Raw genomic sequence first — 61,059 nt, forward strand, 5'->3', positions numbered from 1 at the left:
AATTGCTTACCACAGCTATGCAGACGACACACAGATCTACTTAGCCCTATCACCTAACGATTACAGCCCCATTGACTCCTTGTGCCAATGCATTGATGAAGTAAACAGTTGGATGTGCCAAAACTTTCTTCAGTTAAAAAAAGACAAAACAGAAGTCATTGTCTTTGGAAACAAAGATGACGTTCTCAAGGTGAATGCATACCTTGATGCTAGGGGTCAAACAACTAAAAATCAAGTCAGGAATCTTGGTGTGTCTGTAGAGTCAGACCTCAGTTTCAGTAGTCATGTCAAAGCAATAACTAAATCAGCATACTATCATCTGAAAAATATAGCAAGAATTAGATGCTTTGTTTCCAGTCAAGAACTTGTGCATGCTTTCATCACCAGCAGGGTGGATTATTGTAATGGACTCCTCACTGGCCTTCCCAAAAAGACCATAAGACAGTTGCAGCTCATACAGAACGCTGCTGCCAGGATTCTGAGCAGAACCAGAAAATATGAACATAACACACCAGTCCTCAGGTCTTTACACTGGCTCCCAGTTACATTTAGGATTGATTTTAAAGTATTATTACTGGTATATAAATCACTCAATGGGCTAGGACCTCAATATATTGCAGATATGCTCACTGAATATAAACCCAACAGATCACTCAGATCATTAGGATCACATCAGCTAGAAATACCAAGGGTTCACTCTAAGCAAGGAGAGTCTGCTTTTAGCTATTATGCCAGCCGCAGCTGGAACCAGCTTCCAGAAGAGATCAGATGTGCTCCTACAATAGTCACATTCAAATCCAGACTCAAAACACATCTGTTTAGCTGTGCATTTACTGAATGAGCACTGTGCCAGTGTGTGTCCGACTGTTTGTACTGTATTTTATTTTATTTTATATTGTAAACTGTTTCAATTATTCTTATTTTTTTTTATTCTTATTTTAATCTCTTCTATGTAAAGCACTTTGAATTACCATTGTGTATGAAATGTGCTATATAAATAAACTTGCCTTGCCTTGCCTTGCCAAGAGATTATTCTCTATGAAAGACCCATTTGTATACATTTTGGGCAATAAATATAATTAACAATGACTTTTGTGTTTTTTGTGAGTAATTGAAATAGACTGCTGAAAGCAGATTCCATTTCACAAAATATATTTACATCACCAGTCAAAAAGTTGGGATCCACCGTCTGAATTTACAGTATTCATGATCTTAAAAATCATTTACAAACACGTATGAACAGGGTTGGGAGGGTTACTTTTTAAATGTATTCCACTACAGATTACAGAATACATGCTGTAAAATGTAATTTGTAATGTATTCTGTTAGATTACTCAAGGTCAGTAACGTATTCTAAATACTTTGGATTTCTTCTTCAGCACTGGTAGATTTTTTTTCACTTGTTTTGACTATAAAAATTCTGTCAGTACAGGAAGACAAAATACAAACCTTAGCCCCCTTAGGGGGCTTTCACACTTGGTCTCTAAGGGGGCTTTCACACTTGGTTCGATTGCCTGTTCCGAACCCGAGTTCGATTGCTCCCCCCTCCCCCCTGCCCCCGATGGACTGTGTTCACATTATATATTTGTATCCGAACCGCGGTACGCTTGCGTCATCAAGCTGCTTGCGTCATCAAGTTGCTTGATAACCACGAAATGAAAAGGCGTCAAAATTCAATGAATAGACTTGCTCGGTTCACATTTGTTCTTCTTTTTTTTAACCTTTGGTTTTGTTTTCAACATCAAGATACAGAAACACACTTCCGTCTCTCTGCCGCAAAAATACTGAAATCGTTCAAAAGACAGCGGGCTGTCCGCCGAAGACAATTTTTGCAAAGGCAAGCAGAAATCATCTCTCTGCTTGCAGTGCGTGTGCGTGTGCGTCAGTCCCGCTTTTCGTCAAGGTAAGTGTATACACACGAACGCACGCACGAAAGTAAACCCTTTCCGCTCATTTTGAAAGTGACGCGTGTGAGACTGACGACCACATTATACGTCATCAATAGCGGTTCACTTCCGCGGTTTGGTTCGATTGCGTTCATATCAGCAGCGAACCGTACTGGAGTTCACATGAACCGTACCCCAGACCACCTTTTTAAGCGGACCCGAGTACGGTTCGCTGGTGCGCACCCGAGTTCGGAAGACAGCGTTCACATCATCCAAACGAACCGAACTCTGACGTCATTCGAACCGGGGTGCGCACCAAAAGTGCTAGTGTGAAAGCCCCCTTAAAATACATTCTCTGAAAAACCCAAAAATCTTATGCAGTATTGTTTCTAAAACAAGATTCATCAAATTGATCAAGTTTTAAGGATTTATAGATATTTTTACAGGAAAACAATAAAAACATTTTTATCAAGAATATGATTTTTATACTAATATCAAAGGTATTACTAGAAAAAAAGAAATTATGGTCCAATGGGAATTTTCTTGATAAATAAACATGATCGTGTCTGGTAACATGTAAAATGGCTAGAAATAGCATTTTAGTTTAGCGTAAAGCTGACAATTTACACAAGGTTTATTTCTATTTCTTCTGCTCCAAACTTACTTCAAACGTAGTTCTCTGTCTGCTCGTATGAATGAACACATCATAAGAAAGTGTTTCACTGCTGTTCAAATGTAAGTAATTTGCTAATGCATTATAAATCATTTATACAGTATATGCAGTTATAGCAGCATGTATAAAAATGGCTACTTATATCCAATACTTGCCAAATAGTGAGCATTTTAATGTACATTTTATAAATGCTTAAAGCTGCATTCACACTGCCAGCGAAATCGCGCGAGACAGCGACACCATCCCATTCATTTTCAATGAGAGTTGGCGACTTCCGGCGACACGAGCTGTCGTGACCGTCGACGATCTGATGTGGGCGTGTCCAGCGACGCGACAAAGTTGAGACAAGTTTAAATTTATTCAAATGAAGAGCGACTTACGAGAGCGACTGCCAATAGGAGAGAAGACGGTAGAGCTCACGTGATCCTTCTCTCTCTTTCAGCTCCTGCAGTAATCAGGGGACCCACCCTCTGCAGCAGTTCATCAAACTGGGTCCTGTCAAGCCTGAAGTACTGCTGGAACCGGACTTCATCCAGCCGCAGCTGAATTGTTTTGTGGACCCAGAGAGACCGGTGTTTGCGTTTTCACCGCAGATAGACAGCCGCTATGGCAAAGAGCACGCCTTGTTTCTCGTTCATCTTTGATATAAAGCATTTTATGTACCGATTTCATTTATATTTAATATTTTCCCTCCAAAATGTTTGTTTTTAGTGGCAAGAAAACTGATTCACTGTCAACAGCAATGGAATGGCATCCGTGAATGTCATTTAGAAATGTTACTAGGCAACCAGTAGTGGGAATGCCCACTAGCGACCTAACCGCCAGCCACTGGCAGTGTGTACGCAGCTTTATAAACAACTTATTCATACTTACAGTATATTATTCAAAAACATGAAAAGGCCCTAATTCATGATTCATGCCACAATAAAGCAAAAATTTTTTGTTTTTGTGAGACTAAAAGATGTCATTTAACAATCTGCTTTGTGTTTATATTCATTACTGTAATGTGTCACTTTTCTTGTCACGTTGATGTCAAAAGAATGGTTTTAACTTATCCTAGTTACCTAAAGTCCTCTCCAAAAACATCTTTCAGCTCTACGTGCAGTGGTGATTCTAGGGGATGGGTCTGTGAGTAGGGTGGGACATGGAGGGGCCACGCTACCCTGCCCCGCCCCCTGACAGAATGTGGCCACAATCCTCTGGCCCGTCTTCAATAACAGATGACTGGGGAACAACAATATCACCTCACAACAATTCTGTTTTTGTCCGTTCACATGTTTCTGTCATTTTTAATGCTGCGTCAGTATATAACGATTGTTTACGCTTAATTGGAAGTTCTGCCCAAATTGCCTGCAAAGCATCATGGGACTCAAGAATATAGTGGATAATAGTCTATATTTGCTGCAATGTGACATTAATCATGAAATGGGGCATTTTATTTTTTTGATTAATGTTAATAAGGGTAATAAATGTTTTATAAAGCATTTATAAAATGTAAATTAAAATTACCACTGCTTGGAAAATTTTGCATGAACTTCCCCCATAACTGCATACAAAAGATTAATAATGTATTTGTAAATTACTTATTGGTTATAAATAAACCTAATTATAAAGCCTTTACACAGGGAATATTAAGTGTTGCCCGAATTGTTATATTTGATACCATTGTATCCAAGTTTGCATTTGCTTGCTTGAGAGCCTCACACTTGCTTTTGAAGCATTCCAAATAATCTGTCTGAGAAGGTAATCTTTGACAAGTCATCTTTCCTCAATTCCTTAATTGTAGACATTCCTTACCTGTGTACGTGCATGTGGAACCCTATCCTCTTTCCTCTTGCCAAGAAGATTTTAATGAGCTGCCATGTAAAATAGAGCCATTATTGTCCTAACGGTACTTTTGGCCACCAAACAGAGCTCTCTTTCATGAATGAAACAATCAGTATCCCTTAAAACTTTATCCCTCTTTTTTCCAGTTCCACTATGCTCCTCAAATGTCTGTTCCCTATAAACCCTTGGATGGTGAAAGCAAGAGGACATTTTAAGGTATAGAGCTGCAGTGCCTTTGGGGAAGATTGCATCACATTCTCTGGACATCGGACACAAGGTCAGCATTCCGGCCACTTGTTTCTTCTTATTTTCTTAGAAATGCTAGAATATATATTTTATAGAGAAATAATTATAAATGGTTTATAGCTGTTGGATGTGTGTGTGTGTTGCGGTGATTGAAGCAATAGAGTAAGTCTACCAAGTGTGGTCTACTAAGGGGGTCTTGCCCATTCTAAAGTCAACATACCATGTTTTTGGACTGTGAAAATAGGAAGATTATGGAGCTACGGTACTGTCTGTCTCATTGAAACAATCATTTTCACTGCTGGTATCTTAAGGTTAGAGCAAAAACTTGATTGCATGTTTAATGCCACATGAATTGCTTTCTGGAAATGGCTAATTTAGCAGAAAACCCCATTACTAAATGCATGTGGCTATCACATGATTATAGCTGAGTAGAGATTCAATGTGTGATTAGCATTATGTAAAGTCCTCCTCCTAAGCTCTAACATTAACTTCGATTAGCAGGAACAAAATAGGCTGAATCGTTTTATTACATTTTATTAAAGGTGGGGTATGTGATTTTCTTTTTTGACCATTTTTTCAAAATAACTTGAAATCCTATTCCTAACCCACTTACTGGCTGTAAATTAGAAGCACTGAAATGAAAATTAAGCAATTTAATCATCTGTGGAACGGGCAGGACTCGAAAAACTCCAGCCAATCATTTTCAAGACCATCTAGAATCATTGGACAGAAAATGTGTCAATGAAACGGTCGTACCATGCCCCCCTTCCCCCACCACCCTGGCGCTGCGTGTCCGTTCGTGCGCATACTCAAAGCTCGTGACCCAGTAACAGGAAGCGATTGTATGTATGGAGAATAGAGCTTTTATAGTGCTAGTGGGGTTGTTCCACATTTCTGTGAATCCTGTTTTGAATAGAAGACCGCTGTACAGACGCCAGGGCTGGCTATGTTCTTTTTTTTTACAGTTATGAGAAAATCAGCTCTACACCTTTCAAGAGTGGTATGCGAACCCCTCCTCCTGCTGTGTCAACAATTTGCTCTGAAAAATTGTCTGACAGGTGAATGCACTGTTTGACTAGTGAGTCTAGAACACTGCTAGAACACTGCGCATCTGAGTTTTCGCTCGTGCATGATTGCGCGTCCATGTTTTTCGAATGGGTGGAGTCAGGGCCAGCGTTGGAGGAGAGAAGGTAGGACCTTAGAGTTGTGTATTTTCAAAATCTGCCGGCCGTTTTGCAAATCACATACCCCACCTTTAACCTATAATATCATTTTTGATGGTTGCGGACAGATAATGCATCCAACTATCCATCTATCTATCTATCTATCTATCTATCTATCTATCTATCTATCTGTCTGTCTGTCTGTCTGTCTGTCTGTCTGTCTGTCTGTCTGTCTGTCTGTCTATCTATCTGTGTGTCCGTTCGTCCATCCATCCATCCATTCATCCATCTATCTATCCTTTGTAAATCCATGTAACAAACTTTACCAATGTAGTTTGTGTGTGTAGTTACCAATGTAGTTACCAAAAATTGTAGGAAAATAGTAATAACCCAAAAGTTTCTTTCATTCATGTATTGCACATTTTGTTCTTAAAAAGGTACTTTTATTGAACCATGTTGCCATTCGCTGAATCATACTAATGGTGTATTTGAGCAAAACTATGAATAACTATGAATAGCTAAATAGTAACTCAACTAAATAGATGAGTTAAGACCCGCCGTTGGGATTTGCTTGAGCGATGACACCATCACCTAGGGGCAAACCATGATGAAGGCGCACCTGAGTGCTCCACCCCTACTTGTTTCAGGTGCATAAAAGGACCCACTTTACTCCAGATGTTAATTAAAGCAGCTCTACAGACCAGAGTATATACGTTCTCACACTCTCTTTTGCCTCAACACATGAGCGAAGCATCGTTCCAGCATGGTCTAATCTCCGCAGGGTTAAGGTTGATCGTGGTGTGAGCTATTCCCCTGTGGCTCATCACAGCGTTCATTGGGCAGATCACCTGGGAAGGAATCTGGATGGCTTGTGTGGTTCTGCGCACTGAACAGAGACAGTGATAAGTCCATGACTCTGTGCTGGCCCTCAGCTCAGATCTCCAGACAGCTTGTGTCCTCTGCATCATCTCCATCCTGGTGGGTATTTTTGGCATCATGTTAGCGACGGCTGGAGGGAAATGCACCAATTGTATCAAGGATGAGAACACCAAGGCCAAGGTAGGCATTGTTGCTGGAGCGATTTCCATCGTCGCTGGACTTCTCTGCTTGATTCCGGTGTGTCGGACAGCCAACATGGTAATAAGGGACTTCTACAACCCTCTAACTGTCAGCTCACAGCTTTGCTGTTTATTGGTTGGGCTGCTTCTGCATGACTGCTTATATGTTGCTTTGTGCCAACTGCACTCCCTAAGACCACTACTCTGCAAAGTACACTGTTCAACCTGGTGGATGTGTGAAGTGGAACCAAGGAGCGATGCAAATAGTGACATTAACACAGCATATTCAATGTACATTGTGATTCGGTCAGATGTTTGTTCATGTTGTATCACTGGCCAAATAGTTTAATCAGCCGTAAGCTACCAACATATGATGAGGATAGTGAATGCATCAGGTCACATAGATGAACAGAACAACGCTGGCAAAACTTTGGATGGGAACTTTTAATACATCTTATTAATTTTGTCAATTGGAGACACAATCAGCACTCCCTCTTCAGGAGTTATGAAATTGTATAAAATGTAAATGTAATCAGATGGAGGCATTTAAATTAATACAATTTTGAACATCAAATGTATATATATATATATTGCTTGTGGTCATCAGTCACAAACAAAATAGTTATAGATATATATAGTTAGAGTGTCTGTAACTGAACACCAATTTAAAGCACTCAATTCATACTAGTAATATGTACTAGAGAGATTACTTGAGTGTATTAAAAAAACATAAACATTATTATAAACATCCTTTTTTAATCATTTTCTTTCAAGCAAGTATTGTAAAGTATTAATTAAAGAAGAAAATTACTTTAAAACCTAAAACTGTTTTAAATGGGAAAACACTCCTTTATTTTCATAACATCTGAATACAATTCAAACCATTTCCATTGAAAAAGAGAAGGATACAAGATTTTGTTTATATTTTGTCCCACAATAGTAAAACCCATATACCTTATATCTTATTGTTATATTTGGTGGATACAGAAAAGAAAATCTAAAACCTTGTTTCATCAACACTTGAAATAATGGGGCTTTTCCACTGCACGGTACAACTTGGCTTGACTCGACTCGGCTCGCTTTTTGGGGGTTTTCCACTGTGGATAGTACCTGGTACCTGATACTTTTTTTAGTACCACCTCGGTCGAGGTTCCAAGTGAGCCGAGCCGATACTAACCAATACGGACCTACCAACAGTTTAGGGAAAAGTAGAGAAAAAATCTTAAAAGTGACTACAGAACCATCAAAAAGTGGAGGTGATTCGACCAAATGGACACTATCTAAACCAGCGAGCAATGGGAGGGAGAGTACCCTGGACTGCCGTTGATCCACGGTGGAGGATGGTACGTTTTGTTATGTTAACTCTATACTCTGCTCAAAAGCTTCACTTTATTTAGTTGACCAGCTACTGCAAGCTCGCTTCTAAAACAACTAGGTCAATTTAACTATTACACTTGTGTAAAATCACCATGCAACAACTGCTTTATGTAGCAGAATGAGCTAGTAGCTAACAGCTAGCGGTCGTGTTATTGTTTTGGTCAGTTTGTGTTGTGTTTAAAACGATGTCACGGCAGTAGAGGCGGTGCAACTATGACGATCAGCCTATAATCCCACCCAGGTTGATGCGGCACTAAACTGTAGTGGAAATGCAAGCTCAGAAAAGTAAAGCGAGTAGAGTTAAGGCGAGTCGAACCGTAACGTGCGGTGGAAAATTGCATTTAGGTGACCAGCAGGTGGAGCAAAGATGCAGGAAAGTTTTTTTTTTTGAAAGCAGAAACAGAATATTTCCTTAACTACTACTGATGTCATATTTGTTATATTTTCTAGCCTCCGTATCAACACAATTATCGTTCCTTGTTTGCCTGTGCCATTTTTTGACAAATGTTATTTGTAAAAACATTTATAAGGTTTGTAGTCCAAATACAATTCATACAAAAAGTTTAGTTTGGTGCTGTGAGGGCTGTTCACACCGAACGCATTATTATGCACATCTGCGCTGTTTTTAATTTATGTACTTATTTATTTATTTATTACAATTCCAGAATGTCAATACAGGAGAAGACAGAGGGTGGCTGAAGCAAACACAATAATATTATATGACATCAAAATGAAGAAAACAGAGAAAGGAAATAATAGTAAAAAAACTAAACATGAAACGCATAGTTCATCCCAAAATGAACATTTTCATCATTTATCTCACCCTCATGCCATCCCAGATGTGTATGACTTTATTCTGTAGAACACAAATTAAGATTTTAAGAAATCAATGCAAGTGAATGGTGGCCAGAACTCTGAAGTTCCTAAAATCAAATAAAGGCAATAATTAATCCATGTCTTCTGAAGTGATATGATGTGGGTGAGGAAAAATATCAACATTTAAGTTATTTTTTTACTATAAATCTCCACATTCAATTTCAATTCCACATTTTTCTTTTCTTTCTTTATTTTTTTGATTGATTCGCGTTCTTGGTGCACAGTGTCACTTTCTGGTCATGGCTGGTCAAAGGTGGAGATTTCAAGTGAAAAAGGCATGCAAGCATGCGCTAAGTGCTGGCGAAACTGTGCTTGCAAAGCGGGAATGGATTTGGTCAAGTGCAATTTATTTCTGAGTTTCTACTATAGTCTGCATCCTATTATACATATATTCCACTCCCTGTCAAGCAACATCAATATAAATATTACTTTTTATATAAATATTAAAAGTGATTGATAACTCTTTGATATTATCTGCTGGTGGAATACCCAAACTGCAAATGCAGGAACTTAGTTCAATTCCACCCTGAAGAGCCTTGAAAAACATAGTTTTCTTCTATTGACATATTCCCTGCTGTATCTTGATTTTGGGGCAGGACTTGACGAACAGCACATGTCTTTTTTAAAAAGAGCCAATTGCAGACCCCAACGTGATCACACGGGAAGTCGGCATGCTTTTTCCAAAAGTTCCATTACCCTAGGATCGGCAACAGTATGCCGACTCACTGACATGCCCTATCTCCTATCGGGCATATTTGGAATGTGCTCAACATCAATTACTTTCCCTCGTGGCTCAGCTGGTAGCGCATTGCCTCGCATTGGAGACAACAGATCAATCCCCATTTAAACGAGCAAGAAAACACATTTGTATAAACAATCACAAGCATGATAAGGAAGTTGCATTTTTGTCCCTAACATTGCATTTTGTCTCTACTAATGGTTAGGGTTAGATTTGGGTTTTGGTTGGGGGTAGATTAAATAAAATAAGCATTTCTCTTCACTGTTTTACACCATGTTCAGCTGTAAAATTTCTTTCTACAACAGGCTTCTGGCGACCTCTCATGGATATAAATGGATGTTACACTTGTTTATATGCTCCGAAACACTTACTGCTTTAGCCTCTGGAGGCAGTGTTTTCAAATTCGGTCAACGTATACCGATCTCAGTTAAAGAAAAATCAGCACACACACTTGCCGATTTTTATGGGAGATCAGGCTGGTTCAGTCGGGGAAGTGATCTACCGGAGTCTGAGCGATTTTACAATGACTTAACTAGAGGACCAAAAGATCTAACTGATCATAACCAATAACCATCCCAAAAACAAACACAGCTCATTGAGGTATTTGCTTACGACGAGGCTCGAGCCATTGTGCAAGTCAATCAGTTTGCCTATGCTTAGAAACGGCCCTGACGCCAATGCAGATGACAATGAGAAACAAGTGAGTAAAATATCACAATACACAAAACATAAAGAATAAACAACACTCATTCGTGCATCCCAAGGAACACCTGCATTAAACATAAACTCCAGCGAGTTTCCTCACATCCAACTCCTGCGTTGGCATGTCCCATTCAGCAGAGATCAACCCTATGTCCTATTCCTTTCAAAGACAATTACCCTCCACTGTGAGAGCTTCACATGTTTGAAAGGTGATAAATACATTTTGTTGTAAAGGACCGTTAAGTGATTCTTATTGAAAAATCTGTTTGGAACAACCCTACAGCATGGATTGTGCTCTCTTCATTATGCCCTGCAAAAGTCATGATCAGCACCAGTTAGAACACAGCCACACACACTGATTAGAGGGGGGAGGGCGTTCTCGTTCTAGAAAACATTTGATTGGACAAAATAAATGCAGTAAACTGTGAGTCATAATTTCTTCTGGGTCTGTTTAGCCGGAAGAGAGAGAGAGACTGCAGATTTTAAATGCTTATATCTTTTTAAAACCAATTTTGCCAACATTTAGAAGTACACTAGCATATAGATGGGCTTAAAGCTAATAGATATAAAATAAAATCAGCTAATGATATCACGGGGTCTTTAAAGCTGCATTATGTATCTTTTGGCTCTTTAGTGGTTGAAGCATTAAACTGCAAGTTACATGTGGAGGAACACTTTACATATGTTGTGATTTGGCACGGTTCTATTGGTGGATGAATCTCATGGTTTGAGGACTCGGGGATTACCTGCAGAGTGGAGTCATGACGCGCTATTTTCATGCTGATATATAATAATTTGCTTAAACATTTATATCTGATATTACTTACTTTGAAGAAGATAAACATTACATTAATATTATAAGATAACATTCTTAAGTATATTTTAAAATGATTATTAAAGTGTTTTATCCACTACACTCAATGCACATTATTGTTTGTATTGTACTAAACAGGGGGGCCTGGGTAGCTCAGCAAGTATTGATGTTGACTACCACCCCTGGAGTAGCACGTTTGAATCCAGGGTGTGCTGAGTGACTGCAGCGTGGTCACGATTAGTGGTTCTGGAGAGTAGCATGAGCCTGAAGAGTAGCATGAGCCTCCACATGCTGTGAGTCTCCGTGGTGTCATGTACAAGCACTCTCTGTTGAATAGAGATGTTTTTTTTATGTGTTTACAGAATTCAAATCAGCTAGCTAAAATGTATTAAAAAAAATGTTGACAAAAATTTTAGAACATGAATCAATCATTTTTAAAAACTTAAAAATAATTACAAGTTTTAATGATGTCCTGATGTCATTGTAATGTCATTAGTCACTTTTACTCTTAATTCATCCAGCCCTTTTCTCTCCTTCTGGAACGAAATGACCAAACTATAAAAATATATATCCTTCAGTCTGTCAACAGATACTGATCCTCAGTTGTTCGAGAATTGAATGGGGGTGTTATGAATGTAGGTGAGCAGGAAGGCAGACGAGGGGCGAGGATCTAAATGCAGCGAGACTTTATTTAAATAAAAGGGCAACACGAAAAAACACAAACAAAGGAAACATCCACAATGGGAAAAAGTAAAACAAAAACACGGATGGCATATGAAGAATTAACAGGCGGTTTAAACATCGACGGGAAACACGGAAAACAGGCATCCACATACATCAAAGACCGACACGGGAATGGAGAAACAAACAGGGTTAAATGCACAGACACAGGAAGATAACAAATGACATTCAGGTGCAAACAATGACAGTGTGAAGAGTACCGGGAACAATAGTGAAGGTGACATGGAAAACACGGGACAGACAACCAAGGAATCATGACGGAGTGTGAAGGACCGGTAACCATGGTGACGGTGACATGAAAAACACAGGGCAGACAACAAGGAAATCGTGACATAATCACCCCTCAAAAGGATCGGATTCCAGACGATCCAAAAAAAAAAAAATCGTCCAAGGAGTGAAGGGGGGGCTAGCAGACAAAAGGAGGGACACAAGGGACAAACAGACAGACCAAGGGAGCACAAGGGGCAAGCAGACAGTCCAAGGGGGCACAAGGGGCAAGCAGACAGTCCAAGGGGGCACACGGGGCAGACAGGCAGTCCAAGGGGGCACAGAGGGCAAGAAGGCAGTCCAAGGGAAAAACACGGGGCAGACAGGAAGTCCAGTGGGCACAGAGGGCAAGAAGGCAGTCCAAGGGGCAGGGAGAGGTCCAGGAGGCCTGGGAGGTGGCCACAGGACAGGGGCAGGTCCAGGAGGCTTGAGAGGTGGAGCCCTGGGAGGCTCGAGAGGCTCGAGAGGCGGAGCCCTGGGAGGCTCGAGAGGCGGAGCCCTGGAAGGCTCGAGAGGCGGGGCCCTGGGAGGCTCGAGAGGCGGAGCCGTAGGAGGCTCGGGAGGCGGAGCCCTGGAAGGCTCTGGAGGTGGCTCGGGAGGCGGAGCTGTGGGAGGTGGCGCCGCAGGAGGCTCTAGATGCGGAGCCCTAGAAGGCTCTGGAGGCGGAGCCGTAGGAGGCTCGGGAGGCGGAGCCCTGGAAGGCTCTGGAGGCAGAGCCCTGGGAGGCTCGTGAGAAGGGGCCCTGGAAGGCTCGAGAGGCGGAGCCCTGGGAGGCTCGAGAGGCGGAGTCCTGGGAGGCTTGAGAGGCGGAGCCCTGGAAGGCTGGAGAGGTGGAGCCCGGGAGGGCTCAAGAGGCGGAGCCCTGGGAGGCTCCAGAGGCGGAGCCCTGGGAGGCTCAGAGGCGGAGCCCTGGGAGGCTCGAGAGGCGGAGTCCTGGGAGGCTCATGAGGTGGAGCCCTGGGAGGCTCGAGAGGCGGAGCCCTGGGAGGCTCGAGAGGTGGAGTCCTGGGAGGCTCGTGAGGCGGAGCCCTGGAAGGCTCGAGAGGCGGAGCCCTGGGAGGCTCGAGAGGCGGAGCCTTGGGAGGCTCGAGAGGCGGAGTCCTGGGAGGCTCGAAAGGCGGAGCCCTAGGAGGCTCGAGAGGCAGAGCCCTGGGAAGCTCGAGACACGGAGCCCTGGGAGGCTACTGGCGCTGGCTCTGGGACAGTCGAGGGTTAACCCTAACCCTCGCTGACCGTGGCAGGCGTGGGCTCTGGCTCGCTGACCGTGGCAGGCGTGGGCGCTGGCTCGCTGACCGTGGCAGGCGTGGGCGCTGGCTCGCTGACCGTTGCAGGTGCAGGTGCTGGCTCGCTGATCGTGGCAGGCGTTGGCGTTGGCTCGTTGACCATGGTAAGCATGGGCGCTGGCTCGCTGACCGTGGCCGGCGTAAGCTGGAGAAGCTTTTCCTCTCCTCCTCCTCCAGGTGGACGAAGTTGGCAGCGCTGGCTCGTCGATCAAGGCAGGCATGGGCTCTGGCTCGAAAGCCGGAATCAAGAGGGGCGAGTTTCTTCACAACGAGACTCACATACTCCCTCCACTTGTGCTCTCCGGGTTCCAGTGCTTCCCTCCGCCGGCATGATGGTAACCCAATCCAGTAGATAGGATTTCAGGGAAGCATCGTCGAACCCGGTGTAGATGGCGACAGTGGAGAAGAGATGTGAGTACTCGCGAACGGTCAAATCTGCCTGGGCCAGTTCTGTAAAAACCGCTGCTAGATCCATTTTTGGGTCAGCCTTTCTGTTATGAATGTAGGTGAGCAGGAAGGCAGATGAGGGGCGAGGTTCTAAGTGCAGCGAGACTTTATTTAAATAAAAGGGCAACACGAAAAAACACGAACAAAGGAAACATCCACAATGGGAAAAAGTAAAACAAAAACACGGAAGGCATATGAAGAGTTAACAGGTGGGGTAAACATCGACAGGAAACACGGAAAACAGGCATCCACATACATCAAAGAATTTTCTCAAAGAATGGAGAAACAAACAGGGTTAAATACACAGACACAGGAAGATAACAAATGACATTCAGGTGCGAACAATGACAGAGTGAAGAGGACCGGGAACAATAGTGAAGGTGACATGGAAAACAAGGGACAAACAACCAAGGAATCGTGACAGAGTGTGAAGGACCGGTAACCATTGTGACGGTGACATGAAAAACATGGGGCAGACAACAAGGAAATCATGACAGGAGGAATGTGGCGTATTCCTTCAGTGTGTCAAGCCAATGATATGCTCCTTCACAGCCCACACTCCAATGCTATTGGCTCATGCTATAGTCAGTCTTTAGTGGAAAAAGCCACCAAAGCAGTTACATGCTTGAAACTTGTGAAGTGCTATTGCTGTTTAAAAATGTGCATGCTGATTACTGAGTAACAGATTTTTAAAGGGGCTGAGATTAATTTTAGGGGGGCTAAATCTCCTCAATAGGGTCTAGCAATACCTGTGGCCATCAATATAACCATATAATACCAGCATATCCAAGAACTGTGAGAATCACTTGTTTATCCAAATTTAACAACTCTTGGGCAAAAGTGCCTGCCCACTTTACTTCATTATGTCCACAGTAAGGAGGAATTTGATTTGTGGTTGAGATGTGATTGCCAAATCAGATGTATAATCTTCAAATCACCTGAAGATAAGATACACTAAAATATTGGGTTCAGACCAGTGCGCTTTCCACAATCACCAATTTAGAGATATCACAAAACTGAGCCCATTTACATTCACACCAGTAGGCCTACGCTGATTAATTGATCCCAAACATCAGCTTACTTTAAAAAATCAGACAATATTTTAAATATTTGCGTTATTTTCTGCTTTTGACGTCAAACCGTGAAGAGGCATGCGCACATCATGTGCACACATTGGATAAGCCAGTGAGAACAGCGGTTAAGGTGTTTACATGCGACGCAAAATCAGTGTAATGGGCAAAATTCTACCCGTGTTGATCAGTTTATTCTTAGACCGTTTATGTACTTATTTTAACTTGACTTTAAGTGTAAAATCACTGTTGTGTAATTAATCGGTATTAATTAATCGGTGATTTTACTCTTAAAGTCATGGTGAGGTTAAGGTTGTGTGTATTGTATTACACTATGTTTTAAATTTGGGGTTAAACTTATGATAAATTGCTACTTCAAAACCCTGCTGTTTCTCTTCCTTCTGTGGTACACAACAGTACAAGTTGTACGTTTTTAGGAGCCAACTCGAAAAATGTCGATTTTGCCATCTTGTACTATTTTGACTTGTCATGAGATTGGGTTGGATGACATCTCAATATTTAAATGTTGGTATTAATCAGTTTTTGGGTTCAAAGCTTGTTGTGAGGGAAGTTACTAATCTCAGTGATGGTATTTTAGCACTGGAAACTCAGGGCTTGGAATGTTGTGTAAACATTATTGAGTCCAGATTATGAGCAGATGCTCTGTCAAGGTCTTTTTCAGAATGTGAAATTTACCACATTTGATCTCTACAACTAATGGATAATAATGTCCACTTATGCTGTTCTGACCACCTTCAAATCTGGTCTGGGCAAAATTCCTGGTACTTTCTTGATCGAATTTCCAATATCTGTGTATCAACACAATTTTAAGGGCCATCTTAATTTTAAGTTTTTGACTGGTTGCCAGTGTCACGCCTCCCTCGGACTCTCCATCTTCCTCAGTGTTCCGCTCCTCTTCTCCCGACCTCTGATTCACCACACCAGCTCACTCGTCAATGACTGCTTAAATATATCACTTTCACTTCAGTTCACTCTCAAGTGTCACTTAGGACTATTGTTTGACCATGCTGCTCCCATGTTTTTTTGCTCCTTCATCCAAATTTATCGAAGCCTGAAGCTTTAACTTATTGCTTGTTTTATTGTGACCAGTTTCTCTGCCTGATTCTTCCTCTGAAATTTTCTGGACTATATTTACCTGGATACTCACCTTTGTTGTTCCCTTGTTACCCAGAGAAGTCTACTTGCCATAACTTACCTGTTTACCAACCTATGTATATCCTCCAGTGTACCGAATACCTGTGTCATTTCATCTGTGTCTTCATCTCACCGTACATACCCTGTATATCCTGTGTGTTTTCATTAAACTCTCTCACACCTGGTTTCACAACAAAACTTGTGTGGATTGAGTCCATAACAGAAGACATGACCAATTATGGAACCAGCGAGACCAGACTCACCCAGCGCAGATGAGATCCTCGAGGCGCTTGTACAGCAAACTTCGGTTTTCCCTCGCTTTGAAGAACGCTACTCTCGCAATCCAACACCATTTATCATTCACTGTAGCGGCCCTCGTCAACTCAGGTTCTGCTGGTAAGTTCATCTCCCCGACATTCTGCCAACGAATCAGCCTTGCCACCTTCACATGTTCCACTCAGTAGTGTGACAACCCCGTAGGAAAGGCTTCATCACTCATCGTAGAGGTCCTGTAATGCTGAAGGTGGGCTCTTGTCATTTGAAATATTTATTCTGTCTGGTGCTGGAAGGCTCCACGTCCAACATAGTTCTGGGCAAACCATGGCTGCTGCAACACTCCCCCACTGTGTCTTGGACCTCTGGCGAAATCTTGTCATGGAATTCGCAGTGCTTCCAAGAATGTCTGACTCTGTCTTGTCAATGTACACCTCCACCTGCTACAAATTCTTTCCCGGTACAGATCAACTCGACAACAATTGAGAGTCCCAACATCAATCAGTCTGTTTCCATTCCTCCTGAATATACTGAATTCAAGGGTGTCTTCAGTTCCACCAAAGCAGCCCAACAACTACTTCAACATCCATGGGATTGCATGGTAGATCTGCTCCCTTTATCCTCTCTCATTGCCCGAAAAGCATGCGATGTAGGAGTACATCAAAGAAGCCCTTAAGCAAGGATATATTCGCCCTTCCACCTCACACTGTGCATCCAGTTTCTTCTTCATCGCTAAGAAGGATGGAGGCTTAAGACCATGTATAGATTACCGCACCCTCAACCAAGTGATGTTGAAGTTCCGATATCCTCTTCCTCTGGTCCCTGCAGCTCTGGAGCTGGACCTTTGCATGACTTGGACCTTTGGACCTTTGCAGTGCATACAATCTCATCCGTATCCGAAAATGAGATAAATGGAAGGGCACATTCATGGCCCCTACAGGACACTATGAATATCGGGTGATGCTGTACAATCGATTGGCCAACGCCCCATCCATTTTCCAGGGGTTCATGAACAAAATTTTTCTGTGACTGCCTCCATAAATTTCTCATAATTTACATCAATTTACTCCAAATCCTCAGGTGAGTGCCAACGACATGTGCAGTTAGTCCTCCAGCATCTCCAAGAAAGTCACCTGTACTTAAAAGCTGAGAAGTGTGCCTTCCATCTCCCGTCAGTTCAATTCTTATGCTACCATATTGGACCTGAGGGGGTGCAAATGGACCAGGGGAAAGTAGAAGCAATACAGTCCTGGAGAACACCTACTACGGTTAAGGAATTCCAGCACTTTCTTGGATTTGCCCATTTGTACTGTCGCTTCCGAAGTAATTTCAGTTCCGTTACCGCTCCATTAACCACCCTTCTGCGCAAAAAGCCTAAGAAACTACCCTGGTCAAACGTAGCCACCCATGCCTTCCAAACCCTCAAACTGGCCTTCAACTCCACTCTGATACTTCATCATCCAAACCCAGAGCTCCCTTTCATTGTTGATTTGGGGTCACGACTCCTTTGGGCTCTCCAACTCCCTCAGTGTTCTGCTCCTCTTCTACCGACTTCTGATTCACCACACCAGCTCACTCGTCAGTGACTGCTTAAATATGTCACTTTCACTTCTGTTCACTGTCAAGTCTTACTTAGGACTATTGTTTGACCGCACTGCTCCAATGGAGTGTTTTCGTCCAAATTAATCAAAGCCTGCAGGTGAAGCTTGTGACCAGTTTCTCTGCCTGATTCTTCCTCTGAATTATAGTGGATTTATTTACCTGGATAATCACCTTTGTTGTTACCTCATTACCCAGAGAAGTCTACTTACCTGTTTACCTACCTGTGTATATCCTCCAGTGTACCGAATACCTGTGTCATCTCATCTGTGTCTTCATCTCACTGTGCATAGTCTGTATATCCTGTGTGTTTTCATTAAAATCTCTCGTGCCTGGTTTCACAACAAAGCTTGTGTGGATTGAGTCTGTAACAGCCAGAGGGTTGAAAAATTATTAAAGAGCAACATGCAGGTTGAATTTATAACTGAATTAATACTTTATATTGTCTGCAGAGGTCTTTTAAAAACACATATGTAGAAATTACTAATGAAATCTCATTTGATGTAGAGATTTTGATGAAAATGTGCTAGGCTCTGGAATACGCTATAGCAACGCGAAAAATAAATCTTTCCCGCTATAGCAACGCGTCATATGACGTAGTGCGAGGCAAATAAAAGAGCTCGCGGTCAGCTCTCTCATTGTTGGGTGTTGATGTAGTTAGAGCAGTAGTGAGAGACAGAAAGTTTTAGATCGAGTTTTAGAGAAGCCATAATGGTAAATTATTGTGTTTGTGCTGGTTGCACGAATTCCAGCCTGTCATGACATCGTGTCCATCATTTTCCTTCTAGGAAAAACAAGGCTTTTCGGTCTTGGGTGCGTTTTGTGCAGGTGAAGAGAGCAGACTTCACTGCCGCGTCTGTTACCACACACTTGGTCGTTTGTGGCTCACATTTCACTCCGGAGAATTGTCGACCTGGAGATTTGTTGGAGTCTCGGATGAGATTTCGGAGTAAGGACCACGTGAGGCTGATTACTGATGCTGTTCCCTCGGTGCACTCGATGGAATCAAGTCCACCGTCAAAGTTTACACCGGATTTTGGCGCGGGCGGGACTGGAGGACCAAGTGCTAACGTTAGCAGACATTCTGTGCAACGAAAACGAGCACTTAGCAGAGTAAGTCTTACTTTTAATTATTTTAACTCTTAATTTGTGTAATTTCGTAATAATAATAGTATAATATTTTTATATAATATATTTTTCATAATATTAAATATTTAATATTTATTTAGTATAATAATACAGAGAGAGGGAGAGAGACTGAGCTTTAGGACAGGTTGTCGTAACGTAATTGTTTGCCTTCTGAAATGAATTTAGTAGTTTGCACAATGCTATAGGCAGGAAGCTAGCCCAACTCTCCCGTTTCCCCCGCATTTCAATTCAAACTGTTCTCCCGCCGCCCTCCCGTCTGATTTTGTATCCCCGTAGGCTAACGTTATACTCTCCAGTAAATTGCAAGGTCCAAATGTATTACTCATAATTATAGGCCTGTGGGCCATCATAGGCATGTTCGTCCACACCGGAGAACTCGGTTTCTTCATTCGCATCCATTGTAACCTGAGCTTGAGCTTGACCAGACTCCCTCGGCCATCGTCAATTCCAGTTAGTGCTTTATAGACGCGGAAGTTATTTTATCACAATTTATCTCAAAATATTGTTAATGGCTAAATATATATTACTCCAGTTCAGAAAATCTAGTTGTTTTATCATCAACATACACTATGCTATATAGGGGTGTCCAACCTGCATGTTGCTCTTTAACCCTCTATTGTTCACATTATGAAATAATTTTAAAAAGTTTGATTCACTTTTCATGCATAGAATGGACCACATTAATAAAAATCAAAAGGGAAATTAGAAAAAGATAATTGAATATGATAATTTTAGGCATGTACGTTGCTTGGACATTAAGTGCACAAAACAAAACAATTTAATAAAATTCTCTCTTAGCTAACTAAATGTATCTTCAATGTCAAGTAAGTACTAAAAAAATTGATTGTTTAATAATGCTAAATACAAAAAAATATAGCATATGATAACTGCAATATTGTTTTAATGGTGGCTGCGTGTGACATCACTGTGAGCCATATCCATTCCGCTATCATACAATGGAGTTCAAATGTTTTAAAAAGAAGATTACTCACTAATAAATGTTAATTTTATTTATGATGGCTGAGAAATCAATGAAAATAAATTATGCTGTTCTATGGGCAGTTCTCCGGAGCACAAATGTGCAGCCACTACAAAGTGCACCATGCCAGAAAATATATATTAAAATGACCACCAAGACATCTTTTGTGCAAGAAAAATTATTTTGTTTTTTAATTAATTTTTTTTTTCATTTCCATTTTTTTCCAGCCTGAGGAGCAGTCTCCCATCATGGATCTTTATTGTGTAAAAATGACTTATTTATTTTATTATGCATTTCTTAGTATTTATTTGGAGATGGCTATTTTAGATTTCCCATATTTAGCAAGTGAGCATAAGCATTATGGAAGCAGCTAATTTGAGCTATTTTAGGAAATCTTAACTTTTTTTAATGTGCAAAGTTTTTCAGACGTGCTTATTCTATTCATTGGTGTTGCTTTTAACTTTCATTTTATCTCTCGTTCTTATTTATTTATTTAAAGTGACTTTGAATAAGAATGGAGAGGTGAGGGTTAATCCTAATCAAAAGACAAATTGTTATGTTCCAGTTTGCAAAGGCAAGAAAAATGTGTGTGTGTATGTAGGCCTATATATAGTGTGGCGGACCTGGATAAAACAAAACAAACAAGATTTTGTTGTTGCCGCCCCTCGGATAAAATCGGAACTTAATTAACGGATGTGAGGTAATGGTATGTATGTGTGTGTGTGTGTGTGTGTGTGTGTGTGTGTGTGTGTGTGTGTGTGTGTGTGTGTGTGAGCGTGTATTTATCACTTTGTGGAGACCAAATGTCCCCATAAGGATAGTAAAACCCGAAATTTTTGACCTTGTGGGGACATTTTGTCGGTCCCCATGAGGAAAACAGCTTATAAATCATACTAAATTATGTTTTTTGAAAATGTAAAAATGCAGAAAGTTTTCTGTGAGGTTTAGGTTTAGGGGTAGGGTTAGGTTTAGGGGATAGAATATAAAGTTTGTACAGTATAAAAACCATTATGTCTATGGAAAGTCCCCATAAAACATGGAAACACAACAAGTGTGTGTGTGTGTGTGTGTGTGTGTGTGTGTGTGTGTGTGTGTGTGTGTGTGTGTGTGTGTGTGTGTGTGTGTGTGTGTGAGTGTGAGTGTGAGTGTGAGTGTGTGAGCGTGTATTTATCACTTTGTGGGGACCAAATGTCCCCATAAGGATAGTAAAACCCGAAATGTTTGACCTTATGGGGACATTTTTTCGGTCCCCATGAGGAAAACAGCTTATAAATCATACTAAATTATGTTTTTTGAAAATGTAAAAATGCAGAAAGTTTTCTGTGAGGTTTAGGTTTAGGGGTAGGATTAGGTTTAGGGGATAGAATATAAAGTTTGTACAGTATAAAAACCATTATGTCTATGGAAAGTCCCCATAAAACATGGAAACCAAACATGTGTGTGTGTGTGTGTGTGTGTGTGTGTGTGTGTGTGTATCAAAACAGGTTTGACCAATTACTAATTTAAGTGAATACTTTTTGGGTAAAATTCTGTGAGGATTGATATTGTTGTGCTGAGAAAGTTGCGAACATCAAACAATTTGTAGTTTGTTATTTTCCTTTTGATATTTTCCTTATTCCCTTTATTGCCCAAAAAATGTACACATACATATTTAACTTAATTTACTGATTTTATTTTTTACTACAATTTATATTACCCAGTTTTCTTTTACACTCACTACAAACATGGCCACTTCCACTCCCCCTCAAACAACTTTTGTGGAAATTGATCCCCCAGAAATATCAACCCCAAACTGGCCACCTGTTCAACAAGCCCAGCAGCAACCAAGACTACTTCCTCCACCTTATGTTTCCACCATTCACCCCAATCCATTCAGCAGCACCCCTCCAAGGGTCCAGGTGGGTTTTGCATCTCCCCACTTAGTGTTAGATCTCCTCTCCAACTCGATCACATGCAACTGTGTACTTCCTTAGAAGTTTCATCGCCATCTTCAGGAACACAATAACTACCAACAAACATTGTGAGGAAGAAAATGCAGATCAAATGACCAAGGCCATGAAGGTGATGGTGACAGGAGAACTACAAAAAAGTGAAGTTACCTTAATTTCAGAAGTTCGCTTCATGGTGGAACAGCTCCAGCTGGAGCTGCAGGAGGACATTCGATCCACACAGAAAAACTCTCGAAAGGACTGTGAACAGCTGTCCAAGGAGATTAATCACTGTAGAACACTGTAAAGGGATCAATGGAAAGGAGGAGGTGAGAATCGGCTTTTCAATATAAATAATAGTTTAATGATAAACTTAAAAGACGATCTCTCTCTCCCGCCCGACTCTATTGGACAACAGCCGCCTCTCCGGGTCAGAGGCAGTCCTCCAGCCCCTGGCGGACGGAACACTCCGCCGCGTTCTCGGGGAACAGAAGGGGTCTCCCCCGCCCCTGGCAGCGGTTCTCTTGCTCCAGGCGGTCGGCAGTGAGCCCCTCCACGCTCGCGGTCGGCGGTCTTAAACCCCGCCGCGTTTTCAGCGGCTGGTAGGGAACTCCTCCGCCCCTGGCAGTGGCCCTGACCACTCCAGGCGGTCGGTTAGGAGCCCCTTCTCCCCTCGCAGTCGGCGGCCATCGTCCTCTTTCAGGCGGCTGGGCTCCTCGTCCCCCGGCAGATGGCCGCTGCTGCTCCGTTGAGGTGGACGGTAGTGGCGAGAACTCTACTACGGCGTATCCCTCCTCCTTCCCGGGCTTCGGCACCAGTGTAAAGAGATCAATGGAAAGGAGGAGGCGAGAACCGGCTTTTCAATATAAATAATAGTTTAATGATAAACTTAAAAGACAACATAAACACACACATGACGGACATGTCCGTTAATGATCTCTCTCTCCCGCACGATCCCCTGCAGTCGACCTTTATCCCTCATGCAGGCTTAATTAGCCTAATACGGGACCGGGTGGGTAGGATCACGACCCGGCCCTGCCCTCTGCCCTGCCACAAACACAAATGAATGCCCTACGAGACCACCTTAAAGAGCTGAAACTGGAAATGAGTAACAACTTAAAGTCAGTGGCAGACCTTCAAAGAAGTATAACACTATCACCTCCCAACACAATTCCTTCACCTCCACCACTGTGACTGTCTTATTATTTTTCTATTTTATGTTGGTGTAGAGAGCCAAAAGGTTAAAGGGAAAAAATAAGTTGTTTTGTATGTATGTAACCTGTGACTTTTAGAGCTTATCTGTGGCATCATTTTGTATTTTGACAGGCTTACTCCTGTCTGGCACCTGAAAAAATTTATTTAGATCAAATTATATAATTATTGATTTAAATTGTGTTTCCTGGGAGCTGCCACCGTTACAATATACATATATATATATATATATATATATATATATATATATATATATATATATATATATATATATATACACACACACACACACACACACACACACTACAAACATCCAGTGATCCAATACAAAATGAAAGAATGCACACATACAAATAAAAAAAATTAAACAGACAAGAGGAAACACTTAAGAATAAAAAAAATTTGTTTTATTAAAACTACAAACCGCCCTCCACTGCCCCTCCCCAAGGACCCTCCAAAAAGGCCAAATAAATTCCCCATTTTTTTATTGAACAAATCCATAATAGCCTTCTATATGACATTGCCTCAAATGCCACCACCCTACTCATCTCTGTGTGCCACTCTTGAAACAAGGGCACTCTAGCCGACTTCCAACCCATAAGAAGGATTTATCTGCCGATCATACCGATAACACTGGCTAGGGCCCAATATTTTATGTATCATCTAGGGGTCTCTCTTGAGAGCCTTGTGCATATCTGAACTTGAGAAAAGGCCAATGAAAAATTGGCAAAAAGAATTTGCATGTCCTTCCCCCAGACATACGTATAAATGGGAGGGAAATAAGTCTGTCCATTCAGGGTTTTGCCCTGAGGAGCTGAGAATGAGGTTCGGCCATAACAGTGGCTCGGTTCAGCATTGTGGTCGGGAGGACACAAAGTCTTGTTCTCTCCATCAGTGAACGGAGGTTACAATAGTAACCTAGATGTTCCCCGTCTGTCGTTCACTTCGACATTGAGTCGAAGAAGCGACACTAGATTTAATCATGCAGGTGCGGGCAGGCAGTTGAGTGCCAAAGCGACAGGCCCCGTCAGACTGCACATACCCTTCCCCAACACTCCATAAAATAAATAGTCATAATCTTCTGGTTCCCGGGACCCCGAAGGAGGGAACAAGGCAATGTACCAAGCATTGGAGCAGGCCGTGCCAGCCACGCCTTTTCTCTCTCTATGTTTCTGGCATAGAGTTGAAGCGGCTGGTGCCATCTTAACACTATCATAATCATCGGGGAAGGCATTCTTTTCCAACTATTCTTTCAGGGGGAAAAGACCACACCTGCCCAGGCTAGGGGAGGTAAAGAGTGGTGGAATACATCACATGGGTTTTCAGGGCACAAGTGGGAAATGGCGCGGTGGTAGATCCTACCTGCTGAGAGGGAGGAGTTGCTACAAAACGGCAACTGGGGGACAGCGGGGACTGCACAAGGGAGATGCGGGTCCACTCGCAAGGGGACCGTACCGCGGAAAATACACACAGGGGGATTAATCCACATGGGGGCCTGTCCTGTGGGGCACTTATTCCACTACAGAATAGTTTCAGTACTCGTAGTGGGCCTCGTAGGGGAATTCCTCCACTGAATTCGCAGACCAGAAGGCTAGGGAGGAGTCATCCAGGGAGTTAGTGGGGTCTCCTTGGATAAGAGCGCACATGATCATCTCAGTGGAGGGGAAAGGTGCTAGATGCAAGCGGTACACCCGGTCAGTTGTTTCGTCGTTACAGAGTTCTACTGGCTCGGACCTGAGAGAAACAGGGATGAAACCGACTCAACCCTGAGATTGTAATATCTCGTAAATGTATCGGGTGTTGCCCAACCCGCTGCTCTGCATATGTCTGCTAGGGAGGTGCCGTTGGCCAGTGCCCACGAGGATGCCACAATTCTCGTCGAGTGTGCTCGATCCCGCAAGGGGGCGGGCACGGCCAGGGTATGATAGGCCAATGCTATGGCATCAAAAACCTAGTGTGAAAGCCTATTTTTGGAGACAGCATTCCCTTTCTGCTGTCCACCAAAGCAGACAAAGAGCTGCTCAGAACATCTAAAGTTCTGCGTGCGGTCCACATAAGTATGCAGGGCACGTACTGGACACAGCAAAGAAAGGGCTGGGTCTGCCTCCTTCTGGGGCAGTGCTTGCAAGTTCACTACCTGGTCTCGTAGTCGTAGGAACCTTGGGCACGTAGCCCGGTCGCAGTCTTAGGATGACATGAGTGTCTGCCGGACAGAACTCCAGGCAGCTGTCGCTGACAGAGAATGCTTGCAGGTCCCCAACCCTCTTGATGGATGCGAGCGTGATCAGGAGGGCCATCTTCAGGGAAAGGGCCTTGAGCTCGACTGATTCTAGCGGCTTGAAGGGCGGTTTCTGGAGGCCCGAGAGGACCACTGAGATATCCCAGGAGGGGAACAGGCTTAGCTGGGGAGGGTTCAACCTCCAGGCACCTCTAAGGAACCTGATAATCAAGTCGTGCTTACCCAAGGACTTGCTGTCCACTGCATCGTGGTGGGCCGCGATAGCAGCTACATACACCTTCAAGGTGGAGTGGGATAGCCTCCCCTCCATCCTCTCCTGCAGAAATGAGAGCACTGACCCGACTGTGCACCTCTGTGGGTCTTCGGACCGGTAAGAGCACCAATTCGATGATGGCAAGATGGTAGGCCTCTTAGATCTTCTGCATCCCATCCAGGAGCCAGACGTGGAGGTTCCAAAGGTCTGGGCGCGGATGCCAGAGGGTGCCCCGTCCCTGAGAAAGAAGGTCTTTCCTCAGGGGAATTCGACAGGGAGGGGCTTCGCGAGGAGCATGAGATCCTAGAACCAAGTCCGGAATGACTTGTTTCTCGTTCTCCCTGACCTTGCACAGCACCTGCATGCTTGTGCAGCCCCCAGGGCCAGCTTTGTGCCAGCACATCTGTCCTGAGGGGGGCCCCAGTTAGGGAGTACCAGAGTGGGCAGTGGGAGGTCTCTTGAACAGATCTACCTGTGCTTTGCTGAACAGTTCCCAAACAAGCTGGACCGACTGGGGGTGATGCCTCCACTCTCCACTGAGCGTACCTTGTCATGACAGCGCATCTGCGGCCATATTGAGGTTGCCCGGGATGTGAGTGGCGTGCAGCGATCTGAGTTGTTGCTGGCTCCAAAGGAGGAGATGGCGGGCGAGTTGTGACATGTGATGGGAGCGCACCCTGCCTTGGCGATTTCTGTACGCTACCGTAGCGGTGCTGTCTGAACGGATCAAGATGTGCTTGCTCCGAATTAGCAGGAGGAACCAGTGCTGAAACGGTCTCATATGCATCAACCCCAGCAGCGCGACCGCCGCGGAGGATGCCATATGCCCCATTTCCATATGACTCTGGAAATATTTTTAAGGAACCGCCATGCCTAGCTTGAATAGGGTGTGGCATTTCAGCACTGACTGTGTGCGGTTTTTGGTGAGGCATGCTATCATGCCGAGAAAAGAGATGCTCCAAACCGGGGCAAACTTGCTCTTTTCCCAGTTGACCTGAAGCCCTAGGCGGCTGAGGTACCCGAGTACCTGGTCCCTGTGGGCGCATAGTAACTCTTGGGAGAGGGCCAGAATGAGCCAGTCATCGAGGTAGTTGAGTATGCGGGTGGCAACTTCCTTTAGCAGGGTAAGGGTTGCCTCTGCAACCTTCGTGAAGACGCGAGGGGACGGGGACATGCCAAAGGGGATGGCATGTACTGATACGCCTGGCCGTCAAACATGAACCATAGGAAGTGTCGTGTTGAGACAAGATGGAGACGTGGTAGTACGCATCCTTCAGCTCTACCGCTGCAAACTAATCTTGATGCCGGACGCATGTTAAGATGCATCTTTGCGTGAGCATTAAAAAAATCGCAAGTCCAAGATCGGTCGTAAGCTGCCAACCTTTCGTGGGTACGATGAAGTAAGTGCTGTAGAAACCCTTCTTCATCTCAGCTGGAGGGACATGCTGTATCGCGTCTTTGAGTAGAAGGGTCACGATCTCCGCACGCAGGGTGTTGGCACCTTCGCATTGCACTGAGGTAAAGCGGACGCCGGCGAAAGGGGACAGGGCCTGGTTAACTGGATCACATAACCGAGTCAGATGGTCCTGGCCAACCAGCGCAACGGGTTGAGAAGTGAAAGCCACATGTCCAAGCTCCGTGCGAGGGGCACTAAGGGAACGATCGTTTTTTATGTACCCAGCGGAGCTGAGCAGCGGGGCGGAGCAGGCAGTGTGGCGTCGGGAGGCAAAAGCATGTCCCGAGGCTCTGGTGCTGAGAAAAGCCTCGAAGCACTTACCTTGCACTGCACATCCGGCAGGGGCGGGTTAGTGACTGAGGAGGATGTCTCATGTAGGCATCCCCTGGACTCGTCAGAACCGGAGAAGTTGAAGCTCCATCCTCCAGACTGATCTCACTGTGAATTTGGATACAGTTGGTTGGCATTTCTTGAGCTAAACTCAGTCTGTGCTTACCTAATTTCAAAGCACTGCCCCTAGTGGCTGAAGCGGAAAGTGTTTTTGAATATGTGAGCACGTGTAAGCTCCAGCTTCTGGGTGAAGTGGCCAGAGAGGGGTGCCATAAGTTGAGTTGTCTTTAGCTGTAAATTATGTGTAGATTCAGTGAAGAGGAATGCATATTTTATTACTCCCAAATCCCAAACCTAGTGGAGTAATGGAATCATAGTGAGTGAAAATGGAATCTCTGTATCGCACTTATCACTGAATATGCCAAAATGAATATGTCCCTTACTAGAACGAGAACCCAGGTCTTACAAGCTTTTGGTGTAGCCTCAGGAAAAGGTAAATTCACACGAACTGATACAAACATTTTGATTGGAGATGCCACTTATCAGTAACTTGGTAGAATGGGCCGATGTCATGGTATTGGAACATTCATTAGCAGCATGCCAACTTCCCGTGTGATCATGTTTAATTTTACCTGGTCTATAAGAGTGTACAACATTTCACATGTTCTGCTAATGGCAACCAATTTCCACTCAAGAATTTCTGACAGAACCATTTTTTCACAGGGAGGAAATCAATGATATGTCTCATTTTTTACTTACAAGTCAAGTTGCAATAGGAGAAACGAAGAGACTGCTGACTATTGCTGTTGACTACTTTGCAAATCTTAGTAATCTTGTTCAGCAGGTATAACCAGGCAGATACTCTGGTATGCAAAACTCCTCCCAATGAGGATCCACGTCTAACAGGACATCACTTCCTGCTTGTTTCTCAGACACAAGATCAGACCAACAGCTGCTTTTGGTTTTGTCATCACCGGCAGCTTCAACATGGGTAGGATTGCTAAAGAAGTGTCCGGACAGACCATGTGCTTCATTGGTTTTGTTGGCCTATGCATCTGTTGTGGTATTCCCATGTGGCGTGTCACTTCGTACATTGGTGCAAACATCGTCACAGGTCAGATCGTCTGGGATGGATTGTGGATGAACTGCGTAATGCAGAGCACAGGACAGATGCAATGTAAAGTTCAAGACTCAATCATGAGACAGACAAAGGACCTGCAAGCAGCAGGTGCACTGATCGTCATCGCAATACTGGTCAGCTTCGTTGGGATGCTTTTGACATTTGTTGGAGGGCAGTGCAGTAGTTGCCTGAAAAATGAATCCTCCATGGCCAAAGTGCTGATCCTGGGGGGCATTCTCTGCATCTTAGCTGGAGTCATTGGCCTAATCCCAGTCTGCGAGCTACACCATCTCCGATTTCCAGAATGTTCTCACCATCGAGACCCAGAAGAGAGAGCTCGGAGCATCCATATATATTGGCTGGAGCTCCTCTGGGTTTCTTCTGTTTGGAGGGATCATTCTGTGTACTTCCTGTCCACCAAGACAAGATGTGTACCCGAATTACCCAGGCATGTACCCCTACCAAGGACCTATGTATGGCCCTCCTGGATCTTATATGCCTGCCAAAACATACGCACCTAGTGCTGTATATACTGCAACAGGGACATACGTTCCTAACAAACCTTATCCAGCCCCGGGCGCTTACACAACTGTCCCAGGACAATATCTTTAACAAACTGGCCATGTTTCAGACTGATACCATACTGCTTCCAAATTGTATGACATAATCTGTATAATATCAGTGGTTTGTTCTTTCAAATCTATACACCTAAGAACTGTTCTATTAGGTGACATCTTATTCTTTGCTTGCCTTTGAATGAAGATGATGTTGTTTGTTTACTTCTCCAATGTTGTAATGCTAATGACATGTATATAGTGATTAGGTAATTTTTGTGCATTTACAGCAAGCTTGTTTCATGGAATTAAATACGCACAAAAGTTTCATATATGGCAATATATCTACAACACATGCATTAAATATGTTCATATATATAAGTCACATTCTTGTGTATATATATATGCAACATGTATTTAAAAATACTTAAATATATGCATAACACACATTTTCCAAAAACTATTGGGATTTGAATATGTATGTTCAAGTATATGAACTACTGTACACTCACCTAAAGGATTATTAGGAACACCTGTTCAATTTCTCATTAATGCAATTATCTAATCAACCAATCACATGGCAGTTGCTTCAATGCATTTAGGGGTGTGGTCCTGGTCAAGACAATCTCTTGAACTCCAAACTGAATGTCAGAATGGGAAAGAAAGATGATTTAAGCAATTTTGAGCGTGGCATGGTTGTTGGTGCCAGACGGGCTGGTCTGAGTATTTCACAATCTGCTCAGTTACTGGGATTTTCACGCACAAACATTTCTAGGGTTTACAAAGAATGGTGTGCAAAGGGAAAAACATCCAGTATGCGGCAGTCCTGTGGGCGAAAATGCCTTGTTGATGCTAGAGGTCAGAGGAGAATGGGCTGACTGATTCAAGCTGATAGAAGAGCAACTTTGCCTGAAATAACCACTCGTTACAACCGAGGTATGCAGCAAAGCATTTGTGAAGCCACAACACGCACAACCTTGAGGCGGATGGGCTACAACAGCAGAAGACCCCACCGGGTACCACTCATCTCCACTACAAATAGGAAAAAGAGCTCAATTTGCAAGAGCTCACCAAAATTGGACAGTTGAAGACTGGAAAAATGTTGCCTGGTCTGATGACTCTCGATTTCTGTTGAGACATTCAGATGGTAGAGTCAGAATTTGGCGTAAACAGAATGAGAACATGGATCCATCATGCCTTGTTACCACTGTGCAGGCTGGTGGTGGTGGTGTAATGGTGTGGGGGATGTTTTCTTGGCACACTTTAGGCCCCTTAGTGCCAATTGGGCATCGTTTAAATGCCACGGCCTACCTGAGCATTGTTTCTGACCATGTCCATCCCTTTATGGCCACCATGTACCATCCTCTGATGGCTACTTCCAGCAGGATAATGCACCATGTCACAAAGCTCGAATCATTTCAAATTGGTTTCTTGAACATGACAATGAGTTCACTGTACTAAAATGGCCCCCACAGTCACCAGATCTCAACCCAATAGAGCATCTTTGGGATGTGGTGGAACGGGAGCTTCGTGCCCTGGATGTGCATCCCACAAATCTCCATCAACTGCAAGATGCTATCCTATCAATATGGGCCAACATTTCTAAAGAATGCTTTCAGCACCTTGTTGAATCAATGCCACATAGAATTAAGGCAGTTCTGAAGGCGAAAGGGGGTCAAACACAGTATTAGTATGGTGTTCCTAATAATCCTTTAGGTGAGTGTATAATATCATATATATGGGTGTGACAGGGCTGCGGGCGGGGCTGGGTCGTGATGCTACACACCTGGCCCCTAATCAGGCTAATCAAGCCTCAGAGAGGGATAATGGCCAACTGGAGACTGCAGTGGGATGGAGAGAGAGAATTATGGGGAGCTGCCATATATGTGTTGGTGTGTGTCTTTTTATTTAATTAAATATTAATTATATTGTTAAGCCTGTTCTCGCCTTCTCCTTTCATTTAACCCCCTTGCATTGATTAGCCTGATTAGGGGCCAGGTGTGTAGCATCACGACCCGGCCCCGCCCTCTGCCCTGTCACAATGAGCAAAATATTGTCATGTCAGATTTCTGAATGGAGAATGTAACATTGATTATTCCACAACCAGAAGGGAATAGTCTGTCAATATATATATATATATATATATATATATATATATATATATATTTAAAAAAAAATTTTTTTGCGATGTGAAATTATGATTCCATTATCAACTTCAGTTTCAAAAGACCCAGGAAAGTACTACAAAATCTGCCAAGAATGAAACTGAAGTCTGTCACGTGGTTTATTATATAAACAAATCACTTCATTGTCACTCAACCATATACACACAAATAAAAAATAGTCTATATAAAATTTACAGTGTGTTGTATACAGTGTACACAACCTATTGTATACATACTTATAACAGTGTAGCACAGGTTTCATTAAAACAGTCAAGAAGCTAGTCATCTTTAATTCATCCCGCCATAACTAATCAAAACACTGATTGCATTGCTTATATTTTTGCTGTGTTAGCTCTACCTTAGCTCTATATATTTAGTTTTGCCTCTCAACATGTTTTTCGTTGAGTGCCTCATTGATGTGTATCTCATCAAATCTTGCCACCACATCTACTTGCCCTGCTGTGGAATGTGGACCTGATATTTCACCTTACCCTGGTTCCAGGTGCATCTCATTTCGACAGTATCTCCTCCCTCCCATGAGTGTATAAAAATCTGAAGGTAGAGGACACAAGTCAGTATTCAAATTAACAGCAGAGCCAACAATTCTATAAAGTGAAACTGAACTAAAGAGCATAAAATGGTGTTCATGTGTCGGCAGATCCTCGGCATGTCTCTAAGTGGTATTGGCTTCCTGGGAGCTATCTTGGTTTGTGCTCTTCCTGTGTGGAAGGTGTCAACATTCAACATGTCCCATATTCTGACAACGCTGACCATCTGGGAGGGCTTGTGGATGTATTGTGCGACGCAGAGCACAGGACAGATGCAGTGTAAGATCTACGATCTATCTTTCACGGCCTTATCCGAGGACCTGGAGGCCGCCCGGGTGCTCGTGGTCATTGCCATCATCATCTGCTTCTTTGCGCTGATCCTGGGCATAGCCTGTGGGAAATGCACCAATTTTGTGGCGAAGGAAGATGTGAAGGTAAAGGTGTTGATTGCCAGTGGTGTCATGTTCATTGTGGCAGGACTGCTGGTCCTGGTCCCCATTTGTTGGTCAGCTAACACCATCATCAGGGACTACAATAATCCCTTGCTCAATTCTGCCCAGAGGAAGGAGATGGGGGCTTCACTCTACATCGGCTGGGGTGCAGCTGCATTGTTGATCCTTGGAGGAGGTATTCTGTGTAGCTCCTGCCCACCCAAGGAAAACAACTACGGGTTCAAGTACGCTCAGCCATGGTCCATTGCCACCAGCAGAGCCGACGTCTGAACGGAGATCTCTCACGCAAAGACTGTTTACATGCAAAAACTTTTCATTCATAAAGCCTCTTTGTTCCCCCATCTGGCTTTTTCTCTGTTCCGAGGACAAGGACATTATCTGACATGGCATAGGTTATTTATTATGATTTTTTGCCGTGATTATAGAGCGATCTCAATACATTTCATAATAGTAGATTCACAGTACTGAGAAATAACACATGTTTTCACAAGAAAACATTACAGATCATGTTCACTGCAAAAGAAGTTTATTTGTCTTATTTTGCAGATACAATATCTAAATATGTTTAAAACATGAACAATTAATTAGGAAGCAGAATTGCATAAGATTTTCAAAAGTAATCAAACCAAATTTGGTGGGGGTTAAAGCTTCATTCAGCAGATGTCTTTGAGACATTTATGATTTAGAATGTTTGCAAATCATATCTTTTTAATATGTTTATCAGATGTTAATTAGAATGCAATACTTTCCAGATGAAATGCCATTTAAGAGATATCTGGGAGATGTACATGTGCTATCTGGGTTGCATATTAAGAAGATGTCGGTCACATTACTTTTGGGAACATATTCTTTTTTCTTTCATCTTAATACTATAAACTTAAAACTGACTAAGACAAATAAATAAAGGGTGACCTCAACCAGAGTGGTGGTGGCGTAGTGGCTAAAGCACAGGGCTGTTAATCAGAAGGTCACAGGTTCTAACCCAGCCACCACCATTGTGTCCTTGAGCAAGGCACTTAACTCCAGGTTGCTCCGGGGGGATTGTCCCTGTAATAATTGCACTGTAAGTCGCTTTGGATAAAAGCGTCTGCCAAATGCATAAATCTAAATCTAAATAAATCTAAATCAACCTATAACAAGTGTTCTTGTTGGCTGTATGCTTCCAGCAAGTGTTATGGGATTTGACAAAAGAGATGTAAACCAATCTCATGTATTTCATGTCATTAGATAGCAATTCTGTGGAACAAGGTAGAAGTAAATGTGTATGTAAGGGATCAATTACGACGGACTGTTGAATTGTTTAAATAACGCACAACTGAGGTGGTGATGCGGTAACAACGTGCGGTGGAGTGGGGGGTGGTGGGGCAGATATTTCACATATTATACCACAGGTCTGTTGAATGCTTGATTCTGATTTGTTCACCGACATTATAAGGTGCAATTACTTTTCAAGGAAACACACGGCTATAAAGTAATTTCAGCTCTTGACCGTTCCATATTACTTCGCCAAAGGATTTCCATTATTTCAAATAACCATTTAAAACAAAGACAATTATTAAAGTAAATTGATAAAGAACGTTAAAACAATGTCTGAAATATCCTACATTTATTTCAATTAAGGTTAAAAAGAGCCCTCATGCTCACTCATCTCCCCCGAATTTACACACTCCGCTGCGCATCGTGACCGCATTACCACCTCGAGTGTGCGTTATCTTTCAACAATTCAGCGGTCCGTCATCAATTACTACTTACTTAACGAGTAAGGAATAAGGAGCCTTATTGTAAAGTGTTAGCATATAATGCAGACATTTCATTACAAATTGTATAATGACCATAAAACATGTTAAGTGCAAAGTTTAATAAAAACAAATTAACATTCATTTCAAAATGTCTTAGTAAAAGTTTGACAGTGCTGCAAATTGTATTGTGCTACTTCTGTGTTAATAATCAATCTCTTTTGTAAATGCTTGTGTAAAGGCACTTATTTCTAGGTAATGCTGTGCAGTTTCAAATCCATTAAACATGTTCCCACATGCTTGCTTTGTTTTCTGTGTGCTGGAGGACTGATACCAGCAGCCATTCAAACATGACATGACATTTGTATACATACAGTTTAAATACAAATGTAAGTGAATGTATTAGAGTAAATGTTTTAAACTACAGTTTGATTCATAAAAATAATGAAAAGCAAGGAAAAGCAAATTTGGCAAATTTAAAGTTGGTATAAAATGAGTTTTGGAGTCATAGTCCAACCTAAAACCTGTTCTCTTGCCATTATTCTTCCTTAGAGGAGTCACATCACATGGTTCACACAAACAATCAGTCTCTCCTTATATGGGGAATTGACATAACTCCTGATTTCTCAGAGCTTTGACGATTCTTTCTCTCATTTGCACACTCCAAGTTTTTTCAGATGAGCTCTTAAATAAAATGTAATTTCCTCAATGTTTTCTTTTAGACAACAAAGTATCCACAAGTTCTTTGTCGTCAGAGCATGTGATGAGTATTCGGATAAATCTTAACAAGCCACAAAGTGATCTGTCACAGAGAGAGGAAAAGTATGATAGCCGTCCCTAAACCAGTTCTCTTTTGGAAAATCTGTTTCTCAGTCAGTCTCTGTTTGTTCCATAGCAAAACATCATTGTCTCATTCTCTCAGTTGAGCAAATTCCAGCGAAACATCTCTGCTGCTCACCTGTGGTGCATGTACTGCCTCCTAGTGAGGAAAAATCCCTCTACAATCATTCTCTCTAGCGGTGTCCGAAATCTCCCCTCTCCGCTATACAGACTTCAGTTAAATGTTGCCTAACCCTAACAAAAATGAACGATGGTTTTGCCAATAGTGACATAATAATATTTAGTAATAATACAATATTTAGGATTGGATTATCCATGACTGTCAGAAGCATGGTTAAAATATAGTTACTGTAGTAAAATGTCAGCCTCATTAAATGTATCATTATGTATGTTTAATTTAGAGCCAGACCCAGCCTTAAAGGGACTTTCTTTTTTCTTTTTCTTTTTTTTTAAGTGAAATATTTAGTTAATTTCTGATGTTTATCACTTTATTTCGATTCAGTTGACGAGAAATACCATGGTTAAACTATCATTACTTTAGTAAAACCATACATTTTCATAAGGGAATGTCACCCAGATTAAATATACAGTATAACTATCAGGTGATTATAATGAATTCTTCAATCATGATATAATCTGCTATATACCAAAACAATATTTTATTATTTAATAGCTTCAATGAAGTTAACCACTGTACTTTTTTGTTAACTTGTGTTGTGTTCATTTTGTGCCATCACATTTTGTGTTCCTGGTCAAAAATGATCGGCCCAACTACTTTAGTAAATATGACAGGTTGCCCGTCTGTCACTCACTTTGAAGTTGTGTCGAAGAAGCAACACTAGGGGTCTCTCTTGAGCGCCGAATATACCTCTGATCTATGAAAAAAGTCCAATGAGAAGTTGGCAGACAGAATTTGCATGTCCTGCCCCCGGACATACGGGTACAAAGGCGGGGAAATGCATCTGTTTCATTCAGAAATTTTCTTCGGAGCTGATGGTCATGTATGCAATGAGCTGCGAGTCACACACCTGTTCCTCTACCTCTGAGCGATTACTGCAGTTGGATCTACAGCACACTTCAGCGGCTTTATCCTTCTCTGCACGGCAGTGCAGTTTTCCCCTGGGCGCTTCGACAGCACACTACTAAAAGAGTGTTGTATAAATGAGTGATTTTCCCTAAAAGAGTCATTCTCTCTAAAAGAGCAATACACATCGATGTTGAACGTCCTTTTCAGGATGCGTCTTTGTAAATATGCCTTTCCGCCCCTGTGTAGTTCCTGGATGCGGTAGAGTGCTCTCTGCTTCAGATGGCCACAGACGCTGTCTCGTGTGTCTGGGCTGCGATCACACCGAGACAGCGTTTGTGTATGGTTCATGTTCTCATTGCGAGAACATGACCATGGCAACGTTGCGGTCATGGCTTTCCTTCAACCGAAGGAATGCCACTCCAGCCGCCCCCCACGTCGCTCCTCCTTCCCACGGGATTGAGGATGATGCAGCTGGCGATGGAGGCAACAGCAGCTCACCTCACAGCCAGCCTGCCTATCCTCTTGTGCCCCCTGAGCTGGATGAGCTCGCTGTTGCATCGGAGAGCGGTCCGGCATCTGAATGCAGAGGACTCGTCTGGGCTGCCACCTTCGTCTGCTCGCCGAGGGTGTCCTCCTGTGGCTAGGAAACGGCCCAGCTCTCAGCCCCAGAGTCGAGCACCCTGCCGGAAGCGCACGCCCCCCCATCTCACGGACCCCCTCGAGGACCCCGAAAGGCATCCCAGGCGCTCCTGAGACGATCGACCCAGAGGCCGAGACGTTCGCTCCGGAGCTGGTAAGCAGACCACTCCGTCCCCTGGTGGAGGGCCAGGAGGAGAATCTTTATTTGAATTTATTTCATTTGCTGCACCCCTCCGTGGCTGCGGTACCCACATTCTCTATAAAAGAGCGATTTCCTTTGTCTCTGGGTCACCTGGCCTGCAAATGCCATTCTCACGGCACTCTGCCGCCAGACCTCGACAGTCCCCTGGACGCGGACCCCCCCGCCTCCAACCAAGCCACGACTGTCCCCTGGCCGACCGGTTCTGTCGAGTCTAGAGGACGCCTTTGCTGGACCTCCTCCTCAGTCACTAACCCAGCCCCTGCTGGGTGTGAGGAGCAAGGTAAGTGCTTCGAGTCTTTTCTCAGCACCATAGCCTCGGGACGCACTTTCTACTCCCAACGCTGTACTACCTGCTCCACCCCGCCGGGTACATAAAAAATAATCATCCCTTTAGTGCCCCTAGCACGGAGCTTGGATGCGTGGCTTTCACTTCCCAACCCATCTCGCTGGCTGGCCAGGACCATCCGACTCAGTTACGCAATTCACTTTGCCAGGCCCCTGTCCCCCTTCACGGGCGTCCGCTTCTCCTCAGTACACGGCGAACATGCCAAGTCCCTGCGCGCGGAAATCGTGACCCTTTTGCTCAAAGATGCGATAGAGCCTGTCCCTCCAACCGAGATAAAGAAGGATCTCTACAGCCCTTACTTCATCTTACCCAAGAAAGGCGGTGGCTTACGACCGATCTTGGACTTGGGAGTTTTCAACCTGGCCTTACACAAACTCCCATTCAAAATACTCACGCAGAAACATATTTTAACTTGCGTCCGGCATCTAGATTGGTTCGCAGCAGTAGACCTGAAGGACTCGTACTTCCACGTCTCAATACTGCCTCGACATCGACCGTTTCTACTGTTCGCATTCGATGGCCAGGCAAATCAGTACAAGGTCCTCCCCTTCGGCATGTCCCTGTCCCCTTGTGTCTTTACAAAGGTCGCAGAGGCAGCCCTTGCCCCGCTCCGAGAAGAATACTCAACTACCTCTACGACTGGCTCATCCTGGCCCACTCCCGAGAGTTACTATGCGCCCACAGGGATCAGTTGCTCAGACACCACAGCATTTAGAAGAGCAAGCTCGCCCCGGTTCAGAGCATCTCTTTTCTCGGCATGGAGTTAGACTCAGTCTCTTTGTCAGTGCGCCTCACCAACAAGCGCACACAGTCAGTGCTGAAATGCCTCGCCACCTTCAGACCAGGCACAACGGTCCCTTTAAAACTTTTCCAGAAGCTCCTGGGGCATATAGCATCCTCCGCGGCAGTCGCGCCACTGGGGTTGATGCATATGAGACCGCTTCAGCACTGGATACAGACTCGAGTCCCGAGATGAGCATGGCGCCGCGGCATGCACCGTGTGATGGTCTGTCGCCAAACATTCAAACCCTGGACAGACCGCTGCTTTCTGCGGGCAGGAGTCCCCTTGCAGCAGGTGTCCCTATGCGTCCTGGTCACGACCGACGCCTCCAGATTGGGTTGGGGGCGCCGTGTGCAATGGGCACGCAGCTGCGGGCCATTGGAAAGGGGCCCCGCTGCGCTGGCACATCAACTGCCTGGAGTTGCTGACTGTTTTCTTTTGCCCTGTGGAAGTTTCTCCCGCTAGTTCAGGGCAAACACGTCTTGATCAAATCAGACAGCATCACCGCGGTAGCGTACATAAATTGCCAAGGCGGCGTACGCTCCCGCCACATGTCACAACTTGCCCGTCGTCTCCTCATTTGGAGCCAGACTCAAGTCGCTGTGTTGTCACGACAACGCTTGCCCAGTGGAGAGTGGAGGCCTCACCCCCAGTCGGTCCAGCTGATTTGGGAACAGTTCAACATGGCTCAGGTAGACCTGTTTGCCTCCCGAGAGACCTCCCACTGCCTGCTCTGGTATGACCGAACAGAGGCTCCCCTCGGGGCAGACGCACTGGCACTCAGGGTGAAGACCCACAAAGGTGCACAGTCAGGACAGTGCTCTCATTTCTGCAGGAGAGGTTGGAGGGGAGGCTGTCTTTGTCCACCTTGAAGGTGTACGTAGCTGCTATCGCAGCCCACTATGATGCAGTAGACGGCAAGTCTTTGGGTAAGCACGACTTGATTATCAGGTTCCTAAGAGGTGGCCGGAGGTTAAATCTATCCCGGCCAAGCCTGTTCCCCTCCTGGGATCTCTCAGTGATCCTCTCAGGCCTTCAAAGACCCACCTTCGAGCCGCTAGAATCAGTTGGACTCAGGGCCCTCTCCTTGAAAACGGCCCTGCTGATCACGCTCGCCTCCATCAAGAGGATCGGGGACCTGCAAGCGTTCTCTGTCAGCGACACTTGCCTGGAGTTCTGTCCGGCAGACACACATGTGATCCTAAGACCACGGCTGGGCTACGTGTTCCCTTTCCGTCCTTCGTGTCTCTCAGCTGCAATGAGCCGTAATCCTGAAATTGTTCATTTAAAGCCATTTAAAACAATGTCCTAGCTTAAGTAATGTAAAGTGGGTATAAAAAGTCTACACACTCCCGTTAAAATGCCAGGTTCTTGTGATGTCAAATTATGACTTTTTTCACCTTTAATGTGACCTATAACGTGAACAATTCAATTGAAAAACAAACTGAAATCTTTGAGGGGGAAAAATTACAAATACAAAAACTCACAATAACCTGGTTGCATAAGTGTGCACACCCTTAAACTAATACTTTGTTGAAGCACCTTTTGATTTTATTACAGCACTCAGTCTTTTTGGGGTAGGAGTCTATTAGCATGGCACATCTTGACGTGGCAATATTTGCCCACTCTTCTTTGCAAAAGCGCTCCAGATCTGTCAGATTGCGAGGACATCTCCTGTGCACAGCCCTCTTCAGATCACCACACAGATATTCAATTGGATTCAGGTCTGGGCTCTGGCTGGGCCATTCCAAAATGTTAATCTTCTTCTGGTGAAGCCATGCTTTTGTGGATTTGGATGTGTGCTTTGGGTTGTTGTCATGCTGAAAGGTGAATTTCCTCTTCATCTTCAGTTTTCTAACGGACGCCTGAAGGTTTTGTGCCAAAATTGCCTGGTATTTGGAACTGTTCATAATTCCCTCCACCCTGATTAAGGCCCGGTTCCAGCTGAAGAAAAACAGCCCCAAAGCATGATGCCGCCACCACCATGCTTCACTGTGGGTATGGTGTTCTTTGGGTGATGTGCAGTGTTGTTTTTGTGCCAAACATACCTTTTGGAATTATGGCCAAAAAGTTCAACCTTGGTTTCATCAGACCATAACACATTTTCCCATGTGCTTTTGGGAGACTTGATGTTTGTTTTTGCAAACTTCAGCCAGGCTTGGATGTTTTTCTTTGTAAGAAAAGGCTTCTGTCTTGTCACCCTACCCCATAGCCCATTCATATGAAGAATACGGGAGATTGTTGTCACATGTATCACACAGCCAGTACTTGCCAGAAATTCCTGCAGTTCCTTTAATGTTGCTGTAGGCCTCTTGGAATCCTCCCTGACCAGTTTTCTTCTCATCTTTTCATCAATTTTGGAGGGACGTCCAGTTATTGGTAATGTCTCTGTTGTGCCATATTTTCTCCACTTGATGATGACTGTCTTCACGGTGTTCCATGGTATATCTAATGCTCTGGAAATTATTTTGTACCCTTCTCCTGACTGATATCTTTCAACAATGAGATCCCTCTGATGCTTTGGAAGCTCTCTGCGGACCATGGCTTTTGCTCTGAGATGCAACTAAGAAAATGTCAGGAAAATCCTACTAGAACAGCTGAACTTTATTTGTGATTAATCAGAGTCACTTTAAATGATGGCAGGTGTGTAATGACTTTTTCGTAACATGAGTTTGAATGTGATTGGTTAATTCTGAACACAGCCACATCCCCAGTTATAAGAGGGTGTGTACACTTATGCAACCAGGTTATTGTGAGTTTTTTTTTCCCTCAAAGATTTCAGTTTGTTTTTCAATTGAATTGTTCACATTATAGGACACATTAAAGGTGGAAAAAGTTTTGACATGATTTATCTTTGTCTCATTCTTTTACATCACAAGAACCTGGCATTTTAACAGGGGTGTGTAGACTTTTTATATCCACTGTAGTGGTAATACGAGCGATCACAGAGCGCTGTTCTATGAAAACAATGACTAACAGATTCACTTTATGTCACCAACTAGCTCATATTACACACAAAAATGATCTTTTGCCATCACCTGCTGGCTATCATATGTAAATTCAAAAATAAGGGCAGTAACTCCTAACAGATATGCACTGCTCTTATACGTTAGTTTAGAATGGCACGAACACAAGCGGAGTGACACACACAGTGAAGCGTCCGAGTGCTGATCCTGTCAGACCACCAGTACTCATAGAACATCTCTTGTCAAATCAGATTTGAGGACCGGAACTAACTGTTGTATATCGTTGTACAATATATATACAATACACTCTACAGTTAGTAGAGTGCAATGAGCAAATTTGTTTCACTCAGAGGCCAAACAGCAGTGAGTATTAGATATGAAATTCTCACAGACACACATAAATATCATTAACAAAAGTGTATTTTTGTCACGTCTTTGCTTATTACTACCTGAAAAATACATATAACAGCAGACTAAACATAATATGTTGAGAAGATCTTGAAATATTCCTCAAAGTGTGTACATGGAAAGACAATGCACAAGAGGGTGCTCAACACACAATGTGTGTGTGTATTTGTATGTTTGTGTGTGTGGTGTGTGTGTGTGTGTGTGTGTGCACATGTCCGAGGACTTTGTGTGAAGGATTGTGATGCTCCTGAACACTTAATATTTCTGTATTTTGTAGTCTTATTCATTCATTTCCAATGGCCGGTCACAACACAACAAGTGTAACACAGTGTAATAAAACCAAGAAAATGCAAAGAAAATGGTCCACATTGTGTGTGTGTGTGTGTGTGTGTGTGTGTGTGTGTGTGTGTGTGTGTGTCTGTGTGTGTGTGTGTGTCTGTCTGTCTGTCTGTGTGTGTGTGTGTGTCTGTCTGTCTGTCTGTCTGTCTGTGTGTGTGTGTGTCTGTCTGTGTGTGTGTGTGTGTGTGTGTGTGTGTGTGTGTGTGTGTGTGTGTGTGTGTGTCTGTGTGTGTGTGTGTGTGTGTGTGTGTGTGTGTGTGTGTCTGTCTGTCTGTGTGTGTGTATGTGTGTGTTTTCAGATACCATATGTAAAACAAAGTCAAATAATTTATTCCAGTTGGATTAAGCAAAATAAAGAAAATAAAAAAATGCCTGGAATACAACATAAGGGATAAAAGAGTAGCTTGACTGTAGTTTAACTATTTTAAGTTATAAGTAGCTACAGTTTCAAAGTAGCACAAAGTAAACACTGTCTATATGCTATAAAATACAACTGTGACATTAAGCTCTAGTCCTTTAGGAAACCTTGATTGTCTACACCTGACAAAACACTTCATTCATGTGCTAGTTGATTCATGTTGTGACCCAATTCAATGTTTATCATCATGAAAACCACTGCTATTACTTTGATATAAATTGATATGATTGTCTTCTGGTTCATGTCCTCTCCACAGTGCTCTCTATGGCTCTTCAGGTCCTGGGAATCACTCTGTCAATGATTGGCTTTGTAGGAACTATTATCATCTGTGCCCTGCCCATGTGGAAGGTGACCGCCTTTATCGGCACAAACATCGTGGTGGCGCAGGTCTTCTGGGAAGGACTGTGGATGACATGTGTGCACGAGCGCACCGGTCAAATGCAGTGTAAGCTGTATGATGCCCTGCTGGATCTGGACCCTCACCTGCAGGCAGCACGTGGGCTAGTGGTGACCACCATGGCTTTGGCCTGCCTGGCTTTCCTCATCTTCCTGGTTGGGGCTGATTGCACTAACTGCCTAAGTAACCCTCGTGCCAAATCTCGGATTGTAGTGGTGTCTGGGGTTACCTTTATGCTTTCTGGACTGACTACATTGGCACCTGTGTCCTGGACGGCCGACTCCATTATCAGAGACTTTTATAATCCCTTAGTGCACGAGGCATTAAAGAGAGAGATGGGAGCAGCTCTCTATGTAGGCTGGTTAACAGCAGGGTTTCTGTTTGTTGGTGGAGTGATACTCTGCACAAGCTGTCCACCAGAGCGAGTCAACTATTCACCAAGATATACCTTAACAAAGACAGGCACCCACAGCAGCTATGCCATAAAGAACTATGTTTGATAAACAGTACATGCCACTAAGCTAAATAGATAAGCTGATCAAATGCAAAAGTGACATGCAAAATGACCTCCATCATCCTAAAGTATGCTCTCGAGTTTTGCATTCTCCTTAGCGAAGTCAAGGAAACTTAAGAACACTCAAGAAATTTTTATTGTTAACATTTGATGTAATAAAAATTATGAGATCAGGTTTGCAATGACTATTCATCTCCTACAATCTGGAAACATGAAAGCAAACTGTAAAACAAAAAAAATGTTCCTCAATATTTTCAAAAACATAATTTTATATGATTAAATCCAGGGGTTGGGAACCTTTTTCCTATTAAGGGCCATTTGTGTATTTATAAAATTATTCACACGTCATACATTTGCTTGCAATCTCTAATTGTGGGTTGAAACCATATTTTGCATTGTTATTATTTAAAATAAATTTTAATCATCATTATTATTATCATTATTATTTTACAGTTAATTGAATCTATTAATTTAGAATTTTTCCTCGAATGGCATTGCGGGCTGGGTAAAATACTCTTACAAGCCTTATACGGCCCTGAGGCCTGATGTTCCCCACCCTTGATTTAATCAATCTGACAACATTAGATTACACCAACAAAGTAATTATTTCATGGTCAGATACGGTTGAATTAGCTCCTAATCATAACAACTGCACATTTTCAGTTTTGTCAGTCAAAGCTTTTCTAGTTCAGTTTAATGTTTCTTTTTTTTATGTATATTTAGTTTAAGCTTAAGATCTGAGTCTCAAAACAGCACATACAGAGTTGGAATGAAAGCTCTACAGAAAAACTTGAGATCTTTTATTTGATTTTTTTTTTTTTATTATTTGAACAGGAAAAATGGAATTAAACTTAATAACTTAAAGAGTTATTTTGAGTCTTTTGTACTCAACTTTTAAATAAATAAAACTACATTAGAACGTTACATGATGTAACAATTCTAGACTGATCTCACTTTGAAATCGGAAACTGTAGCTGAAATCATACTGTGCTCACTGAAATTCGAAACACTGCCACCAGTGGCCAGTGCAGTAAGTGTTGTTTGCCGTACGGGCAACTTTGAGCTCCATTTTCCATGTTTATTGTCCATGGAGGGGCACCAAATGCGAGATGTGATGTGAGTTGTTTTCAGCTGTAAAGGCTGTAATACAGTGAAGAGGAATGCATATTTTCTAAACTGAACCCCTCAAACCAAACCTAACCATCAGTGGAGTAAAAATGTAATGTTAGAGGGGGGAAATGGTGGATCCTAGGGTACAAGAACAGTTAGAGACAACATACCGACTTCTTTTGTGATGGTGTTGGACATTTCCGTTTGTTTCCAATGTAGAAAGATTTGACAACCAAAGTATAAGAACTTGCAGTCCTCATACAGAACATTTTTTATTTATTTTGGTTTGGTTTGGTCTTAACAAAGTTTCAGACATCAGATAATTATCTTTGAATATATGTTTTGGGGAATGTTTCTTGGATTTTAATTTAATTTCAGGGGTAATAAACTAGATATTTTAATGTCAAACAAATGGTTTAAAAAGATAGTACTGTGACTCTTGAAGAAAGTGGTGGTGGCGTAGTGGGCTAAAGCACATAACTGGTAATCAGAAGGTCACTGGTTCGATCCCCACCACCATTGTGTCCTTGAGTAAGGCACTTAACTCCAGGTTGCTCCGGGGGGATTGTCCCTGTAATAAGTGCACTGTAAGTCGTTTTGGATTAAAGCATCTGCCAAATGCATAAATGTAAATGTAAATTGGATTTGATAGCATTGGATACAAGAGAGAGACCAAGAGAGGTCATACCACTCAGTAGGCATGACAGTGGGGTGAATCTAATTATTTGAAGATGTACATTTCTAAACAGACCAAAAAGATCAAGGTCGAGATTAAGAACACTTGGCATTTCCCATACAATGGCGTAACTCACTGCAAATCCACCATAGCATGATGTGTCTCTGTAGTAATTAACTAACTAGTCATGACTACATTGCCCAAAATGGCAGTAAATATGTTGCACATCCATCATTCCACATTGGTTAAACAAGTAGAGCTGTACTTAATGACATTTCGCAGGGGGAGGAGTAATACAGTAACTTCTGCAGAGATCAAATGGATATTAAGTTATAGTAGCTCATTTACACGTACACCAGAAAGCCATTTAAAGCGAGGAAGCTGCTGAAGACATGAAAGGATCATGCATGGTGTAATGCGACAGATGCATTGCACTATAATAGTTGGTTTCCCTCTACATAAAACTTTGGGGTTCCTACGACGCACTTGAGCACATGCACACAATTAAAAACTTTTAAGAATGGCATTTACATGCTACACTAATATGAACATATGCTGTAAGCCGTGTTCTCCAACAGAATCCTTGGCTGCCCCAGAATAACATGTTTTCTTAATTCCATGTAAGCATGGTCAAAGTTTTAACAGAATAAAAGCTATATAGGCCTATGGAATGAAAGATATAGAAGCCTCGGTGAACCCAAATTATGTACACACAGCAAACTAACAAGAAACTATGCTTCTAACCACAGGTAAAGAGATGCAGAACAACGGTTTCGTAGTTGTTGGTAACTATGTTGTTAACGATGGAACGTGCGACCATGGCTGGCTAATGATCCTTTTAGGAAACACCCCAGAATTACAACCAAACCTAACAAGGCTTTGCAAGGACCTAAACCATGAAGAAGGCCTTATATACAAAATAAATATGAATAAACAGGAAGTAAAAGATGTAGTGGTGAACCTGCAGCAGTCCTTTGGCAACAATGGACAATTTGCACAAGTTTGCCGCAAAGCTCATTTGCATTTGAAAATGATCAGTGGCATTTTTGCCAGTGACCTTACAATCTAGAATGAATGTCCCAAAATCTGTTAATAGAGTGCAACAGTCTGGTTCCGGAAGTAAAAATGTAATTTTTCAATAGATTATTTGATTTTCAGCAATAACTTATAAACATTTCAAGACAGGTTGTTCATTGATGGTATATGCTTCTGTTGAAGACATCCGTCTGTGTTATTTCAACTTCATTGTGTAAATAGTGTGTTTGATAGCAGAATTCATGGTAAACAACTATATTACCCATGGTACAACAGAGAACGGTTCACCAATCTGAGAACCGCGGCCAACGAAGCCTGCTAAATTTGCCTTGGAGCAACCGCCCACTCCCATGATGCAATGTGAGTGATAAAATCGAGTCGGTATCACTTTACCCTTAAACTATATAATTGTACATATTGGAATATTTTGCAATAAACTTAAAATATATTGTTTATATACTTATAATCAACCTAAAATCAATAGTTTGATATATTCCCATATATTTTTATTCAATTGCACAATTCACAATGCTTCATGGGATTGCAGTTTGTACCCTTGTGAAATATAGTAAATACACAGTCTTGCACTTTTGTCTTTTTGTCCGATTTTAAAAAACTTTTTTGCATCAAAACAAAGTTTGTGATGTTGTGATTCACCTTGGAGCTGGTTGGTTTGGTTCATGCTTTATAACTCTTAAGGGAGATTTTATGAAAAGCCAATGCAAAATTGAATTTAAAAAATTACTTCCAGAACCAACACCTGAATAAGTAGACAGGGCACAGAATCAATAATTCCTACAAGCAAAGTTTACTGTCATGGTTAGACAGGAATAACAATCTATTCACGATTAGAGTAGGAATAAAATGCAAATGCATCCATTATGGCTGAAGCGCTGTGCGCAATGTTCGCTCAAAGTTACAAAAATAAGTGTGCACGGCCATGCAAAATGGAGCCTTGCTGTGGCCAGGCAAAACAACAAAATCTACACTCGCACAGATACGTCAACTAAAATTTTAAGTCACATTTTACCTTTGAACAGCAAAATTCCAAAGGCAAAGAAAGCAGAGGTGGATGTGAAGCAATAGTGAAAAACTACTTGTCAAGCAGCCTCTTTTTTATGCTGTAATTTATACTCTGGGAGAGTGAAGTTATGAATAAAGTCATTGCTTAAATGGTGTCCTCATCCATAGTGAATATTCAGTGTAGCTAAGTACAAAGCACTGCCCAAACAGAAAACACTACCAGTGCCAAACCAAACAGCTTCCATTGCTGAATGCAGCCGATTCAACTGTCAAAGATCACCAAGTTTGAAATTCACAGAGGGAAACTTTTTCACCACCACCGGAAGTCCATCAAGCGAAATTCCTGACTGCATATATTCCCATTGAGGTGGCTGAATTTCGGCTGCAGAATTTCACTGTGCAGAGGTAAATGCAGCTGATCCTTAAGTCATGGCAGATTTTAACCAGGATTTGATAACGCAAAAGGCATTTCACGAGTTTGTTTGCCCATATAATCTTTAAGCTATTAAGGTTAAACTTATTTGGCTTGCTGTCCACGACAGAAGACAGAAGAGAAGTAAACAGCTGCTTATATACTCTGGCTGTTAACTGAAAGATTAGATGGACTCGCTCCTCCCGAAATTACGTTTAGTAACTTCAATTCACGAGTTCGTTTGCCCATATAATCTTTAAGCTATTAAGGTTAAATTTATTTGGCTTGCTGTCCATGGAGGAGTGGCTCGATGAAGCAGCTTCAACTCAAGCTCATATGTATCCCCCTATATAGATATTGCAGGAGTTTGTACTGGAGTGGCAGTGTCAACTGGGGTTGCGTCAATTTGAAAGGCTAACGTATCTTGCTGCTGTGTTTATCGACCTGGAGTCGTGCGCAGGCGATGCTGCTGCTTAGGCTGGATCGACTTCTCCCTACTATGTCCACCATGTGGAGCTCTGAATTGGGTACTGCTGCGGCAGTATAATTTTGAAATGGGCTCCGGCGGGAGCTACATTTGAAAAGCATGCCCCAGCGATGTGTTTCCGCTGAATGCTGCGACTGAGGTACTGCTGCGGCAGTGTGAAAAGCAAGAAGCTTTAAAGTAGGAGAGACATGGAGCCCATGAGTCGAAGGTGCATGGGCTCTCAAATGTCGCAGACGGGGAAGGAGTTCCTCGTCCCCAGTGGAGTGTGCCAAATGATATCCAAAGCAAACCCTCCAAATCAGAAGGAGGGAGCCTACGGTACATAGATAAGACACAGAGCTACAATCCTTCCGACGCAAGGGCCTGAATCGCATAAGGAGAACGGGGGGGCCCGCTGCGATTTGGGGACAAATGAATCCTGGTACCTTCAGTCCGCTGTTCAGATAGGAGGGCCCACACTGCAATCCGAATGGGAAATCCCTCGTGGTCGAGAAAATGTAGGCTCACTCTGCAATCAAACGGGGGAGCCCACACTGCAATTCAAATGGGAGAGCCTGTGTTGCATCTGGTCAGGAGGGCCCACACAGCAATTCGAATGGGAGAGTCCACGCCAGGCGTGGTAGCTCACACACAAGCAAACAGGAGAGCCCTCGCTGCATCCAGATGGATACGAGACCAGCAGGGCTAGAGAGGTGCGTAATAGTAGGGAGGCATGGCCCGAGCCTAAAAAGATGTGTGTGTCTGGTGTGCTTGTCTGATGTGATGGAGGTTGGATCGAATGTATGTTTCAAAGGTGTGGGATGACCACCGACAGAGCATTTTAATTTGTTGCTCGGATAGACCTTTCTGGGCAACTTAAGTAGCGGCCTATATGCGGAAGGAATGGGAAGAGAAATGTTCGGTAGGAATGCCAGATCTGTTGAGGATAATTTATTTTTTGATTATTTTGAAACCACTGTCTAGACACGGGGAGGTTTTTGTCATCACCAAATAGAGGGTCTAGCAGAAAGGTTATTTGGGAGTTTCAGGCCAGGGACTGGTATGGCTGAATGGGGGTTGGCAGATTGAAAATGAAAACTGAATGTTTCAATTGATCAGTTTAACTCTTGTTTGAAGTTGAAACGGATTGTGTCATGGTTTAAGCATTGAAGGTCGGAGAAGGTGTGGTGGATGGCTAGGTTGAAGACTCCGAGGAAGCCAAAGAAAGCCAAATTAAACATGGCATTTAGGGTTCTTGTTTTGTTGGGGGAAAATAGACCGAAAATAGAGCTATCTGGGGTCTTGTAATGGAAGTGGATGAGTTTAACCTGTTGATACGCAATCATTCGCACTCGGTGGTGACGTCACTCTGCTTACATTTATTAAATAATTTACCGTCTATAAATGTAATTAATGTTTACAAATTATACATTTATTTACATTTATGCATTTGGCAGATGCTTTTATCCAAAGCGACTTACAGTGCAATTATTACAGGTACAATCCCCCCGGAACAACCTGGAGTTAAGTGCCTTGCTCAAGGACACAATGGTGGTGGCAGAACCTGTGACCTTCTGATTAACAGCCCTGTGCTTTAGCCACTACGCCACCACCACTCTTTTCAAAGGTCTAAGGGTTCAACATTGATATCCAATCTCTGTTTCACAATAGCAATGCTCCAGAAACAGCAAATTTTTTATTTGTGCCAGGAGTACAAATGAAAACATGCAATATCAAAACAGGACTTCATACCTTTATTACGAAATCGTGATCGCCTGATGAATCCAGTTCGCCACACTTGGGTCAATTATCCATGACAAGGGTTCATTGAGAAACACCAATAACACTTTTTGTCCGTAAAAGTGATAAATCTGAGAAATATTGATATATTCTGATATCATTTGTGCTGTTTAGGGATGTTTTGAGCCAATGGCAGTGGTACTGCAGTTGTGCTTTCTTAACAACTAAAATATTTGCCATCTTTGGCTCCTCGGTAATGGTGAAATCTTGGAAAGACTTCTAGATAGAGAAAGCAAGATGTAAACCTGCATGCAATCCAGTGACAGGAATTTAAATGGGCTCTCACAGAGACCTGCTGGAAGTAATATTGGTGAAACCCCGGCGGATGGCACAATTTCAGGCGTTGCTGTAGAAAAGACAAAATAGTCATATTTGTTTGAAACTTATACTAGGGAGACATTTCACACCCCTGTGAATAAGATATAATCTGTGAAAAGATATATCCATGGTCACTGGAGAGTGGGCTGCACTTGCATCGGTAGAGGCAAACTTATGCTAATGCTTATTTGAGGGGAAAGCATGCGGTCGAAGTTTCGGGGACATACATCTAGGGAGAAGAAAAAATTTATATTAGTGACATTTAGAAACAATTATGTGACCAACAGCATACAATTATCGAAGAATAAATATGGCTGCAAAGAGGGCTTCCTGGGAAATACAGCTTTAAAAACAACGTGAACAACCGCGTAAACTTATCTGAAAATTAAGAGCTTTAGCTCTGCACTGCAAACAGAGAAAATAGACTTGCAATCATTATTCACTTGTGGCCATTCACTCCTGAGGATTACTGCATGACCACCACCTGCTGTACAATATATGTCTTGCATGATTGATGTATTTGTGTTGCAATAGTTTTGTGAGGAGATACTCTGTTCTACCCACAGAAAATGCAGAGAAATTACACCAACAATGCTTGGTAATTATGTGAATATAAAGAGCTCTTTGCAGTTGTTTATTAATTGCTTTGGCAGGGCTTGTTCTAAACACATCAGACACAAGATTTGTGCTACAACATGAGTTTTTTGCTGCTTTGAAATCAAAATATTTTGTTTACCACAGTTGCATCTCAATAACCTGCTGTTTTATCTGTTGTCATCACAACCATGCACACACTCAGAGGCACACATTTCAAGCCATGGATAGCTTTTGGGCGATAGGGTTTCTGTCCCACACAGACAGCCTCATGCATGATTCAAAGTCTAGTGTGCACTCTACAGAATCGGATGTCTCTCTCTGTTAACAACACAGAGCTTTAGATTGAAAATGCATCACTGTATTCTCAGCTCTGACGTTATGGTTGTTAAGATGCAGCTGTAAGATTCCTCAAACAATTAATAGCAAGTCATTAATGCTTGTACTCTAAACTTCCTTTCTATTATTTATTTATTTGGTTCTTGCACTATAACTAAAATAAAACCAAGGCAACTTGAATATAACAGGACTGTCCATTAAATAAACTATGATGGTGAGGTACAGATGATCATTAACTTGGAATATAAATTGGTAACACTTCAGACTGATCTCACAGTGAAAACAGTAGGTTGACATTTCTTCTGCTGAAATTGGTCTGTGTGTACTGAAATGTGAAACACTGCCCCCAGTGGCCAAAGTGGTAAGTGTGGTTTTGCGTATGTGCACGTGTGAGCTCTACTTTCTGGGTGTAATGTCCAGGGGCGCAACTACACATTTCCAAGCAGGTATGCAAATAAAAATGTTGTGCCCTATGTATCTGTTAAGCGAGGGGAGTGTCATCCATTATAAGATTTGGGGTGGGGGGGGTTATACTCCACGCAGCCACTTGCATCAAATATGGGTTTGCGCAAATAATGTGATGTCATCGCAGCATTCGCCCGGCCTCCGCAAACATCCATTTTGCACGGTCATGCGCATGCCAATTTTTCAGAAACCTCATTCCATTTGTGGTAATTGGTTTTTTTTTTATATTTGTTTTTTTTTTTACTAATTCCATGGTAATATAACACCAGTTTGCTAGATTTATGCTGCTAAATAAGGTGGAAACGAATCATCACAGGTCTGTGAAAAGGGTCCAATGTGCCCTTGGGTACCGGAAGTATTGAAAACAACATAAACTGCATTAGTTAACATGACTAACAATGAACAATACTTCTTCAGCATTTATTCATCTTGGTTAATATTATTTCAGCATAGTAATATATTTTTAAAAGGTATAGTTATATACAGTGTATTAACATTAGTTGATGTATTAAGAATTAACATGAACTAAAAATAAACAATTTAATTTTGAATAAAACAAAATGTAATTGTTAGTTTATGATACCTAATGCATTTAAAAATGTTAACAAATACAACCTTATTGTAAGTATTAACTGTAAATCTTACCTTGTTTGCTTTATAATGGATAAAATGAAGATTTACATTTTATTATTCTATCACAATATTTGTATTTATTTATTAATTTGCTGATTTGTGTAAAGAATGGAGAAATAAATATAACATTTCATGTTTGTCAAATGTGGCAATATTAACATACCCCATGTTGTCTTTGATCAAATTATGATCATGGTAGTGTGAGAAACATACACACACACACACACACACACACACACACACATTAAAGCATCAGTGACTGAGATTAGCCATTTTGTGCATATGTATATTAGGGCAAATTTCTGTAATTTCACCCATTGTGTGTTCTGTTGTCCACTTTTATTTGATGTTTATCTTTTAAAATGAATTCTTTGTTAGAATCAAACACAGTATTCCTTTTTCTTATACCTGTGCTTCAACCAAAGGACAACATACTTAACCTCTGTTTTATGCTGCAACGGCAAATGCATATTCATCAGACCTCGTAATGGCATCGGACAATGGTGTATAAATAACACAGCGTTACTTTAAGGGTGCTAATTACAATTAGTCAACGGTTGTGATTGGTTTCCCTTGATTACCTAATTTTCTTATGGGACATGTACAAAATACACACACACACACACACACACACACACACAACACTTTGGCTGAACTTGATTTAATCATGGACTGTGGCTTCACATGGAAATATAGCCAATTATTTTTCCGTTATTGATGTTTTAATCAGTCTGCTTGTCCGGTTGGGCAATTCAAATTCTCTTTCACTTGCCCCTACAAAAATTCACTTGTCCCAAACAAGCATCAATGTTGAGCCCTGATTAAATATTGTATTCAACATTCTCCAATAAAAAACATTTTCTTCTGCAGTATAGCTCATACATTAAATAAATGTATGTTGTTTTAAAGGAATTTTAGATATTATTTTGGAAAACAAGCCAAAAAAGTCTAATCAAAACATATTTTGTTCCAGCATAAGACTACACTCTCTCAGCTTTATATTTACTTCGATCCATATTTAACTCTTTATTATTAACAATTTTTATTGATACCATTCACAAAATAAATAAACATAACAGAAAATACAGACTCAAATTATATACATTAAGCCCCTCCCACCTCTTTTTCCCATAATTTCTTGAGAGAAGTTAAAGCTCTGTCCTCCAGACACTGAATGATCAGGGAGTAATACACTGATGCCTCATTAACTTTTCCAAAAGCAGTAATCACCTCTCCCAGAGAATCTGCCGCTTAAGGGAGGGTGTATGCTACTCCCAAAAATAGCACAGAGCCTGGGGCGCAGCTGTAAATAACTGAGATCTGGAATCCTAAAATGTTGAACCATTTTTTCAAAGGACCTCAACACTCCACTCAACATACTGTAGGTCACTCAGCGTATTAACCTCCCTCACAATTCACTCTGACTAGCAGAAAGGGGACTTGGGTTTTTTGGGTTCAGCCATATGCAAAATTTAAATAATTGTCCAAATTAAACACTCTCTTAAACACACTTTTGTCCATACCGAGGGCAAATGGGAGATAACAGGGTGTATCTTAACTTCTCTGATTATTTTGATAGAAAGGCATTGCAATGGTGAAATAGGGGCAAGAACTTCCTGTTCAATACAAAACCAGGGAGGGGCTCTCTCAGGTGGAAGCAACCAATGAGCCAAATGTCTGAGACTGAATGCACAACAATAAAACTAAATCTTGTGTAGGCCTTGCCCACCATTGTCAATCTGCCTATGTAATTTATTGAAATGTAATCTGGGACATTTACCATTCCAAATAAAGGACTTTGCTATGCTATCAAATTGCTTGAAATAAGAAAGGGGGACATCTATAAGGAGAGATTGTGGCAGGTAGTTACATTTTGGAATACAATTCATTTCAATAACATTAACCTTTCCAATCATAGATAAATGTAATGAAGCCCACCAGCCCACATTACTAAAAACCCTTTTTATTAAGGGCTCAAAATTAACTAACTCAATCGCACAAATTTGCTGGGAATAAAATACCCAAATACTTAATGCCCTATTTGGACCACTGGAAGGCACCCAGCTGAAAAGCCTTTACTGGGCCGTACGCTATCAGAGACAAAGCTTTGGATTTAAACCAATTGTCTCTGTATCCTGAGAACTTAGTCAAGGAATTCATAATTCTGTGGAGGCAAGGCATAGATCTAGCTGGATCAGGGAAATGAGATGGTAACTCCTACACTCATTTGGCTCTTTGTCCTTTTTAAGAATCAGACTAATCCAGGCTTGTGTCATAGTTGACAATGGAAGCTTTCCATTCGAAGTAGTTTGGCCCCGGAGCATTGTCTGTAGGCAAGGCCTTAAATACTTCACCAAGCTCATCTCAAGCTTATCTCAGAATATAGATCATTTTTTTGCTCAGTCGTCAGTTTAGGGAGTTCTAATGGTTACACAAATTTTCTAATATCTTCATCAGTAGATGAAGATGTGGAACTATAAAGATCAAGATAGAACTATTTAAAGGCATTATTAAAATAAATGGACGAGGTGAATATTTCACCACCAGCAGATTTGAGGGAATGGTAGAAAAAGACTCTCTAGCTATACTATATCTCTCAAGTCTCTCTTTTGACTATATCTAGCCAAATGCTTCCCTGCTTTGTCCCCCGATTCAAAGTATGCCTGTCTTGAACTGAATAGCCAAAACTCCGCCTTCCTTGACAAAATAGCATTATATCTGTATTTCAATTCTCTCAATTCTCTGAGGCCAACAGATGACATTCGGTGCTTCAGCTCTGCCTCTGCACTTTTAATATTCCCTTCCAATTCCATGAGTTCTCGTGCTTTGGATTTTTATGGTGAATGCGACATACTGTATGATCTGACCCCTAAGAACCACCTTAAGTACCTCCCACATCACACCCACAGAGGATACTGAGGACCAGTTGGTTTCAATATAAACATTGATTTCAGCCTTTAACATTAACTGAAATTCAGGATTTTGAAAAAGGGATATATTAAAGCTCCAACTATATGATTTCCTCTTCTTTATATGTGGCAACACCTCTAAACTAACCAGGGTGTGATCTGAGACTGAAATGTTTCCAATTGTGCAATCAACAACAGATGAAATGAGGGACTTAGAGATAAATATATATATATATATATATATATATATATATATATATATATATATATATATATATATATATATATATATATATATATATATCTTTAGAATAAATCTTATGGACTGATGAAACAAATGTATAGTCCCTACCAGATGGGTTCAAAAGTCTCCAATATCTGTAAGACCAAGACATTTACACATCCTGTGAAGTGTAAATGTTGCTCAAGGGGGGCTTACACACTTTTGCTTCACTATGATCAAGGACTGAGATTAAAGTCTCCTCCCAATATTATATCATTAGGGGTGCCAGCGGCTTGCAACATCCCTTCAAGCCCTGATCATCAGTATTAGGTGTGTAAATATTAGCCAAAATAAGACTTTGCCTCGGAATTTCTTTTTTTTTTATTTTTTTTTTTAATTATTTTTATCAGAACAAGGTACATTGAAAGTATACAGTGACATAAACACTATTGAAGGTCTTGCTTTTTAAAATTTTCCACCCACAAATTCCCATCCCAACACAACTTTCCCAAAAAAAAAAAACATAAAAAAAAAAATATATAAATAAATAAATAAATAAAAAAATAAAAATAAAAAAATAATACAAAATAATAATAATAATAAATCAATAAAGAGGGGGGTTTGTTTAATAATCAAATCATTTTAAAGAGGGAGGAGTATATTCTTCTCAAAATAGTTTATTAAAGGGTCCCATGTTTTGTAAAATGTTCTGGTTGATCCCCTGAGAAAATATTTAATTTTTTCAGTTTTTAGAAACATCATTAGATCACTAAGCCATGCTGACATAGTAGGTGGATTGTGTGATTTCCACTCTAGGAGAATTCTTCTTCTAGCTATTAATGTGGCAAAAGCCAGGGCATTCTCTTTATTTTTAGCTATTTGGAAGTCCTCGCCTCTAACTCCAAACAAAGCCATTATTGGGTTAGGGTGAATTTTTAATTTAAAAGCTGAGTTTAAAATCTCAAAGACTGAAATCCAAAATTGTCTCAGTTTAGGACATGACCAAAACATATGGGTTAGATCTCCCTTTGATGCCTTGCAGCGGTCACACGTTTCATCTATATTTGGGTACATTTTAGCCAATTTTGTTTTACTATAATGAATACGGTAGAGAACTTTCATTTGAATCAGATTGAGTCTTGCACAGGATGAAGTCCCATTTACTCGATCAACAGCTCTAACCCAGGTGTCTTCAGATATGTCGATTCCTAACTCTCCTATCCATTCTGTTTTGATCTTTTCTATTGATACATTTTGGAACGACATGATCAGGTTGTATATTTTTGAAATGGATCCCTTAAGGTGTGAAGGGACCCTCAGAACTACATCTAAACGCGACTCAGAGGGCAATTGTGGAAACACAGAGCAGTGGGCTTGGATAAAGTGACGAACCTGAAGAAATCGAAAAAAATCGGAGTTTTGAAGACTACATTTTTTAACAAGATCATTGTAACTAGCAAAATTATTATCAATAAAAAAGTCACTACATTTAACTAGGCCTAGATGCTGCCATTGCTTGAAAGTAGAATCCAGCTTGGCAGCTGGGAAAAGATGATTATTACATATGGGGCTTTCCAAGGAAAAATCTGTGAGTTGAAATGCTTGTCTAAACTGGTTATATATTTTGAGAGTCGAAATTACAACTGGACTTGAGGAGAATTGCGATGGTGAGAATGGTAACTTCATTGTAATCAGCACAGCAAGTGATGTTGACTCGCATGATTTAGCTTCTGCTGCACACCAGTCTGTATGTGGAGACTGGAACCAATAAACGACTTTTTGTAAATTTGCTGCCCAATAATAGTTTAACAAATTCGGAGAGCCAATCCTCCATCCTTTTTGGTCTCTCAAGAAGCTCTCTGCGTATTCTTGTTTTTTGCCACCCCAAATAAAGGAAGACAGCAACCTATTAGTTGACTGAAAAAAGGACTTTGGCAGGAAAATTGGAAGACTCTGAAACAAATACAATAATCTGGGTAGCACATTCATTTTAACACAATTGGTTTTACCAGCTAGAGACAAATATATAACACTCCATCGTTGGAAGTCAGATTCAAGTTTTTTAAGTATGGGACTGTAATTTGCTTTAAACAGATCAGTGTATGAACGAGTAATATTAATTCCTAAGTATTTAAATCCTGATTTTGATATGCAAAAGGGCAAGTCTGTATCCATAATCTGATCTGCCAAATGGTTTATAGGGAAGCATATACTTTTAGAAAAGTTTAGTTTATAACCTGAAAAGACCCCGTAGTCTTTAAATATCTTCACAATCTGAGAGGCACATGACAGCGGGTTAGTTATATATAACAATAGATCGTCAGCATATAAAGAAACTTTATACTCGACATTCATTCTTTTAATACCACTAATAGACTGTGAGGTTTTGAGTACTGATGATAGTGGCTCTATAGCCAAAACAAATAGTAAAGGGCTAAGGGGACAACCTTGCCGTGTACCTCTAGACAGAGAGAAATATTGTGAGCATATTTTATTTGTGACTACAGCTGCCCTTGGTTGATGATAAAGCAGGCGAATCCAAGAAGTGAATTTTGAACCGAATCCAAATTTGTCTAATACTGCAAATAGATAGTTCCATTCAACTCTATCAAATGCTTTCTCTGCGTCCAGAGAAATAATCACTTCAGGACTTTCCTCCGACGCAGATGAATGCACAACATTAAGAAGTTTTCGAATATTGATGAAAGAGTGACGTCCCTTAATGAAGCCCGTCTGTTCTTGTGAAATAACGTCTGGAATTATATGCTCTATTCTAGAGGCCAATACTTTAGATAAAATTTTTACATCCACATTTAATAAGGAAATCGGTCTATAGGAACTACAATCCAGGGGTCTTTATCTGGTTTCAGGAGCACTGTGATATGGGCCTGTGTAAGACTTGATGGCAATGTTGACTGTTCGAGAGAATTATTGAACATACTGAGAAGTAGAGGAGACAATTTTGAAGAGAATTTTTATAAAACTCGACGGGAAATCCGTCTGGTCCCGGGCTTTACCGCTCTGCATGGCTTTGATTGAGTCTTCTATCTCTTGAAGTTGTAAAGGTTTATCCAGATTACTCTTTTGATCTTGTTTAACTGAAGGTAAGTTTACATTAGCCAGGAATGTTGACATAAGAGTGTCGATCCTGTGGAAATTCGGAAGTATACAAATCTGAATAGAATTTTTGAAAAGTAGAATTAATTTCTTGAGGATCCAATGTAATTTCTTGGCAAGTTTTCCTAATCTTGGGAATAAGCTGGGATGCTGATTTAATTTTTAACTGTTGGGCGAGAAGACGACCTGCCTTTTCTCCATGTTCATAAAACCTAGCACGGGCAAAAACCAAATCACGCTCTGTTTTTTCTGTTGATAATAAATCATATCGTGTCTTAAGGCTCAGTTTTTCTCTATGTAGTTCTGGTGTTGGAGCCATAGCATATTGGTGATCAATTTTCTGTATAGATTCAATAAGTTTCTCCTGTGTTTGTTTCTTTACTTTATTACGTGAGGCAGAGTACGATATTATTTCTCCCCTTATTACAACCTTGAATGTCTCCCATAACAATGATGGTGATATAGAGTCTGTTTTATTAACTAGTAGAAAGTTGTCAATCGCGTTAGATATGAATTCGCAAAAGGTTGCATCTGAAATTAAAGTTGTGTTCAGTCTCCACACAGGCTGCGATGGGTAATTATAAGAAAAACAAATATCAAGAATGACCGGGGCATGGTCTGATTCAACAATAGCAGAGTATTCTACCTTTTTTATTGAGGGATAAGTCTTTTATCAGTAAAAAAATAATCTATCCTTGAATAACTCTGGTGGACATGTGAAAAGCATGAGAATTCTTTTTATCAGGAAATAAAAACCTCCATGGATCCACACAACCAATTTGTGTCATATAACCCGCAAGAATCTGAGACATTTTTAAAAGGGGTATTGTTTTAGGGTTGGAACGATCCATAGTTGTATCCATCACACAATTCATATCTCCACCAAATATAAGATGGTAAGTGTTTAAATCCGGTAACAAGGAAAATATTTTTTTAACAAAGTTAACGTCATCCCAATTGGGTGCGTAAACACTGACCAGCACTACTGGAATATTGAAGAGATGACCAGATACAATAACGTACCGGTCCTTGGGGATCTGAAATCGTTCCCGATGCAGTAAACTGTATTCTTTTGTGAATAATGATTGCTGCTCCCCTAGCCCTATGGTTAAAATTCGAGTGGTAGACCTGGCCGACCCAAGTTTTCCTCAGTCGGTTATGATCTTCAGTACGTAGGTGCGTTTCCTGTAGAAAGGCTATTTCTGTATTTAATCTCTTCAAATGCGTAAATATGCGAGTTCTTTTCACTGGTCCGTTTAAACCTCTAACATTCCAACTAACCAAGCGCACAGCTGACCCTCCAGTATTTGTCACCTTACTACCAGTAATTACCATTATTTATCAATAGTTGTCTGTGTGCCCAAATATCGTATACCCTCAGTAAAGATGTATATTCTGTCTGTGGTTGACGTCCCATGGAAAATGCAGGGGAAAAAAATAAATAAATAAATAAATAAATAAATAAATAAATAAAAAAAAAAAAAAAACAGCAAATGGTACATTTTGACAAACAAACCCAACCAAACTATAATACATTCTAGATCTGTCTGTTGAACAAAGACAAACCGCAGCTCACAACTATCCCTCAACTCCCGATGATCCAAGTCCATATCCTTTTCCGTTATTTCCCAGAGCTCCCGACATAATGTAGCTAGTCAACATGCCTCTTCTGTAGTTCGCAATATTGCTGCCATAATATAAAGGTTTATTCACGTCTGGCGATCCGCTGATCGTAGAACTGCTGAGCTTCATCAGGTGTATTGAAAAGCAGTGTTTCGTCCTCTAAACGAACTCGTAGTCGTGCTGGATGAAGCAACTGGAATCGTACATCCTTCTGATACAGCAACTGTTTGACGTTTTTAAAAGCGGCGCGTTTTCTGGCGAGATCGGCGGAGATGTCAGGATAGATCCTCAAAGTAGAATCCTTATACTTTGCCTCATTTTGTCTGGCCCATCTTAGCGCTTTTTCCTTCTCCTGGAATCTGTGAAAACACACAACCAGTGGGCGAGGATGCCGACCTTCCTGTGGTTTTGGCCCCAAAGATCGGTGTGCTCGTTCCAATTCAGGAGGCTTTTCAAAAACTTCGGGACCCATGACTTCCATTAACATCTCGGACACGAACTTGATTGTGGGTTGGCCTTTCTCGCTGTTCTCCGGGACGTTTAAGATCCTGAGGTTTGCTCTCCGCGACCGGTTTTCCAAGTCATCAACTCGATCCAGAAGTGTCGCGTTTTGCTCTTTCAGAGTTTTGATAGTTGTTTCGGCCGCAGTCAGCGCAGCGAAGTTATCGCCCGCAAGTGTCTCTGTAGCACACAAGCGAGACTGGAAACTTGCCAAAGTCTCAGTTAAAGCATTCACCGATGTCTGAAGCGGCGCCATTGACTCTTGGATCAGAGCGGAGATGTCCTCTTTTATCGAAGCTCGTTGCTTTGTTAGCTCCGTTACTAGCTGGCTCATGGAGACACCGCCATTATCTGGAAGAGCTTCTTCAGATTTCTCTGCGCTAGCCATCATGGCTAACTTGCTAGCTAAACTGGTTCTCGTTGTTGGTGGGGCATTTGAAGCCGTTTTGTTCTTATTCATCTTGCTGTATCAGTACGATTGTCATAAGCACCACTTCAACGCTTATGAAAACGATTTAGACTTCTTAAATTGCGATATTAAATTGTACTTTATCAGAAACTGTCGGGAGCTCTGCCGACACGCGTCTGTACTTCACATTGCCAAACCGGAAGCCCTGCCTC

At 41.9% G+C, this 61,059-nt stretch overlaps 3 protein-coding genes across 3 annotated transcripts; all 3 read left to right on the top strand.

Annotated features, from left to right (window-relative positions):
* The first annotated feature begins 4,633 nt into the window (after positions 1-4,633).
* cldnj (claudin j) lies at positions 4,634-43,180 on the top strand. Its single transcript, XM_052109680.1, has 2 exons — positions 4,634-4,663; positions 42,540-43,180. The coding sequence occupies exon 2, from the start codon at positions 42,548-42,550 to the stop codon at positions 43,178-43,180; it is 633 nt and encodes a 210-aa protein (XP_051965640.1). The 5' UTR covers positions 4,634-4,663; positions 42,540-42,547.
* Positions 28,730-29,474, top strand: cldnf (claudin f). The gene is given in 2 exon segments (XM_052109679.1): positions 28,730-29,139; positions 29,141-29,474. Coding segments are annotated over 2 exon segments (744 nt in total).
* LOC127631527 (claudin-4-like) lies at positions 32,173-34,608 on the top strand. Its single transcript, XM_052109681.1, has one exon. The coding sequence runs from the start codon at positions 32,219-32,221 to the stop codon at positions 32,849-32,851; it is 633 nt and encodes a 210-aa protein (XP_051965641.1). The 5' UTR covers positions 32,173-32,218; the 3' UTR covers positions 32,852-34,608.
* Positions 43,181-61,059: the final 17,879 nt, after the last annotated feature.

The sequence above is a fragment of the Xyrauchen texanus genome, chromosome 38, assembly GCF_025860055.1.
Source record: "Xyrauchen texanus isolate HMW12.3.18 chromosome 38, RBS_HiC_50CHRs, whole genome shotgun sequence".
In the NCBI taxonomy this organism is placed as follows: Eukaryota; Metazoa; Chordata; class Actinopteri; order Cypriniformes; family Catostomidae; genus Xyrauchen; species Xyrauchen texanus.

What these genes read in the sequence shown, in the direction of transcription:
- cldnj (XM_052109680.1), top strand. Translation starts at nt 42,548, where the DNA reads ATGGCTCTTCAGGTCCTGGGAATCACTCTGTCAATGATTGGCTTTGTA.
- LOC127631527 (XM_052109681.1), top strand. Translation starts at nt 32,219, where the DNA reads ATGGTGTTCATGTGTCGGCAGATCCTCGGCATGTCTCTAAGTGGTATT.